General features: G+C 40.5%; 1 protein-coding gene and 1 long non-coding RNA gene across 2 annotated transcripts; one reads left to right on the forward strand and one right to left on the reverse strand.

Moving 5' to 3' along the window:
* Window positions 1–2,577: 2,577 nt before the first annotated feature.
* LOC121061946 lies at window positions 2,578–21,891 on the reverse strand. The gene is made up of 3 exons (XR_005815345.1): window positions 21,722–21,891; window positions 17,428–17,437; window positions 2,578–2,587 (listed from the first exon to the last, which is right to left on the reverse strand). It is a non-coding gene; the product is annotated as an uncharacterized LOC121061946 (long non-coding RNA).
* An 18,657-nt stretch (window positions 21,892–40,548) lies between these two features.
* Window positions 40,549–60,453, forward strand: TNFSF11 (TNF superfamily member 11). The gene is made up of 5 exons (XM_040541433.1): window positions 40,549–40,995; window positions 46,928–47,095; window positions 53,481–53,526; window positions 53,613–53,711; window positions 58,104–60,453. Exons 1-5 carry the CDS (start codon window positions 40,762–40,764, stop codon window positions 58,523–58,525), a joined length of 969 nt encoding a protein of 322 aa, XP_040397367.1. The 5' UTR covers window positions 40,549–40,761; the 3' UTR covers window positions 58,526–60,453.
* The last annotated feature ends 11,636 nt before the right edge of the window (window positions 60,454–72,089 follow it).

Below are 72,089 nucleotides of genomic sequence, written 5' to 3' on the forward strand. Positions count from 1 at the left end.
TGAAGGATTTCCATACATTGAAAACTCTCTTGGGTAAAGGTAAATCTATGGCACACTGCCATCAAAAAGAAGCAGCAATCAAAACTTAGCAGACTGCTAAGGGGATTAAAGCGTCTTCTGTTAGTGGCAGTGCAAAGACTGCCAGGGATTTGTAAGGCTGAGATATGATTAGAAATGTGATGCAGACATCAGTGACAACTCATGAGGGTGGGTTAACTTTAGTGCCATATGACTGTTACTAACAGAAAGACTGATAACATGTTTTTTTTTTCTTTCTTTCTTATAATGTCCTTTTTTTTTCTTTTTTTTTTTTTTTTTTTTCCTGGTGACCTTATTCTCCCCCAGTTTAATATTCTATTCACATAGAAAGCAGTAGGCACAGACTCAAATTTCCTTCCTATAGCTGCTTTAAAGAAAATATTAGGGCTGAAAGGAAAACATGATTTCAACATTCACAACAGATTTTAAAATGGAAACATGAAAAGCTCACACTCGTAATAAGAGACTGTGGCTAATTTCCTAGACAAGATAACTTTGATCTTTCAAAGGCCGTATTTTCCATGTCAGCGGTCTCACTGTGGGGTCCAGGGCTTCAGAGCACTTGTCTCCAGGCTATGAGAGGGCTGAAGCTCAATGCCATAAATATATAATACCTCACTGCAGAGTGTGTCTCTTCAAATAAAAATGCAGTCATTATGTAAGTAAGAGTAAAGCTGAGCAACTAATTAATACCTTGATCCTTGATTTAATGCCATAAAGGCAGATTTCGGTAGTGCCAGGATTATTGTCTTGGTCCATTGACTTTGCACAGGCATAGATTTACTGTTACGAAGAAGAGTAGAAAACAACTAAATATTCAGATGGATGTTATTCTGAAGCGCGATGAAATCTCTTTTGCAATGTGTATGCCGGTTTTAAAGTTAAAGATTGGTTACTAGGAAGCAGAAGCTAATTGTTTTCAAGCATGTAAAAAACACAACATGGGTCAGCTAATTAAGATGATGAAGGTAAAACCTTGTATTTCTCTACAATCAGAGAGGTTAGACAATGAGCAGGTCTAAAAACAACTTGTTCCATGACGCATGCCTGTGCCAGATTCTGTTGCAGTTTGGAGAAGCAATTATGTAAATATAGATTTGCAAACAATTTCACAAAGTGACAAAAACAGTGTTAATTACCAAAAATGTTAGTGATCTGTCTAGCCAACCACAGAGTGATGAAATCATGGTCATTTTAAAAATGAAAGCCTGATGTAATCCCCCTCTTTTTTTTCTTTCTCTCTCTCTTTTTTTTTTTTTTTTCAGGAACATTATCTTTCCTTGTGTCATTGATGTAACTCTAAAGAGCATCTGAATATATATATATATATATTTAAATATATTTTTTAACCTAGGTCCAGGAAAAAGGCACACTCAAAATAACGTGTCTATTCCTGTTAACAGTATTGAGCAGTGCCTTCAGTCTTCTCCATAGATGTAAGAGTCAGTTCTTTTTTTGTCTAAATTCTCATCCTGAACTAAAAAGATCTGGGCTTTGATTTTGATACAACAAAGATGCAGCATATTTTCTTTCAATGAGTGAAAAACAGAGTAGATTGTAACTTTTTCATGGTTTTAACTTGCACAGAGTTTCTTAGTAATTATACATCGTAACTGAAAGCTCTTTAATCTTCATTCAGTTCTTCACTTATCTGGCTGCCTGTAAGCCCAGCCGTTCAGCATTACAGTTTAAAAGGCCCATTTTTCATGAATGCAATCAGTCTCTTCATTGTACTCATTGGTTACTGAGGTCCTATAAACATAATTGATAAATCGTAAGAGACAGAGTACATCCTCCTGGTACTAAATACCGGTATCCAGTTACTCTACTTTCTCCAGATTATGGCTGCGGATGTCATACAAGATTGACTAAAAACATTCCTTGGAAGAATTGTACAAGTTCACATCAAGTTTAGAAAAGGTTCTGGATGCAGTTAACCATAAATAATGGTTATTTTGTAATATTCAGAAACATCTTATTTCCATGGATAAATTGCTACTTTCTCTTTCTCTGGTGAAAATTTAAATAGTAGCTTCAAAAAAAAAATGCTTCTATTCCTACCACAAGGTTATACAACACAGTGTTGATACAATTTGAAGGAGCTGACTTACTGTTTAAAATATGGATGTTGCATATGACTTAAATAATGTGAATTATATGCTGAAGTCATTACTGAGTTGTTACCCAAGCAAAAACATACTGTTGCTTCAATAAATATTTCAGGTTTCAACACTATAATTCTTATGAGACATCTTACAGAAATAAGATGGATAGTAACTTAAAAATTGCTCTTGAATTAATATCTTACTGTTTAAATATTTAGCCAGGAGCTTACTAAAATAGGATTTTTTCTCCATGTATTTGTTAACCAAATATTAAATGTACAAAAGACAAATCATATCTCCTATCTTCTCTCTCCACCATTAAATAAATGTGTAATAAGAATCCATAACTCTTCTAAAACTTACTGGGTGTATCGATGTAGCTGCCCACGTCATAGCATGAGAGCAAAGTTTTGATGAAAATACATCTGTGAACAAAATAGTATCTTCTAATGGTATCTTCTAAGTTTTTCTACAACAGTTGAAGTCTCACACAATGTTTTATGAAACTTTTCTTTCTGTAGAGTTAAGAAGTGGTCCCACTTCTACAGAAGTGGAAATGCAGACCCAGGGAGACGGTGTGTGTTTGATGATAATCCATAACTCTAAGCACCTGAATTTCAGTCTTTTCATTTAGGCGCTCAATTTTGAATTACAAGAAATGCTGAAGATGATCGAGTGCCTCACAGCTAGTCATATGCAAAGCCCAGAAAAACTCTGTGAGTTTTGACACTTCTGTGAGTTGTAATCTTTGTCTAATAAACCAACTAGTAAGGGATATTTGCTTAAAACCTGCAACATTTGTATGTAAGCTAAAGATATAGCTTTCAGCTGAAAATGTCACCATACTTTACAGGATCAGGTTCTTAAATTACGTACATATGCATTGCCTTTAGTGCTCTAGCTAACCTTCAAATGCCTCAGCAATTACAATGCTAACTGTTAGAAAACATTTCTATATCTTGAGTCTTGTAATAGAAGGAGACACCTTTTAAGCTCTTTTTGTTAAACGTACTGCACAGTAGTCAGTCCAATCCAAAACTAAAGAATTCACCAGAAAGACTCCCACTTATTTCAGTGAGTGAACTGGAAGTAGCCTCTAAAATGTTGTGTGCCTCCAGCTCAAACATGAGAAGTACAAAACGAAGGGAGAATTTTCACTCCTCTCCTGCCAAGTGTTTGTGATGACTCAGATACAGCAGACTGCTAGGAAATTGTACTTAAACCACAAGGACAACACTTATTGCAACTCCTTAGTCATCAGAGAGAGAAGCTAAATTCAGTTGTAAAGTTTGATACAGAGTCGCAGGCTGCAGCTTTGAATTATTAATTTATTTGTTTAATCTACTGCTTTTTAAGATTACGTTTATCTAGGAGCTGAAAACTAAGGTGTTTATAAAAAGTATTTAATCCAGAACTATGTGGAATAGTTTGTTAATTCAATATCACTCTTTTCTAAAAGCTGATGACATGAATCACACAAATGAAACTGGCATCGTACTGTTACCAAATATCACCACATCAAATAATTAGCAAGAGTCAGGGACAAGGAACTGTGACATTAATGACACAGCCTCTTAAAAGGGCAGTCTTACGGTTGCCTAACACTGGAATTATCCTCTTATTTAATCTTGACTTTCAATCTGCTTGGGTCCTGTTACTCAAAAAAAGAACGCTACATTTTATTTGTCTTCAGCACTAGTGGTGTTGCTTATCACTTCTATATCCACATCTACATCTTCCAAATGAATGCATTACCAGTCATTGCACAGTTGAAACATTTAATTTAGTGCCGTGAGCTCAGCTTTTGGGCTGTGTGTCACCCTGTGGATTTCTTTAAAGAGTTTCACATTTTAATACCTATCCGATTTTCACAGAGAGTATTTCGGCTGTGTCATGTTGTGCTAATATACCAAAGGATTTCTTGGTTGGTTTGACATTCTGCTGCCCCTAGGTAGCAAAAATCTGTGGTCTCCAAGGATAACCCTCAAAACTAGAAAGAGCTGGGTACCGACTCCCAGCGGGGCTTCCTTTCTGTGAACTCAGCCAACCAACAACTCCATGACTCCAGCAGATGTTTTTGGCCTTCAGACCAATGGATGAATTTGTCCATCTTCCCTCATTCCCTCAGTCATCTCTCCAGCTGAAGCCAGCATGGTTAAACCTGGATCCCTGCCGAGGACAATCAGGAACGAAGTGCTGGCCCAGTGAGGTTTTCCAGCATGTACCAGGCAGATTGCATTCAGGGGCAAAGGGTCCATGCTATATAAATGCTGTAGAGCCTGTACCAGTGTTTTTGTGCTGTCTTTGATTGCAGGTTTTAAATATGTCATGTATTTCCAGATGCATTATTTATGTTTGCTTGTGTTGTTGTGCAATTTGTGGCAGAGTGAGGGGTCTACTGGAAAGCAGCCCTTGGTTTAGTGGCCAGCCCTGTAGCAAAATATTAGTAATACAGAAATCTGCTGCTCTAAGTGAAATTTGATTTAAGCATAAATGACAGAAAGCATTCAAATAATTTATTTCTTGTAGACTTGAAAAGCAATTAACTAAAAATGTAGCTATTTTGTTTTCTCCTTTTCTTTTTTCTTTTCTTTTCTTTTCTTTTCTTTTCTTTTCTTTTCTTTTCTTTTCTTTTCTTTTCTTTTCTTTTCTTTTCTTTTCTTTTCTTTTCTTTTCTTTTCTTTTCTTCTCTTCTCTTCTCTTCTCTTCTCTTTTCTCTTTTCTTTTCTTTTTTCTTTTCTTTTTTCTCCCCTCCCCCTCCCCTCCCCTCCCCTCCCCTCTCCTCTCCTCTCCTCTCCTCTCCTCTCCTCTCCTCTCCTCTCCTCTCCTCTCCTCTCCTCTCCTCTCCTCTCCTCTCCTCTCCTCTCCTCTCCTCTCCTCTCCTCTCCTCTCCTCTCCTCTCCTCTCCTCTCCTCTCCTCTTTCTCCTCTTCTTTTTCTTTTTTTCCTGTCTTTCTTTTCCTTTCTTTTCTCCTTCCCCTTCCCCTTCTCCTTTCCTTTTCCTTCACAATGCTTCATGGTAGTGAGGAGGATCCAAGTTCTAGCTCAGCCTGTCAATGTCCAAGCTCTATCAGAGGGGTTAAAGCTGGTGGCTGGTCACTGCTGGCAGCAGTTCACTTACAAATGAGTTATTTTTCAGCTGGTATGGGTAGGAGGTTGTGTCTACTTCTGAGTCTCGGCTTTGATACCATGAGCCATGCCTGCGTCACCTGGAGTTTAGGTAGCACTCTTGCCATACAAACCATATCTTCAGCACCTGCAGAAAGTGAAGCTAGCACCATTGACATGTGGTGTAATTCAGTGCCAGCTTGTGACATGAGTGTTTCACAGTTGGTTGTCCCAGATCTTATGGTTTTCAAGGCAGCTTATCTCTATTTGCTTTCTGGGTTGATGTACTACGTTAAAAAATGGACTCTTGCTTTGTGACATACTTTGTGCCTTTTAATCAGTGGAAGCATTTAACCAGGACTGTGCTGACTTTAATGAAATGTAGCTTTCAGAATTGCATCCCTCGTTATACCCCTAAAATAGAGCTTTTTCTTTCCCATCCCAAATAGTTTTAGTGTAAATTCTTATTTATAAATATATGTATAAACTCCAGGAGTTTGGAAGTGAATATGTACTTGATAATATGCTGTAGTTTGTGGTAGTTAGCCATGATTTTAATATTTGCTTGGCTCTTTCCAAACATGATTTTATTCTTGGTACAATTTAACTTTTGGTGTTCCCTAAAAATGTCTTTTAAAAAAAATTATTATTATTTTTATTTTTAATTTCCCTTATTTATTGTTACTATAAACAAAAATTGGAAAGGAAAAAAAATCTAGGAAGTTACAGGAGTGGTAAGTGATCATTGCATGATTATGATAATCTCTTTTTTTTCCTTTTTTCTTTTTTTTTTTACTTGGATGACCATTAACTTGTGTAAGCTTCCCACTTTGTGATCCTCCTGCTGTGAACACTACGTATTGTATATTGAAATTTACCCTATTGATCTACGTGACCACAAAAGGAATCCCCAGGGCCATATTTAATTTCACAGTCAAATGCACTACTTGACTAGAAGCCTATATTCTTGAGCTCCTCTGGGAACCACACTTTGCACTTTATATAGCTATTTTGCTTTGTGCATGAATCCCAGCAGGAAGATTGGGGGGATGGGGATTGGGGAAAAACATATATGCCAGTTAAAAAAAAAAGAAAAAGAAAAAAAAAAAGAACAACCCCCCTCTTTTTTTTTTTTTTTTTTTTTTTTGAACCAGAAGTAATCAGTTGCCATAATACTGTATTGTTTGTTTGACTTTTTTTCACTGTGGTTACTGTTACTTCATCCCTAAGACATTTCCAAGAGAAATGAGGAATTGTCCACAAGATAATCACCACTATGTCTGACTTTTCTGTGTGTACTATGGTGTGTCACTACAATGGAGATATTATCTATATGCAGCCTGTTAACAAAAATAAGGGATTCTAACTGGTGAGTATAACTTTCAGCACACACAATTCTGCAAATGTATGATTTCACCAAGAAATATTTCCTTCTGTATTGGCAAAAGTGGTTCTCAGTCTTTTTCAATATGGGTACTTCAGTGTCTGCTCTGTTTGAATGTGATAGCATCTTCAATACCATCAACACTTTCAGCCCAGGAATTTTGGAGAAGGCCAGTTAATGATCCCTGAAATGAGCTGTCTGCACTTCAGGCACTGAGTCCACTCGTGAGCCTGAGCTGATGTCATCTCGGTGCATGGGACAGGGATGATTATGTGCGTCTGTGCTCTTAGAGAAGCTGCCAGCTACAGCTGTGGTTCCTGCTGTGAGCTGGATCATCTGCATGCCCAGTTTGATTTTTGCCCTGCCTGCGATAGCCAGCATGGCCATATTCCCCATCCCACAAAGTCAAATGTAGAGTGACATGGAGAACTGAGTCTGCACATATAACCATCTTTTTGTCACATGTAAACCCATGCTATGAAAGTGGATGTTATGAAAGTGGATGCCAGCTTTGAGATGGAGCTAATCCCCTCTCTCAGGGATGCCATCTGGCAGGGCTTTTCTCCCTGATGCCAGCAGACTATCTGCAGGGACCCAGTGCTCTAGACTCGACAGAGCACTGGGGTTCCTTCTCCCATTTGCTTCAGTGGGAATAAGAAATACCAAGCATCTCACAGAAGCTACAGGGGCCACCAGGACCAGCTTTCAGGTGGGCATGCTTAGTCCTCAGTGCAGCACCCAGAGAGTAAATTTGCATAAGTAAATGGTTTTCCTTATGTCTGCTTTGTATATTTACAGTGGGATCTATCCTGCCCAGCTTAGCAGGCACTTCTGTTAGACGTGCCTGATGAAATAGTCTTTCCTAAGCTTTTTTTTTTTTTTAATTCCTTCTATAGTTACTGGGAAAGCAAAGTCCCCCTGGAGAGATTCAGAAGCCAAAACTATAATCTAATATGGATTTAAGAAGTCAGACTGGGTCCCAGCCTGATTCAGTTCATGAGAATTAGTTCAGGGGATGTTTTTTAATGCAGTTCTTGTTAACTAAATAAAACTGAATCATGCTAGCCTACTCCTTTTAAGCCTACACGCTTAAAAGCCCTTCCCTTCAAATCAACTGAGTTTACTTGACTGTCAAATTAATTCTACTTCTAGAATTAGGTCCATTAGAAGTCCTGTGTTTTTTTTTTATTTTTATTTTTATCACTTTGCCTTGATTTATTTAAGTTTCTGCATCATGGGGGAACTTGTTTTCATAAAAATAATAGAACTCAGTGTAATGAGAGATGAGTTCCAATGGGTCTGCTAGTAAAATATAAAGCTATTCAATTTTATACTGATCATTTTCCAAAATTGTCATGTTGACGTTAGAAAAACACTATGTTTTTGGTATTTATAATACTTGGTGGTCACTGCCTTAAGTCCAGCAAATAACAAGACAACATTTATACTCAGTGCTAGTTCTTATGCCTTTACTAGCTTGAGTAGCTTCTGACTTCACAAATTAACTCATCAAATTAAATTTCTTCTTCTTGTGTGTCAACTGACTGGGTTTGAAGACTGATAGTTGCTGGCCATTTAATGTCAAATCTGACCTGATTTTATCAGTTCATAGGTAGTTACATGGCTATAATCAGGCCATATGAATGATGGAATCCAGTGTTCTGGTGTCAGAGCACCTTGCAAAAAAGTTTTCTGTGCCACTTGATTTTATTGTATTTTCTATGGACCAGTGAGGAAGGTAATATATTTGATGCATTTTATGTATATCAGCAATTTCTGTCTATAGTTGCAGCTGTAAATATCCTGGTAGAGAGAATTTGCTTCCATGGTTTGAAAATATCCTTGCAAACTGTTAACTCTGGGCAAAAATCAGTGATTACAGTTAGCAAAAGTGATTTAAAAAATAGCAAAATAAATTATGCAAATTAGTGGAAACTAAGAATGTTGCATAGGTGCGGTTTGGAAATAAATCCTTGACTTTGTTTTTTCTTTTCTGTCTCATGACTTAAAATACAAGCCATTGCTCCTACGTTGATGGGAAAAATCAAAACATATGCTTTTCAGCTAACAAAAAAAAAAAATAACACGCGAAGGATAATGTTATTGCAAGTGTAAAACGAAATGGAACTTTTCCATAAGCCATATCCAGAGTGGTGTTGATGGCCACAAGTCCAGCTTCAACTTGCTTCTGGGGGTGTTTGAACCCACACGGGCCATAATCCAAACACAGTGGAAATACAATACAACACTGTTTTCCCCTCCCAATGCTTTTCACGAAACCACCAGAAGTCATGCAAGAGGCTCACAATGTATCAGTCTAGCTCAGAAGTTCAGACTTGGAAAAACAGCTTGTAAAACTGCTTCATGCATCATGCTTTACAAAGCTTAACTACTTTACATTTGAAGAGGCATAATTATCTGTGCTAAATATCAGTGGTTAGAAGCCACACTGAAAAAAAAAATAAAGTGACATTTTGAAGGGTTGTTAGTCCAGGGAGGAGATGAACAATTTTTGGTATTTTGACAAATAATGTGTAATTAAATACCATAAATTGCACTCTGTAATGTGACTACGTGAAAATGTGAAAATGGCACTTCTTACCCAACCTATTCTCTATGTGAGTCTAGTCACTGCTGCCTTTAATAATTGAAATAATTATTTAAGATTTTTAATATGTAAAAACTCTGCTAAAACATCCCAAAGTGGGGAAGGTGAGCTGGAGGCTTTTGGAGTCAAAGATCATTAGTAACATTAAATATGCAATGTCTGTCAGCCTCTCTGTACAGCCCTTCATCTGCAGGTAGAGTACTCACATCTTCACGTGAAGCCCTGGAGAAGAGGATGGAAACCAATGGCAAAGAGTGTTTGGCCAGTAGCGTTGCCACTGCTGGTGTTAATCAGCAAGCCAGGCAAAACGCAGCTTGGCTAAGATGTGTTGACAGAGCTGACAGTTAGAAATATTCTCTTTTTTTAACTTGTGAAATGGATGTGTTTTACCTGGAATCACTGAGTCACAACAAATATGGAAAACCACTCCCATGCCATTTCCCAGAGCAGAGTGGTCATTTAATAATAGCACGTTTATACAATATTTGTTTCCACAGTCCATGGTAGGGCCTCAAAGTGCTTTAAAAACATTAATAAAGCCATTCATAATCTTTTCTAGTTAAGCAATTTATTTCTACTTTGTTGTCTGGAGACTGCTAATAATTTCTAGCTCTTACATGTAGTACTTCTAAGCTCTGTCTTTCAATGTTCTTTTAAAAAATTATATCATTAAACCCATCTTACGGATGAAGAAGTAGGGCTGTAAAGAACACCAGGGCTTACTAATGACCATATCATCAGTCTATTGCAAAAGCAAATATCCCTCCCTCCATATGTTTTGATAACTATACATTAGCATGTGCATCGTGTAAATTGTTCTCATGAGTCATAGATTCTGGATTTCTGGAGCAATGGGAAGAAATGGAGACTCAAAGGAGGAGAAGAAGCCATACTGTGGTCATGTCAGTGATCCTTTTCTAGGTTGCTTCCAAGAACCAGCTCAATGATAACATCCCAAGCTGGAGTGTCCTGCACGTGCCCATGTGATGGCCATTTATGCAAATTCACAGTGCAGGGGAAGCCTGCAGGCATTGCGCATTTATACTATAAGCCCTGTGGTGCTGACAAAGGCCCGTAGTGATTTCTTCAGGGCTGATTTCCTTGCAATGTATATAAACTCAATATATATATATTTATATATATAAACCCAACCATGAAACCATATGGATCATCTCTTTCTCCATGGACATTAGGAGGAAGTTTGCTTGGTGAACAGAGGGAGCTCCCTCCATCTTCCTACTTTTCTGGCTAAAGACTGAATTTTTTATTCTTGATCGTGGCCCACAAAGATGGTTTGGGTTTTGCAGCACTCACCAGGAGCTTAAACACAGCCCCAAAAGATGGGGGGAGGGCAGGTGTGAGGACATAGTTCTTGGATTTAGGGATTGTTAGCAGGGGACTTTGGTCAGTGAAGCTTTTCCCTCAGGCATTGAGTCAGAGGAAAAGTCCCTCGTCATCAAGTGACACACACTTTATTCCTGGCAAGAGGCGAGAACTGCTGTTGTCTTGGACAACCCCATTGCTATTCCAGGCTGTGGGCAATGAGCAGGTTTTTGCACCAATGGCCTTGATTCCTTGTGATGATCTAGACATCACCTGAAGCACCAGCCAGAGATGGTTCTGTCTTCCCATTTTGAATTGCTCTTGGCCCATGTCTCACTGCTGTGGAAATGCGGGTTGAACAGCAACTTCTCTCAGCACTCAGCTTCCAGTGATTCAGAGATGAAGCTGTCCCGTGAGCCCCTGGAGAAGAATGGCCAGGGTCTATGTGGTGCTGGGTGGCTCTACTTCTTCCTGGTCCTACCCAGGGTCCATCCAGGCAGCTTCAAGCAGTGGCTTCAGTTTTAAGAGCTGGGGAAACTTAAACTTCCTCATTATATTCCAGTTGGTTTGCTCTCTTGGTGGCCCTTACTGTAGTAGAAAGTCAAAGCGTGTTGTAGATAAGAAAGTAGTTCTTGTTGGTTTTGATTAAGATGGCATTGCTCCTGATGCCAAACAGAAGCCATTTAGGGCAGCTTAAGTTCCATCCCCCCCTTTTTTTTTCTTTTTTTTTTTTTCTTTTTTTTTTTTTTTTTTTTTCCAGTTTATAGGGCATTTCTATGGTATGTTGTTGAATTAGCCAGATTTATTTATTTGTTTATTTATTTATTTATTTATTTGTGATATGCTGAAGAGGTTTCTCACCAATACTCTTTCTTGCTATACTTTTATCTATATTTCTGCAGATATACTGGCACTGTCAATGCCTCTTACAGAAAAGAATCTCTAATGAAAGTGCATGAGTGGTATTCCTGATACTCTTTAATGTGCTTTGACTTCTCTAACAATACTGATGTGTAGGTATGCCTTGATCCTATTGTGTTGGCACTTCTCCTTCATCAGACAACACGAGTCTGCAAAGCAGACTGTTTTTACTGCTTTCTTTCTTTTTAAGGCTATGTTTTACTGAAATGATTTTCATAAAGGAAGGCTGTATCAGCATCTCTTCCTGTACTGAAGAACCGTGATAAGCAGTCCTCGGCTCCAGGCTTCATCTTGGAGTTTTTCAAATTATGCTGTCTCATCTGTTGCTTAACACAGAGCTCAAAGAACAGCCTTTGAATTAATACCTGTAATTAATACCTGTAAGAAAGATGTGTTAGGTTTGGGTCTGGAATATCTTTACAGAATTGTCCTTCCACCATCAAGCCCTGAGTCTACATGCTTCAAAAATAATTACTAGATTTTGAGTTCACGATTTATGAAAAATTCTGCACAAACTCTGGTCTCAGAGTTGTGCAGAGAAACAGAGAGGCCCCAGCTTGTGAAGTTCCCATGATACTGTTAATCTCCATCCTTCCTAGAAAAAAATGCATGAAGAAGGTTTAAATCTAAGTATATATTTTGAAGTTATACAGGCCTGCTTTTTAAATTATATTACACTTTAAATTTAGCCTTTTTTTTTTTTTTTTTTTTTTTCATTTTAAGGTCCATACAACAAAAGATCATGGACTTGAACAGAAGCAGAGTATGGCATGTAATCTACAGACAAGGTCTTCACAGATTCCTTTTATTGCCACCCTCTGAAATATATCAAAGAATAATTGCGCTTGATAAATAAAACACAAGATGGCAGTGCTCAGTTCATTAGCAAACTAAATCAGAGCAACTATTTTACTGTACAGTGAAAATGAAATAGAGAAGAAAATATTATCACACACAGCAGCAGTGGGTTCTTAACCCTTTCTGCCTGTCCCACACTAAGACGGTTTCCGCCTGAAGCGTACAAGAATGTGTCACTAAAACCCACAGAGAACACCCACAGCCCTGAAGAACAGCCAAAATCTGCTTTGTTACCCAGAGATACAGAATTGTTTTGCTTAGCCAGCTAATCTTCCGACAAGCGAGAGAAAGTGAAAATGACACCTGAATTTGCCCCAACTTATAATTCATATATATACATTTCTTGCCTATGCTTGAGGCTTATAGCTTCTGAAATGACACATATCCAAACTGCAACTTTAATATTTTTTTTCTTTTTCCAAACAAGAGGTAAGATAACAAATACATTGGTTTAGCCTTCCGTATGCTTCTCTTTCCGCTTGTGTGGTAATACAGTAAATGTAAGGATTTCCTGCATCATTGCATTGCAGCATTGTATTATAGTATTTTTAAAGAGAGACTGTTTTTTTTCTTAACGAGTTTTCCCTCTGAGTGCACAACATCTCCATTAGAACACCTCCAGCATTTAGTTTAGAAGCAATTTAGAGCATACCAAGTTAAATATCTAAATACAGACGGTGTGAACTCTCCTTGTGTAGGGCATAATTTCATAGATGCAGCTAACTGCAGACAAAACAAAACAGTCAAGGCACCTCACTGCCTGGGACTCAGTAACTGAAGATCAACTCATGGATTTGAACCCCCTCTTCTTAGGTCCTGCTCCGTGGCAGGTCAAGGAGTGTAGAAGCCAGCAACCATTCTGCTTGTCCTAATTTTGAAAGGAAATGGGCTCACTTTTGCCTGGTTGAAACTGCAACATCCTGTAAAACCATGTCGTGCTACCATACCCCAGCCCCCTGCCTCTGGTGCACTTAAGACCCAGTAGGTTGGGCCAGTCCCTTACTTGTAGGGATACCTGTGAGGTTAGTCAAGCAGTTGTTGGCTTATGTGATACCTTCGTCAGGGTCAGTGTGAAGCCACCAAGGGAGCACAGCATTCCTTCCTGAAGGAAATGGGACCACGACTTAAAAAAATAAATAAATAAAAGTGCTGTGTATTATGGTTACAGTTATGCAGGGACTTCTGCCAAATGATCTGTGCTCCCTGGCCTAGCACCAAATCCCAGCTTTCCATAGGTGAAGGAAGAGGCCTGAAGTGTGTTATTCTTTTTTACTCTACGACAGTCGAGAACAGGGATTAGGCAAACACCCATCTGATACCCTGGGAGCTGGATCAAGATCCAAAATCTTGCATATTTTGGTGATCGAAATAATCATTTATTTATTTATTTTTTATGCCAGAGAAGGACAAAATGTACATTGAGAATATCAGAAAAATATTTGTTCGTCCTTTCTATTTTTGCTATGCTAACTAAAATGGTTAAAATAAAAATAGCTCTTGTAACAAAAATATGTTGTCTAAAATCCTCCAAAAACAAGCAGATCTTTAATTTGTTCTTAAGTTTTAAGAACACTCTCCACACATTAAATATAGATATTTCTTGTTCTGTTATTCTGCATTCAGAAATATCATGTTATTTAACATTACCAAAAAAAAAAAAAAAAGAGGAAAGAATTGAGTCACCTGGCATACCTACAGAATATTTGCAAAGTATTAACATATTCTCAGAATGAAAAGACGACAGTTTCAAAGCCAGCACCTGCTGCTTTGAGTTTGGTACTATTGTTTTTGCTAATAGTGCCATTTCTCATGGTTTGCAGAAGCAGAGATTGCCATTTGGGAATGTCTGTAGTTAACAAGAGTACTTGTAATCAATAAGAGCATTTTCCAACAGATTTGTTCTTTGTGCTAAGGTATGTACTTGCACAGAAAAATAACTATGCACAGGACTGAGCTGAATGAGTACAACATAGCTTTCTAACGCTTCAAGCAATAACAGCAAATGACACATTTAATGCAATTCCTCATTAAGGGAATGCAATGACTGATTAATACTTCACTCATTCATATCTGAGACCAGACATCCACACTCCCACAGGACATCAGAATATTTTTCTTTCATTATTGTCAGAACTGTACAGTCAGAAGGTAATATGGCTGTCTCCCACAGGCTATTCAGCTACGTTTGCAATGTTTTTACAGGAGAAGCTGTACTACGATGACTCAGTTTGCAGTACTTATCTGTAGTGTGGGATCGTGCTGCTCGCTTTTGCAAGGACACAGCAAGCTGGAGTACTCGATTACTGTTTACAAACAACCCATCAAATCAATGTTTGTACAAATGGAAGTTGAGTTTGAGGGAGCTCACAATGGCAGTCACTGCTGTGGGATTTTCATGCAGTAGGACTGCTTGAATGGGCTGCATACAAAGGTGCTGAGCTCGTCTGGAAAATCCATGACCACACGGAGGAAATGAAACCCAGAGAATTATTTGAGGTTCTTACCACTGTAGCTGAGCTTGGCATGAAATTAATTGCTAAAAAAAAAAAAAAAAAAAAAAAAGTGCCTTGCTGTAATAATCACTATGCAGGCACAACATTCATCAGATTAGATCCACAGCGAGATAGTGTACTTGGAGATAGTGATGCAGGTGTGTGTGTTGCTCAAAGATTTCTTCTGTAGCCATAGCCCTCACACTGTGGTTCTGTGACAGCTGAAGCTCATGTAAGTTGAAGGTGATGTGGTCCAGCTCTCCTTCCCCCATTCCTCAATGTCCCTTCCCATCCATTTCCTGTGCTGGTAGAAATGAGTGTGAACATGTGGCAAGTCAGTTCAGGAAGGTGATAATATGCCCATGCAAGACTTTCCCCACCTCTGCCCTTTAGTACCAGTCCTCCTTGCCCTTGTGGCAGGACTGTCACGACTTTAACGTGATCCCAGTTTTAACCTTACCATCAGCTCCCAACTCCCCAAACTCAATTGTCTCTGCTCTGTTGAAAGACTTCTGCTGGGGTTGAAGCAAATTTGTGGTCATCCCAAAAATATAAGTTGAAAAGGAAGAAAATAAAGATAATTAATGTGAAGATGTGAAACAGTAGTAAGTTGTTTTTATAGGGATGGGCTAACATTTTATATTAAATGAGTTTCTTCTTACTAAACCCATTCTTTTCAAGTTATTATCCTCTTTATGGTGTAGGAAATCTTTACTTTTCCCATTGATGAAAAAGTCCTAACTAACTTTTTACAATCATTCTGTTCTTTCCATTTTTTTTTTATTTTTTATTTTTCAAGACTACACTGCTTAACCTAAACTTAAGGTTAAAATCAAAAGCTCTAAAACAGTTTGCTACCTTTGGCCACACTTCAGCAGAACTTAATATGGTCTAACTCCAGGCCAAGGAATATCTCCGGTTCTGGCTTTTGTGGACAAAGTTGGAAAGCATAAAGAAACAGACATTTAAATACAGTTTTAAATAACTAAGGGATGGGGAGGTATTATGTTGATGGGGATTGAATATTCTCCATTGCCAGTGATAAATTGAGAACAAGCACTCTGCCAGGCTGTATTGACAGCACAGCTGGACCAGATCAACATTTTTCCTATTGAAAGGATTCATTGTTATCACTCATTTTGTTACCTGATGACTTTGCAATATCAGCCCTGGATAAAAATAAACAAACAAACAAACAAACAAAAATAAACAGACTGTGTCCTTCTGGCTTACACATCCCCATTAAGACTGAAGATTGCATGCCTGGGACTTGGCAATAATAGTATCCAGCAAGAGGAGAAGTATTAAATTTATTATGTGTGTCAATAAAGTCAGCAAGCACAACTTGGAACACACACATGGAGCTAAACTGCTGAGTAAGGGAGAGCGACTTTTCCAATTATAACAACACATTAACACACAGGTCAGAGGTTGAAATATTAAAAGGAAGTTAACAGGTCTCTTGAGAAGCACTGGTAATGCACAGCAGCTCTGCATACTTGTAGACAATATAAAAAGCCACAGCATTATCCCTGAAAACCAAACACTTGTGCGCAGAGCTCCATTAGGGAAAGCTGTTCAGCAACTGCAATGTCAGTTCTGCTGGGAGATGCCCTGCCCAGGAGCACCAGCACTGTGCTACCCTCCAGGACTCGAAGGCGCAGACTCGAAGGTGCACTGCAAGGCAAGGAGATTGCAGAAGGCTGCAGTAAAAGCTGTTGGAAGCTGTCAGCTGGAGAAAAAGTTAATGGTGATGGTGCCTTACCACAAGCAAAAGACCTTTCTCATGACTGGCTTTTTTTTATTATTATTATTTTATTTTTTATTATTACTACAACTGCCTGAAATAGCAACACTTTGGTCTTGATAATATTACACCCAATTTCAAGCATGCTGTGCATGTCCAGTTAGAGCTAGATTTTTTTCTAGGGTGCTCAAGTCCTGTTAAGTTATTAAAACTGAATATCTCTTGTGGCTCTTGTGTCATCTCTCTTCTGACCTAGAGACAGTCGGATGGAATGTCATTGGGAAACACCGTATGTGTCCTTCAAAACCTCTAGCTGAAGGGTTCTTATCAAATATATTTTCCACTGCGTATGGTTTGGGTATTGGGGCATAGGAGCAGTCATAGCACCCCAGGCACTGTGACTGACCTGTTCTCTGTGGGGGCACACCCAGCTGAGATCAGATATCCCACCTATCTCACAGCCCCATGCTGTGGATGAGCCCACAGCTTCTCTGCCCTATATTGTTTTATGATTTTGACATCTGCCTTATGGAATGTATGTTAATGGACTAAGGTTAGTATGAAAGTCTGTGGTTGTTACCAGTTTACTGATCTGCTGTACACACAGGGGAAAACAGAGTTCAAACTCTCTTTGTTGACCTCTGACTTTCTTTGAGCAGGAGATTATACCAAGTCAGACGGAACATTTACTGAACTTGAGATCAGTATTACACTGGATCTGTGCTTCACCTGCAGTTTGGCACACATGTGAAGTGTCAGTCTTTCTAGCTACTCCCTGGTTTAGGGCAGAAACTAAATCTCCGTTAAACCATATTTGCTTACTTGGTATTACACTGTAACTACGTGTAAGCCACTGGAGAAGAGGTTCTAGTCTGTAAACACCATGGCTTTTGTGGTTTTGTTACAACAATTTTGTGCCCCAAATTAAAATAAATTGGGAAATAGAGACTGTTCCGGAGCCCACCCAAAAGATTGGTGGTCTTCCCAGCTCACAGATCAGGCAACATGAAGGGAATTCAAAACCTGCTTCTGACCAAAACAATATGTAACTTAAGTTTCTGCATGCTCTGTGCCAAACAAACAAATGCTGAGTCTAGTGATTTTTACAGTCAATATGCTCCATCATCTATATGGTAACTCGGTACATGTAATTAGATCAAAGGTTTCCTTTCGGTCCCAAAGCAGAGGATGTTTTACATTGAAATTAAGACAGTTGTTTCTGCTAAGCAGAGCGCTGCCTGCCTCTGTCTGAGATAAGGCTCTGTCTGCTGGAAGGAAAATCTCAGTCACTCTGTGGCTATGTCATCCTTGCTCTGGGTGAAAGCTGTTTTGATGGGTAACATCTGTTATTTTCATTGAAATCTGAAAGACCTGTCTACATGTTTTGGTGTGTGTGTTGTTCTTTTTTTTTTTCCTTTTTTTTTTTTTTTTTCTTCAGTATAGGATGTGAGGGAGGGAAAAATAACTAAATTGACCTTTCAGTTGACTGAGATGCAGCGTAAAAAGGCTCAGAGAAATGAATATCCTTACAATTATGCATAGTAAGGCATTCTTACTCAGTTTTTCTCATGTAAAGAAAACCAAGAAAAACAGAGCTATTATGACTTTACCCACCTACAGACAAAGCCTGAGAAGATCCTATTTCTCAGACCTTTGTCGGATTTTCAGTCTATCCAGTGGGAATTTTTTTCTTCCCCTAAAAGAAAAATACATTAAGCAGTCTCAAGGGACAATAGCTTTTCATCTGAGAAAACAAATGTCATCACTCTCTCTCATTCTCCACTCTTCTCTTCCTTTCCCCACTTAAACTTTAGCCCTATCCCTCTGGCCATGAGAATACGTGTTCTCCTTTGGTGTTCATTTCTCTTCTTCTGGGATCATATACCATTTGGGGACAACATATGCTGAGACAAAAATCGCATGTTAGGAAAATTGAAACAACTGAAACCTATCTTTATATTTGTTTTTAAGTAAAATAAAGTAGAAAACATAAAAAGAGAGAGACTTACAGCCATTTAACTAAAGAAGAAAGCCACTGATAACAAAGAAAATATTTAAACTGATCACTGCAAACTCCTGAATTTGCCAGCAAATTCACATTTGACTGTCAACTCCTTTATGATACCAAAGGCAAAGAAAGGAAAAAAATGGGGGATTAGATTTCAAAAATAATGTTGAAAATTACAAAAAATCGTGTTATAAAGGTATATTTTTGCTAACATACCTCATGCAGCAGGTGATCGGTGTCTTCAGCCCCACACAGGTGAGCTAATGCCAGCTTTAAGACACTGCTATTAGTACCAGAAGCCATTCTACAGTCCTTCACACATATGCATACAGTATGGGGACTATACAGATCTGTTTTTTGATGACCCTTGTCAGGGAAGGATCATGAGTCTTGTGCTGATTTTTTTGTTGTTGTTGTTTGTTTGTTTTTTGGCCATGAGATCAGCATGTTCTGTTGTGGTGGCTGCTGGTAATCGAAATCCCCAACTATGGGGGAAAAGTGAGCTGGAAGAGGCCAGTATTGATTGATGGGCATCCTGTTACAAGGGTGAAGCCCCAGCCTGCCTCATCCTCCAGTGGTGTAGCTGTGAAGTCATTTTATCTCCTGCTTGTGAAGGACTCCTAGGGCTCCTGCAGCCATTTACAGTTCATAACTTGTGGCTCCTGTGCATATGGAGATGATGGAGCAGAGCAGATAGTCAGAAATTTGGGCCAGTTTCCTTGGTTCTGTGCACAGTATGATATGCCTCCTTAAGCTCATCTGCAAGCTGACAAGCTTGCCATCTACAAAAACTACACTGGGCCAACAGCACAGAAGCGTGAAAGTTTCTATTGTAACCACCCATGTCACAAAGTGGGAGCAGCAAGTTGTCCTTGACTGCTCTGCTGCTCTAGCCACGCAAACATTACAGTGGGGATTGCTAACATTCCTGACACCATGCAGAGCCACACACTAAAACCTTCATCAGGCTGATGGAATAGAGGACAGGAGAAATGAGAAAGTCTGCTCTGTGGGCTTGTGTGGGTGCATTTACATTAATGTTTCAGGTTGGATTGAGAGAAGTCTGTTAAAAAGTGATTCTCCATGTTGTCCTCACAGACTCTACTTCGGTTCGCATCACAGAGCAGTTGCAGCTGCAGTTCACAAGTTCACTTCCTTACAGATGAATCTAAACTGAACGTTGCATTTTAAGATTACATCAGTTTTTCTCCAGCCACTAGTGGGCATGGGATCTGTGGGACTTGACCTCGTCTGAAGGAAAGTCCTCCAAAATGCAAGTAGTGTGAACAATGGATCATCTGTATGAACTTTTTCACTCTGTAGATACATTTCTATTATGCCACAGGGCTTCCAAATGTGCATAGCCTGTGTGACCTTGAGTCACAAAGCTAGCTCTAGCCTTATCTAGCAAGGAATTAGCTATCCTTATTAACATTTTTGGAGGCAAGAATATTTTGTACTTCTGGAGATCAAATTCTTAAAGACTTCTTAAATTAATTCTTCAAAATAAGTCTTTAAGACTGATGATACCTGCCTTCATGTTCATGTACTTTAAATAATAATAGTAAAATGTTAGAAGCCCATTTAAGACATCTTCTTGTACTTAAGAGAGAGCTTTAAAGCATGTTAAGCAATTCGTGTGTTTTGCAGTGACTTTTCAGCAATAATAAATTTTAATCTTTATGGAAATTAAATAATCTCAGTATGGCAGGCTGGAGAAATGAGCTGACAGGAACATCGTGCAGTTCAGCAAAAGCAAATGCTGAGACCTGTGCCTGGGGAGGAGAAATCTCATGTACTAGTAGATGCTGGAAGCCAGATGGCTGGAAGTGATGTTTGCAGAAAAGGTATTGGGGATCACAGTAGACACCGTCCCTGGGGGTGTTCAAGGAAAGGTTGGACCTGGTGCGCAGGGACATTGTTTAGCGGATCACACTGACGGTAGGGGGATGGTTGGACCAGATGACCTTGGAGGTCTTTTCCAACCTGAATGATTCTATGATTCTATGTTACACTGATGAGAGACTAGAGCCTGAACTGGAAAACATCATGTGGAACATGTGGAACAAGGTAGATAAGGCTGCAATTTGCAAGGTCCTGCAGTTTTGCCACAGCCGGCTTGTGCGGCAGAAGAGCCGAAGCAGTGAGGCGAGCGGCAGGCCTCCTCGGTGTGAGGACAGCAATGCAGTCCAAGGAAGCACTGAGCAGGAGTGCACCTAATGAGAAGTGTCGTGGGCAGAGGGATCGTGCCTGCAGCACAACTGACACCAGTGCTCAGGGGACCTCTGGCGCGCAGCCCACAGACACTTACAGGCAGCACCACTGGCACCGCAACGACGCGGGGAACAGGCTGCCCCCTCAGCCATACGGTGACAGGGGGCCTGGGCCTTCCCAGTGGCACAATGGCGGCGTGGGTCGAAGGCAGGAGCGTCAGGCAGACAGCCGTGTGGAGCACAGGCCTGCCCAGAGTCCGGAACGCAGCATGGGACCCAGCCATGGACGTAAAAGAGATGGCAGTGTCAGACCCGCTCATGGAAATGAACCGGACAGTGGCATGGGACCTAGAGGTGGAACTGGACGAGCCTCTGGTTCTGCACCCTGGCCTGAAAACATTCCAGACGGAAGGCATCCTGTTTGGGCAGTCCTGGGCAAGGACTGGCTTATCCTTGTGCCTAACACCGTGGAGCCCATGCAGCTGGATCCACCAGATGTGGAGGAACTGATGGAAGTGGATCCACCTCGGCCACATCAGACCTGGGACTACCCCAGCATGTCTTCGCTACCTGCCATCCGAATGCACCAACAGCATCGCAGGAGCGCCAGGTGAGCTCCCTACTCGTCGCTCAGGCTCCACCCCAAGCATTAGCTTGGAGCTGCTAGACAACATGGACATCCTGCAGGCTCACCTGCAAGATGTCCCAGCAATAAAGGACTCTGTTGCCAATTCTCAGGGGTTGTGTGAGTGCTTCTTTCCCATCCCCCAGCCCTTGTGCAAGAGGTGGCATCCCTTCTGCACAGAGCCTCAAGGAAGAGCACAAGAGAGGACCCAGCTCCCTTCGGGCTGCTGCAGTGTGATGACAGGAGGAGTCCCCGAGGGCCACCATGTGCCTTTAACATTTGTGAAAAGACTGAGGGGTGAAAATAGTAGTGTGTAAGCGATTATAGGTGGCTAACTTCTTATATTAGGAGTGAGTTTCTGTATCTGAGTAATTGGTAATGACAGACACGGAGAATGCTGAGGTACTCAGCAACTTCTTTGCCTCCGTCTGCATGGGTAGATGGGCTTCCCAAGTCTTTCATTTCCCTGAACCCACAGATGGAGGCTGGGCAACCAAAGTCCCGCCCACTGTAAGTGAAGAGCAGGTTTGAGACCACCTGATGAATCTAAACAGGTACAGGTCTATGGGACCTGATGACATGAATCCCAGGGTCCTGAGGGAACTGGCTGATGTAGTTGCCTAGCCTCTCTCCATCATAGTTGAAGAGTCCTGTCATTTGGGTGATGTCCCTGGTGAGTGGGAAAATGGAAACGTCCTGCCCCTACTCTTCAACAATTAAAACAAAGAATTGAACAAAGAGCACTACCCTTCAACAATTAAAACAATTAGGAGACATTTCTTCTCAGAAAGAGCAGTCAGGCATTAGAATGGGTTGCCCAGAGAGGTGGTGGTGTCACCGTCCCTGGGGGTGTTCAAGGAAAGGTTGGACATGGTGCTTAGGGACATGGTTTAGCGGGTCACATTGGCAGTAGGGTGATGGTTGGACCAGATGATCTTGAAGGTCTTTTCTAACCTTAATTTTTCTATGATTCTATGATTCTATGATAGCCACAAGATGTTCACCACAGACCTTAGAAAGACAGCAAGAACGAGACCTCTAGGACCTGTAGGACGGCCAGGAGATACTCAGAGATCTTCCATCTCACTATGCGTTGGTTTGGGTGCACAGCTGTGTCCCGGAGGATCCCAGTATTTTGGAGATTAAAAGATTTGTGGATGCATATTTCTGCCCACTTCCATGGGGTCACACAACGTACTTTCATTGTGGGAGCCTTTCTCGAATTGCTTGAGGCTTCAGAGATAGTTTGGCCAGTTCTGCAGAATGCTTGATCTTTTGATGCCTTCCCAAAAAACATTTATGTCTCCAAATAAGGCTTGCCAGAAAATAAATAATAAAAAATGCTCTAACAATGTAAATAGTACATGATTCTGGTAATTACAGAAAGTATTACAATATATACACAAATATTGTATGTTTCCTAACTTCTTTTGCCATCTTTTTTATATTCTTAACACGTTTATGTGTCTCCTTCTTAGATTTTTAACAAAGGCAATTGAAAGGATGGAAGTTCCAGTGCTCATCAGCATTGTGCAATGTGAATTTGAGGGACTGGAACATTTTGATCAAGTACATGGGCTTCAGTAATTTGAACTAAGGGAGAAACTGAGTTTGTGGTTAATTTAACATAATTTCAGGGAAAATCCCATTAAAGACAGATACTGAAGCATCTGTAGTGCAAAAAGATTTCTTGGCTGTCAGCTTCCAATATGTCAATGAGCACATCCAAACTAAATGTTTTTGTGTAGATTAATTTTTTAAAAGTCACCCTTAAGGTGATGAGTATCCACTCATCAACAGTTTCAGCCTGGGGAGGTAAAGAGCTATTGAGTGATAAGAAGCTAAATCAGAATGATATAACAAATCCTGTTGAGCAAGACTACAGATGGGCAGAACTACCTTCAGTATACACCTAGGTCAGAAAACCAAACCAAATATATTTCCAAAATTGGGATTAAGTCACAAGAATGTTGCTATGTGCAAAATCTCAACGAACCAGTTTATTTTTTTCTCTCTTCAGCTTTCTCACTTCTTTTTTTTTTTTTTTTTTTTTTTTTTTTTTTTTTTTTTTAATTCTTTAGAGCTGTCTTACTTAGGTGTTGCAGCTACCATTGTTTATGAGTTGAAAAGAATGAGATACGATTGAGAAGGTGTTAATGATGCACAGACCCCTGTTGGAGATACCTAACCTGGCATTGACTCCGTATACAGAGCCAGAAAGTTGCAGCCTGGGTAGTAGTTTCATGTATTAATTTTCAGGTCTTCGGCTGTGCTTGCATGGTCTACTGTAGAAAAAACTGATTTCTCCTTGCTGCCTTATAAGCCAGAAAGGTCATGGTGTGATTAAGAAGAAAAGCTATGTATGAGGATTTTAGTCAATCAGATGTCTTCCTACCACCCCTCTTTGCCCACAGTGTGCTGGTTTGTGCTTGGAAAATAGGAGTTTTCCTCCACACAATTCCTCCCTGACATCAACTAACACAGAAGGGTTAAAGTTGTATTGCAAGACATGCTGTGTTGTAGGCTCATCAATACCTTGCCAGGTTACCCTGTAAGTAGATTAGCTGTTTCTGTGGTTACCTGCTTCTATAACATTGATTTTGCTTCTGCTAGACATGGCTAGCAATGAGAATCAGGTTAATATCGTAAAAGGCTAAGGAATTGACTACAGAACCAGAAATTGAGTTACAAAGAACTAAAACAATAAAACATGATGCCAATATCTTTACTCGGAGTTGTTCCTCTAAGTTTTTCTTTCAGTATTGTCCTCATATACTCTCCTGATCAAATGGCTGGGCAACCAACTAAAACATACCCTGCCATTATCCTGACTGAGACCCTTACGAAGTGAGCAGCTTTATCTGTGGGCCATTTATCTGTCCTACTTGAGAATGGGAAGGCTTTCAACTCAGGAGTACTCAGGAGTCATTCACATTTTCTTCTAGTGAAAATGGTCAGCCAAAGGCCTTTCTTGAACGTTTCCCCAGCTCATCCCTTATGGTGTTATTCTGTAAGAGAATATATGCCTTCTATTGTTTTACCCTTGCTCTTTTCTCTTTCTCCCATTTTCTTCAGAGGGGGACTAAAACTGTAAATCTATTTCTCTGTCAGTGAAAATGTGATTATGACACATTTTCACCTGTTAAGCAATGTGGATTTGGATAGCACCTGGTGTTGGGAAAGTAATCTTTCTTAACATATGTGGGAGGATAGATATTGTACACTAGTGAAAAAACTTGGTTCTTTTCTATGATACATGCCATCCGTTGATCTTTAACATGGTAAAATATTTTTTTTTTTAAAGCAAGCATCTAATCTTATATATTCTTAGCCAGATTGACTTTTTGTTTGTTTGTTTGTTTTTGAACTGAGTTTGGCCTTTAGCTGTACCAGCAATAGCTTCAAGACCAATAAAAAGGTGGACAGCACACATTCATTTGACACTATAAATTATCAATGAATAACAAATAGCAAGATAACAAATATTGGCAGGTAAATCATGCAGCAAAGGTATTTTCTTTTTTAACTTTCAACCATGGTTGTCTTGAAAAGTTCTAAAATGTCTGCTGGGGACTATCAGTTACCTGCACTTTGGTGATTATTAATAAATCAGAGAATATGAACTGCCCACTCTCTTTTTGGTTTTTATTTTTTATACTTTGACTGTACTTTGCAGAGGTACTTTCAGGTTAATATCAGAACTAATCCATTTCTTTCCTCAAAAAGAAAAAATAATCAACTGTTAGTGACAACCATACAGGCCATACGATACAACCTCTAAAAAACATATCCAAAACTTAAATTTTAACACAATTTCAGGGTGAACAACAATCGACCTTTGGGAAACTTTTACCAGAATGGAGAGCTACACTTGCTTTGTGATAACTAACTCCCCAGGTACTGAGGTCTAATACTGAAAATGGTGTATTGCAAGCAAGCGAGAAGAGCAAATGGAAACTGCACAAACCAATTTGCTGTTTTCACTTATGCTTCAGAGCTCTGAATGTCATCTTGGGTGGAAAATGTCTTAGCAGTTTTCTCTAGCCATCTGAAACCATTCTAGTATACTGAAAAATGGCAGTGACATTTCCCCGAGATATTTTTATGTGCAGTAATTGGTCAAACCTATGTCAGAAGAGAAGAAAAGAGCTTTGATTATAAACAACTGAAACTGTGTCCTCAGTATAAATTTTCTTTTTTTCCCCAATATATAGTTTTTCTGGAAGAACCCTCAACTTCATAAAAATGCTGTATATTTAATTCAGCAATATAACCTTGAAGTAATAAAATGTTCTCCTCTCCTCTCCTCTCCTCTCCTCTCCTCTCCTCTCCTCTCCTCTCCTCTCCTCTCCTCTCCTCTCCTCTCCTCTCTCCTCTCCTCTCCGCAAAGGCATTTCGACTGGTAGGTAAAGAGTCTAATAACTTTTCTAAAGGATATTTCCTCTCTCCCCACATGGTGGTGACTGAGTTGCAAATAAGCACGTGCATTTCAGGTGAATGGTAAACTTTAGGCACATACAGAGACTGGGCAATAGCTCCAGCCCTGCCCCAGAGTAGCAGTTTCCACATATGTAAGGTTTTATAATATCTTATGGGTGTTGCCTTGTAGGAAGTGTGGAAGAATTCTTTTCCCAGTGCCAGACTGACTAAGGAAAGCTGGTTTGGGGTTTTGGCTTCTGTTGCAGTAGATCAGGAGCACCGATGTGTGTATCAGGACACACTACGCTTGTTGTCATAGTTAAATAGGCAACTTGTATCAACACAAGGTACTGCAAGTATTTTTCCAGCTATAGAGAACCACACATGCCTACTAGAATTAAGGTAGATTTCCACTAGAATTAAGCTAGATTTAGAATAACACATGTCCTAGAGACACGCTTCTCTTACAGCAAGATGACCCCACAGTCCCACTGGCATCAGATACCAGCCAGCTTATTTCTGACGGCAGAAATGATTTAGGAGGAGACCTTGACCAGCTCTCTAAGAATTACTGTTATTACTTCCCAGGTGATGCAAGCTAATGCATTTCTTGATGAATAAGACTACAACCCTAGTGCCCTTTGCTGTGCATACATTCTAAGAAAATAAAGGAATAATTTCTACTGTTGAAAAGAATCTTAAAGGATTATCTTCCAAGTGATATTTTATTTTGGATCGGGAGCAAGTAGGAGTTACCGTTATTTGTGTATTTCTCATGTAAAACCAGTGACAGGCTTTGGCTTTTACTGAACAAGCCAGAGGATTTATTACTTAGCTAGGAAAGCCTGTGATCTAAAACCAGTGGTGCTTCTCATAGACGTACAATTTTTCATGTGTGTTTATGAGTTCCACTCTGTTACAGGGGGAAAAAAAAAAAAAAAACAGATGAGAGGAGTGGGATGAGGAAAAAGCTGCTGTGTTTCACTTCAGATGATGAATTAGTGTCTTGATGCTCTATTAATATTTGCATACACATTCTTGATGTATTGCATGGAGGTAGCATTGGCTTAGCTCTCAAACCCTTACGTGGGCTAACAGCAGACAGTGCTCCTCAGTGTGTATGGGATTTAGCAGCAAAGACCCTCTTTCATTTCATTCCCCAGCTTCTTGGTATATTTGTGATGGTCTCCTGACTGCCCTCAGACCATGCCTTAATTCTGTGGTCTGTTAAATGAGTACAATGACATTTATGTGCTTTGAAATGTGCTTGGAAGTGCATGGGGGAGAGAGGTACATGAGAAATGATCACCGACATGCTATTATCTCTCTTAACTTATAATGTCCTGGCACCCTGATGTCTGTAGTGTAAAGTGATTATGGATACAAAGTGAGGTCAAACCACACCTGTAAAAATCAGAGATCAAGCCTTTTTCCTTTGGGGATGTGCCTGATGGCTGCTGTTTATTCAGATGATCAGCTTCACAAATAAGATTGGGAGCACGAGCTGGATGTATCCTAGCCAGCATGTCTTCAAGAGAATCACTGAAGTGAGTGTAAGAAAGCACTGGAAACAAGATTCCTGGAAGTAATTCCCAGCTGTCATGTTGAATTATAGAGAGACTTAGAGTTGCTAAGTTTTCCATGTCTCTGCTTAATCCTCTGTAAAGTGAGTAAAGTAAAACATACCTCAGAAGGATGTAGTGAGTTACCAAAATGATATTGAGAAAGACTTTTTGTCTCTTTAGAAGAGGTGAGCTGTCTAGTTCAAGGTATTCGTGTTTTGCTGTGATGAAACAATTTTCTTTCCCGCATAAAACAGGACAAAATCCTGTAATTTGGTGCTTCACTACTGATGACTGATGTAGCTTGCTTCAAATTCATAATTATAGTCAAGACCCACATCCATTTCTTCATAATATAATAATTGTTTGGGGTTGTGTAATTATGATGTAAGAATAAAATGTTTATACCACTTATTTAATTTCTGTAAAGAGGAATAAGGGAATAGCATGAGACAGTGCTCCAGCTTCAAGTAAGAACCAACAAAAAATAAAGTGTATTTTGCTTTCCTATATGTTACACATTTTCCAGGTTATGTTAGAAACACACATTCATTTTGTATGTAACGTATTTGTTATTTTCTGGTTTTCCTCCAAGACATTTTACCATTATCCTGCCAGGACTGTATGTTGTCTGACCACTTCCCCATTGCAATTAAGGATTGAAACCACTTGCTTACGCACAACGGAGACCATCATACCTAACCCCAAAGGAGGCCAGAAACTCCTAGCACACTGCATTTCCCAGACCAACCAGGAGGCCCGGGGCACAGAAGGACAGTGTGCTATTTGCAACAAGGGCTGGCACGCTGACAATCCACATGCGTAGCACACTTCAAAATAAAGAAAAAGGAAAAAAAAAAAGGGGGGATTTAATGCGTCTCACAGAGAGGTCTTGCCTGAACTTTCATGATAAAAAGAGATTGACTACTTCAAAATCAGTTGTTAAAAATGCAGTACTGCGGAGCCAGTCTCAAGATGTAATGTGTAACTGGAAGCTTTCCTTCAAATCACGGAGTATATATTTAGCAGTGAGAGTGCTGAATCGCAGGCTTGATCTGAACAGACATCGGCGCATGAAGCTTGTACGCGAGGCACAGCCTTCCCCAGGGATTTCATTCTGGCCCTCTTCCCCCTTCCCTGATTTTCCTCCATCCTCTCTCTCGAGCCAAATCCGTGGAGGAGGAGCAGAGACGATGCCTTGGGGCGCTGGAGGTGGGGTGTGAAAGAGGAGGAGGCAGCCTCTGTCTCTAAATCAAAATATTTCATTGGCCTCAGTGCGTTTTGAATCAGGCCCATCATACCCAACAACCTTAAAAGCGAACTGCATGCAATAAAAGTGAGATTTAGAGACGTATGATAAGGAAGATGAAAGTGATCATTGACTCTGGTCTAAAATTTTCATGTGTGTGTGTGCATGTGTCTGGGGGCTGGAGATAGTGCAATCAGTCAGAAATATCAACCTTTTGAACTCATCGTTAGTTTCTCATAAGACAAATCTTGTCATATTACAGACCTGCAGTGGGCATGGGTGTGAATCTGGTAACTTGCACTGAAAAAAAATCTTTGCAGCCATTTGTTCCATCTCTTCCTGAAGGATAATGTTTAAGGACTTGAAAATGAAAATCAGATTGGATATCCAGACCATAGAAAAACAAACAAATAAACAAAAAAATTAGTAGGATCAAATGGTATTGGATATCTGAGTCCACGTGGCAACATCTTGGAAATGCTGCACTCCAGTTATAGCGTGAGGAGACAGTGTTTTCTTAGGATGAGGAAACACCGGGAGAGGAAGAAGCCTATTGAATGACATCCTGGCATAGACATGCATACATACATATACAGACCTTATGTGCAGGGACTGCTCTGTCTACGTGCATATTTAGTTTGAAAGTTGTACTGTGAGAAAGATCCAATTCAATAGTTAAAAGGAAAGGAATAACTAGGTTATGTGTTTTGTTTTTTTTCTCCTTTTTTTTTTTTTTTTTTTTTTTTTCCCTGCCTAAGCTTTTGTATTAGTCTGAAGTGAGCCACAGTTTGAAAATAAGAAGCTGTTCGGATTTATTGTGTTCTGGAGCCATTAATTACAGCGTGTCCCATTTCTGTTTATTTGTCTTAGTTCTTGGTGTTGAAAGAGTGACCCTCGTGGACATAAAAAAGATTATCTAGCTTCATCTGTCTCACCATCCTCTGTGGCTCAAGTCCTTGCGGTAGGGCACTTCCCCAGACTACAAGACACAGCCAGATGTAGCAACTGGATGTCAGGCTATGACATAGCACTGATTTCAGATGTCAGCTTTCACACCTCATAAAACAGGGAGCATATTACAGTGTGTGCTAAATTCTAGAGCAAATAGTACCAAACATCTATGCGGATGTGTTGTAGATTTGAATAATCTGGCAGACGGTGTTTGGAAATATTCTCTAAATTTCCTCTGTCCCTGCCCTGAGACTGTGGTAAGTAGCACAGAGACCAGCTGTCCAGCCTTGTTTTTCTAAGCTATTGACTAAACAGTGAGTTCATGTTCAAGATAACTGTGGGGAACCAGTTCATGAACTTCTTGAACTCTGCTGTCCATAAATGCGGTGATGGGATTGAAAAACTGCCATTTAATTAATGGTAAGTCTTGTAACTAGAAGCAAGCCTCGGAGCAAAGTGTTTTTTTTCATCAAAAGATGTCTGGAGAGCAGAAATAAGTAAAAGAGCTAGTAGGATGGCTAAGCTGTTGCCTTTATTTTCAGGGAAAGACATTGTTCTGTAAAAGAGGGCATAAAACCATCACCTGCATGCACAGTCCAAGGACTTGCAGCACATCTCATCTCCAATGCCAGCCTATTTGCATGGAGCAGAATTCTGCCTGTCCTCCTTCCCAGACTCACTTCCTAATTTGCAAAATGATTAACCTGGAGGTCTTGCCACCGGCATTGTCTCTCTTAATGCAGCAGTTTGTAACCTCTCCTTTTCTTTGCGGGATTCAGTTCTGTGCCACTTACAGGCAGAATATGGGTTGGTCTCTGTGGGATGAAAGCTGCATAGTTGCAATCTTGTGTTGCAATTTCTGTCTTTAAACCTCTCCACTCATGTTGACAACAATGCTTTGATGTTGAGCCTTTGTCCAATGCAAACTCTTTCCTACTATACGTGAAAAAATTGCATAAAGCACAGCCTTATTGTGTAGATCCACATACTCTGTTCCCCTGAGCTAGAAATCATGTAAATCCACTGTGCTTCAAGGTACATGCACCTTGCACAAGCAGAGCAATATCTTAATCTGTCCCCCTTAGTATTAGAAAGTCTTTGACATCCATAAGCAGAAGTCAACACAGCAGAAGGACTGGAAAAGACATCCTGAGATAGACCCCTGCTATTCTAAGACTGCAGTTTTGAAACAAAATTCTTAAATAATCCCTTTCACAAACAGAGTAAAGTATATCTAATGAGGTATCTAGAGGGGTTCCCTGCCCCCTTTACTTCAGCTGGTAGGTTATTCCAGAACATCACTCCTTAAAAGCCTTCTTCTGATTTCCTACTTAAATATATTCCTTGCAAGCTTATATTCATCTGTTTATCTGTTGCCCTCTAGTTTAAATGAGCTCTTCTGGCATCCCAAATGTATTTATGGCCAGCAATTATACCTCTCCAGCCTTGGCTCCAAAAGGCCACGTATGCCGTGACTTTACAGGCTACTTTTAGACAGAAAGCCCTCCACTCCTCTGATATTCTCTTAGCCTTTCTCTGTTCTGCTTCTAGTTTGAAACTAGATTTCTTGAATGTGGCTACCAGACTGGGACAGAGTGTGAGATCTCACTGGAGCCTTAGCCGTGCCCCTGTGGAAACAGAACTGGAACAAGAGCCTTGCATTTGGAGTCCTACCCAACTTTACTGGCTTGGTGATAATCACCTTTGAGTAACTAAAGCAAATGCAAACATTTCAAACTATAATTAATAGGAAGTTCCCAGCTAGCAAAGATTATTTTTTTCACATTATTATATTTGAGGCATCAAAGTATTTTACAATATGCAGTTAGGATCCATATCTTCAAAAGTGTGACAGAATTAACACCACAATTCTCTGTTTCAGTTCTTTTGTTGTATGATGAAGTGAATAGGGTGTAATCTTTTGCAGGTGGTTATTGGTGAAGGAACTATCCTATTTTTTCAGGCCCCAAGCTAAATAAATGGTGCTGAAGGTTTGGCTTCTAATTCCTTCGCACCTGAAACCATTGCTGACTGTGGGCTCTCCTGCTGCACTTGTTGAAGAGGTTATACAAGTTTTAGCACCACTGACTTACCAATAACTGATTATTACAAACAAAAGGCAACAAGTACAGACGCCTTTCTTTGCTATTGCCCATGCTACATTGTCTGGTGGTCCCATTCTGCAAACTCTGCTTCTGCTTTGTAATGTTCCTGGGCAGCTTTTAGCACAGTCTTTATTTGAGCTGTTAAGTGGCACTGTCTGCAATATCCAATGAGGTGATAAACAAGGGAAAAACAGTGGATGTGTGTTTCAGCAGGTTACTCTGGCCATGGCTTAGGCTTTGGTCATCCACGGTGTGTTGTTGCCATGTTGAGCAGTGTGACACCAAACCTCGTGTGATCCTTACCAAGCCACCAAAGGACCCTGTCCTGGGTCTGTAGTCCATGTTCTCCAGAGCAGGTACTTGGAATGAAACTGTCAGGGACTGGAGCTGAGCAGCAAGTCCCCTCTGTTGTGGGGGAAAACAGAAAAAGAGGGAGGGTTGCTTTGATAATTAGGGCAGGCATTTGTAAAGAGAGACACCTCATCCCTGCACCAATGAATGTTTCCTGGATATACATTCAGTAGCACATCTCAACTTATATTAAAACCTACTTCAAACTATGTTGTCTCCTTTTTGCACTGAATATCCTACTAAGTTGGAAGACCCCAATTTGATGTCCTAATTATTCCAAACAATGCGGAAGGGCTCAGGTAAATGCCCTTGCTCCCATGTCAGAAGGGCACAATGATCATGCCACTCTCCAGGGTACCGGGACATGCTGCTGTGCCTTTCTTCACAGAGGCAGAATTGCATCCAGATGCTCCTGTCCCATGCTTTAACCACTGAAATATGTGGATAAAGGAGGGAGTGAGAGATGAAGACAGATGCTCCAGAAAGACAGATGTTATCTGTGAGGCAGATTATGTTTTGTATGGGAACACTTAGATCCATACACACACAAACACATGTTCTCTTTATTCCTTTTCCCTTCCTCTTTCAAATCCTTAATACTGCCATGCAAACTGGGACAGCCCATCCCTCAGCCAACACACAGACATGTGGTTAGAATTTCTTCTTGGGGATCCTGGAATACGTGTGGGCTTGAATCCCGCTGGCAAAAGAGGAATGTGAAGACAAATCTCCCACATCCTGTGCAGTGCTCTAGTCCATGACCCAGGAGATAAAACTAAGTGCCTGTGGGAGTGCCCAGCATCTCCTCCCAACCACTGTTCTTTGCCAAGCCCAGTCTAATGCTCTGAGAGCACCTACTGTCGTGGCTGGTGCCAGTGAGATGGGCAGAAAAAAGTAGTTTGTGAAATCTGATGGCATTAAATGAGAGCACTGTCAAAATTTAAGTGGGAAGAGCAGAGGCAGAGCCTTTTCTCTTCCAAAAGGAGATCATCTTTCCTCCTCCCATGTGCCCTAGGAATGCCACCTCCTCTTTGTAAGATAAAGATTTGTCTACATTGAGTGGACAGCTAATTTATTTCAATCAGCTTCCTTCCAAATCCCATTTTGTACTTAATACTGGCAATGGCGCATTACTTTTTAAGAAACAGCCTCCCTATTGTGTTGACCTCCAGTGGTTCAGTCTTGCTCTGGTCCCGTGGGTCTTCAGCCACTCCTTAATGTTTCCAGGTCTTTCCTGTTCAGTATGGTCTGTAAGGGATCTTTGCTACATCATCTGGTACACCGTGTCCCCTCTTGTGAGCCACAAGCACTGCTAGGTCTCTGACAGCTTCTGACTCATATTCCCTGTTGTAATCGCTGCTGTGTTGTGTCTTTTCATTTCTTTTTGTGTCACATCCACTCGCCTGTGCCCCATCCAAGACACAGCTCCCACTGAGGCTCCATCACATGTACACACACTATCATAATCCTCAGGCATCTTCAAGCACAGCCTTAAACACAAAAAATACCACCACTGGCTTAGGACAGCTCTGAGCCACAAGTTGCTCGAGTGTACTGGGAAGTCTAATTACATGCTTGCCCTGTGCTTTTCTTTCTTTTCCTGGGCATAGACTATTGGCCACTGTTACTTCTGAAATCAGAACATTATTCTCTTTTCTTAGTTGGGTTTACTCACTACTGATTTTGCGGCTATTGGTTTCTTGGGCAGCAAGAGAGCCTGGATATTGAATGAGCATGCAAGTATTCTCCTCCCTGTCACCATGGATGGTGAACTGCAGGTGCTAAGGGCATGATTCTGGGTATTGTTTTTTTTTGTTTGTTTGTTTTGTTTTTTTGGCTGGAATGACTTTTCCAGCCAGTTCAAGAGTCTCGGTCCCAGAAATTCCAAAGTGGTGGCTGGAGCTCCAGTCTCCATCCAATTAACAAAGCTGTCCCTGTGAAGCACGGTCCCCAGAGAACTGTAGCCTGGTTTCCAAAGAGCAGGGCTTGGGCTAGCCACACTGCTTTGCTCAGCTGGACATTGCAACTCCTATTCTGCAGCAGCTGCCACCCACACAGACAACTGAGCTAGATGGATCTCCGTCTGACTCAGTCCTGCTGTTCTTATCCTCCTGTGCGAGAAAAGCGTCCTTCTGCATAAACGCTATCAACAAACGATTTGTTTTCAATTGCATGTATCTTAACTAAAGCTAACTGATTACAGTAATACCAGCAACAGGTTTTCTCTTGGCTTCGAAGCAATTCCAACATTTCTGGGCAGTGCTGAAAGCAGTAGATGCGTAGTAGCTGCTCGGAAGATGGCCACAAGAAGTTAAAAGTTATACCGCTCCTAACTGGATTGTTAATTGGAATCATAAAGGTTAGGCAGATGGTCTTAATAAAAACTTAGAGCCACATGTGTTTCATCATAAAGTAATGGAGGAGGAAAGGCTGCTGTGTGGAACGAGATAGGGAATGTTCATCTAATTCTGACAGCATGATTTAATTAAAAATACTATTTCTGCAATGCTTTAATCTACTTTTTTTGTTTTGTTTTGTTTTGTTTTATTTGGAAAAATAAAATCAGAACACTTAGAATTCATCGTTTGAACCAGGGTGACTTTGTCCAACATTGAACTCTTCTGACCACGGTGCTTCATGTGCATCCTGTAACCCCAGGATGGACTTCCACCTGTCTGGTAACTCCATCTCATGAGGCATCACATCTCATATCCATCTCATGAGGCATCACAGGAGTCTCACAGCTCTGCATGTCGCCTATAACTCAGCCACAGACCTTTTCTAACTGAGGATAATTGGAACTTTGGCTCTACAGAGAGATGTGGTATGACAGTCTCAAAAGGACTCTATTCAGAAATGTTTCAGCATATCTGGCTTAGAGAAATAGCCAGAATGTCTCTTTTCTGCAAAAGGGAACTTGAGGTGATATAATCCCATGTGTGAAGCCTGTACTATGCAGAAAAAAATTGTGTAAATCAAATCAAAATAAAGTGACTTTGAGCCTGCGGACCAGAGAAACTTGCTCCAAAACCCATGAAAGAACTGAAAATATATTCACCAATTTCTCTGAGCTTTTTAACAGCCTCTGTGGACTCCAACTACAGACTATCATAGTGTTTTTTTTGTTTCTTTGTTTTGTTTTGTTTTTACCTAATGTAGACAGATGTCAACTATTCTCTTACTTATTGCCCAGTATTTTCCACATCACCCTGTTGCTGATTTCATTTCTAAAACAATGTAAGAACATTCCTCTAAATTTATTTCAAGTGATTTTTCCTGAACAGGGAAAACAAGCTACTTCATTGCTACATTAATTTAAGAATTTTTACACAATCATAGGATACTTTAATATACTAACTATTTCTGTTGAGATTTCAAAATCAGCTTCATTGTTATGACCTTGTCAAATCCACTAGACTAGAAAGAAGCACAACGGCAATTCACTGGGAAATTTAAGTGACATTTTAATGCATTTTTCCACTGTTTTCAAATATAACAATTATTTCCTGTTATATCAATTGTTGTTTCCCAGCCTTTTCTAGAAGAGTATTTTAAATACAAGCACAAGTTTTCAGTGAGGCATTCTGTGTTATTGGCCTTATTTTGCCAGCCTTCTTTTTACACTTACACCTTTACTTATACTCATCACTGTATAGGATGTAGAGAAGTGAAAATAAAATTGGTAACTTTTTTTCATGACAGTTTCTGAGGTTGTAGAATTTCACTTCCTCCTAACATGCAGGGAAAACACCTCTCCAGACACTCAAACCAACTGCATCCTAACGTCCATGTTCACAGTCAGTAGATTATATTTTCAGTACGTTTTCCTTATATCCCCCCCAAAGCCTGTCCTGTTCCTTGGAAACCTTATCATCCAAAGCATGCTCAAAGCTGACACATCTCAATGAAACGTTCATGCCATGTCTGAAACAACTTTTTGCTGATGAAGCATTTTGCCAGCAATATTCCAATGACTGGTAATAGCAGAGAAGGAAGTTATGAACTTCTTTGCACAGAATACAGTCTTGTTGGTGAGAGAATATGGCACCTGTTTAACAATGCCTGCTAAAAAATTATGCTGTTGGAAGGATGCACTTACTGATTTACTGACATGGAATATTTCAGCTGTGGAGTCTCTCTAGAGTTAATAAATGCTGTCTCATTGGAAGTGTAGGTTGGGAGATAATTTTTTAGTGATTCTCCTTATTTTGGAGGAGAACAAACTAAAATAAAACAAGGATTTTTTTTTTCCCAATGTTTTTCTTCAACCTGAGGGCTTGCTGCTCTTTAACATTTTGATTTTTCAAGACTTTTAACTCTGCGATGAGAACCTACTTTCAGCACAGCCTTTTATGTAAACACTTTACTTCCTGTTTTGCTTCAAAGAAAAATGATAAAGAAATCCTAGCAGTTATGCAGTCTTATCATAACAGGTACTATATTTATGATCAAGCCTCCTGCAACACAAGTGTTTTGCAGACAATAGCAGGGGCCAAGAGTTCACATTAGAGAACTAGGGCTTGGTTCCTTATGTCATTAGTCCTTAAAAATCCAAGGAAAGCAAAAAAATTTATGAAGAGTATATCTTTTATTAGGCCAACAGATACAGTTAGGTAAAGCAGATGTTAGGTTAAGCATACACACTTTCAGGTGGATGAACTACTCGTTGGCTTTGAAACAGTGAATGTGAGGGTATTTGTAGTTTGTTGCTCTGAACTGCACTTAACCGTGTTAATCGTTTGGACATTTAGAGGAAAGAGTGAGCAGAGGGTGATGATCCTGGCTCTGCTAAGAGTTGAAGAGGTGACAGAAGCTAAATAATCAGAGGAAGTGGTAGAAAATTACCATTAAAGACCACCAAGACTTGAGATGCGGAAAAATTTACAGGTCTTTCTTGAATCCATGTGACACGGTATCTGCTGTCTGGTAGAGTTAGAAACTTCAGTTCTCTGGCCCACCTTTGATCTTGCAGGGTCAGACCTGCAAGGCTAGAGAGAGAGTAGTTGTATTAGGAAGATCAGTTCCCAGCTGGTAACCGGGTGTCATTAATTAGGCAGTACACGGCGGTTGTTTGGTTTCAGCCACAGAATTCCCGGAGAGCACTGAATGCATCACACAATGACTTTCAGGATGTGTATGTGCAGGACCTATGGATTTTGGTGGTTCGGGCATAGCAGGCATTTATCATGCGGGTTGTGGCAAGATTTGGATCTGATTTTCCAGAGTCATCCAGTTCTAACCAGTGTATGCTGGTCTGCCAGAAATTTGCTTCCAATAATGGTGCTGAGTGCTGCTTGAAGGGAAGGAAGGGTGGTTCTAGGAAAAATCATTTCAAGGTATGATTCTCTTCAAACGTAAGCTGCAGCTTGCTAATATTTTCCAGTATTGCACATTGTGGTACGTGATAACCAGTGAGGGATTTTCTCTCTGTATGGTAGTAAGCTTGTACAAGGTTTAGGTGGCTTCTTCAAATATGCAATCCTAGAGCAGTGTCACTATTGGATGAACATCATCCCTAGCTTTCTGAGGGCGTGCTATGAATGTTGTCCTCAGAGCAAATGAGGTGATGTCTGTGGGCTGGTACTATATCACAGTTTTTTATCACAGTGTTTTGGATAGCTGATGGTTTGTGGAAGGAGGTGTGTTGGTCTGTGGATTTTCTGCATATGGTAGTTTGTACGTTGCTATTTTTTATGTTGACCGTGGTGTCTAGAAAGTTGATGCTGATGTAAGAGTTTCCAGAGATAGTTTGATGGACAATTCTGGCTGCTGAATTTGTGGTAGAAATCAATGAGGGAATCCAAGTTTTCAGTTCAGATGTCATCTATGTATCCTAGTGTATCCTAGGAACCCACGCTGTTTTGGTGGGATGGTTATTTAAAGTCTTTTTTTTGAGGTGACTCATGAACAGCCTAATATGCTTGTGCTTGGATACAAGCACCTGATTGCTTGTATTTGCATCTGTATTTTGCCGAGGGTGAAATCACTGTGGATGAAGAAGAAATACATGAGGTTAATCCCAGAATCATAAAATGGTTGAGGTTGGAAGGGACCTCTGAAGATCATCTAGTCCAACCCCCTGCTGAGCAGGATCACCTAGAGCACATTGCACAGGATGGCATCCACCAGGTTTTGAATATCTCCAGAGAAGGAGACTCCACAACCTCTCCTGGCAATCTGTCCCAGTGCTCTGTCACCCTCACAGTAAAGAAGTGCGTCCTCATATTGAGCCAGAACCTCCTGTGGTTCAGTTTGTGCCTTCTGCTTCTCTTCCTGTTGCTGGGCACAACTGAAAAGAGATTGGCTCCATCCTCTTGACACCCTCTCCTCAGATATTTATACACATTGATGAGGTGTCCCCTCAGTCTTCTCTTTTCCAGGCTAAACAGGCCCAGTTCTCTCAGCCTGAATTCATATGAGAGTTAAAAGGCTAGTATCACTTATACAGGTTAACCATAATACTTTCTTGGTGTAGCATAGTTAGTGATGATAATACAGAAGACAGTGCCAGTAAGAAGATAGTTTATGATGAACTGATCCAGGAGAAGTGTTTGTGGAGAAAGAAGCTTTCATATATAACAACATGTTTAAGGAGGATATCTGCAGATCCTTGTAGCTCTTCAGCAAAAGTCTCCTTGAGTTTCCTTCTGTAAGAATTTAGAAGAGCAAGTAAAAGTCTTAAGGTGGTAAAAGATGCCAATTCACAGTTTTTTCCTTCCTCATTAGGAAGAGTTTTGAGCTCCAAGGTGAAAAGAGCAGAGGCTTTTCTAGAGTTCTTTCTCATATGAAAGAATAAAAAATCATCTGTTAACATCACTGATATTATTCTGATTTCTCCTTTATCAACTGTTTAATAACTAATTGGCAGCTGGATCTTAAAAACTATACAGACTCTTTAAAGAAAAATAAAAGTTGCATCTTTCTAAAACATATTTCACTATTATTCCTCTCCTGAAAGTAAAATGTTACTGTAAACCAAGGTAAATTTCATTTACTATGGGCTGTCTAGCTGAGTATGTCAGATTATTTTCAAAGTTATTATGCAAGGGATAGTGGCTAGCTTACCTTCCTTTCGTTTTCAGAAAAGTTCTTTGAGACACATGTAGAGAAACATTTCCTCCAATTCTCTACAGACCACAATGCTACCAATATTTCTGAGCATAATTGTAAGCATTTGGAAAGGAGAGGGGCAGCCATTCGAGGTTGAGTATTGCTCCATGACTTCCTGATGGGTGATGTTGAGAAACAGGTGCTGTGAAACCATCATTTCTCAGATGTGTCTCACTGTTGGTGAAGTAATTGTTATTGCACTATGTGGGTCCAGTGTTAAATGATGTCAGCTTATTTTGATAGTAATTTGTCGCACAGTGGTTTGGTATATTTCGGACAGTTTTCTTTAATTTCTTGGAGCATGTAATCATGTCTTGTGCAGTCAGCCTCTTTAGGAGGTGAAGTTTCTCAGTTTTTTAGCTTGGGCAGACCTAAACAGGATATTCTGTCATGTTGTAAGAGCTGAAAACTAAACTGTGTTTTTACAGTCCAAATGACTTACATGGATCTGTGTTATTCTCCCATGTTCTTCAAAGGCCAGTCTAGACTTCAACTCAGTTGCTTTTACGTCCATACCATTTCCCCACTGAATTTTACAGGACTGCAGATCTAACACATCTGAACTGTCTTTACAACAAGCCCTTCCACAGGATTCAGGAGAACACCTTCCACAAAGTGGACTAATTAGGTGCTGAAGTTGGTCCTACTGATAAGATAGTTACATCTCCAAATGCATAGATAAAGTGATGAGCAAAAGAGCTCAGGGAAGAAAGACTATATGGAGACAGGAAAGATAAATTTAGACAAGCTCTAAACGAGCAGGTATATGAAGGGGATAATTGATCTGAAGGGGATCATGCTAAAGTAGGTGCCTACAAAAGGCAGCACGACTCAGGCTGAGACATGGGGAGCGCAGGAAGATGCAGTTCCTCACCAAGCCTTCAGAAATGCCTCTGCAACAGACTGGTTGTGTGGAGGAAGATGGGGAGCCCCATCTCTGGTTTGTCATTGGTAGGCAGCTCAGCTTTCTCTAATTTCGTTACCCCAGTCCTCTGACAACACTTAGCACTGTCTCACCGTGCTTTGGACAGCGCAAGCACGTTTATTTTAACCTGGTCTGAACAAAGAGCGAGTTTAGACACCCAGCGGGGCTGACAGCCCTGCATTCCCCATACCCAACGGGACAGGGACAACCATGAGGGCACCTCCACGTACAGCCCCAGGAGCTGGAGCTTCTGTGAGGGGAGAAAGCCCTTTGTGATAGAGGTACACAACATGGCTTTGGGGGACTTTATTCCTCCTCACACCGAGGCCTGAGGGGACGACGATCAACTCGACTCCCTGAGGAGGGCTCTGAGGGCAGGGGAGGGCCCGACCTAAGCCGACCCTCCCGCCGCCGGGGGCCGGTCCCCACTCGGGGAGGGAAGGGAAGAGACGCCATAAGAGGGGAGTGGTGGCCATGTGCGTGCGTGTGGTGGCGGCGGGCGGAGGGAGGACGAGTCACACCGCCCGGGGCTGATTGGCCGCCACACTTTATAAGAGCTGCCCTGCCCGGGGCGCCGGGGGTTGTTTGTAGCGAGGCCGGGGTTGGGGGGTGGGGGGAAAAAAAAAAAAAAAAGCTCCGTGGAGCCGCTTTGCGGAGCCATGCGGCGAGCCAGCCGAGACTACAGCAAATACTTGCGGGGCTCCGAGGAGCTGGGCGGTGGCAACGCCCACGACAGCGCCCCGCCGCCGCCTGCCCCGCCGCAGGCGGCCCCGCCGCTGCCGGCACACCCGCACCCACCGCCCGCCTCCCGCTCGCTCCTGGCCGCCCTCGTCCTGCTGGGGCTGGGGCAGGTGGTGTGCAGCGTGGCCCTCTTCCTCTACTTCCGAGCTCAGGTAAGCGGCTGCCGTGGGGGAGATAGGGCCGCCGAGGTGTTTAGGCTGCGGGAGGAAAGGGGAGCAGGCGTCTTGGGAGCCCCCCGTGGCGCTTCGTGTTTTTAACTCTAGAGCTGCACGGCAGCTCTGTCAAAACATATAGCTCGTGGAAGTGCACAAGTGCACGTTTGTTGCTGTGCTAGAGAGCCATTGCAATCAAAACAACTTATCACAGTATCTATATTTTTTAAAACCCCGTGTTCACACTCTTTACCCTCTCCCCCTCCACTGCTTCAGGACCCTGCCTGATAGGTTCGTGTCAGCGCTGTACACACGCCCAAGAAGGGATAACAAGAGTTTTCTTACCATAAAGACTACTTTTCTTCTGCTTCCTTTATTTAAAAAAAAATAATTACATAGTGTGAGTGTAATTCTGCCTTTGGCAGCTTGGCTCTCTTGCTGGTTTCTAGTTCCTGTAGATTTGGAGCAAAGCTGTTGGATAGACTTTGCAAACTTGAACTTTTGAGAGGGCTAAAAAATGCAATGTACCTAGGTGTAGACTTGACTAAAATACTCCCTGAAAACTTCCTAATGTCAAAAATGTCATCTTTGCTATCACTGAAAAATATGCTTTCAAAGTAAGTACATAATTCACAATAATAAGATATGGTAATCCACCATTGCTCACCAATTTCTTATTGTGCAAATAACACAGATGGAAAAAATACAGTAGGTCTTGTAGAAGTTAAGTATTAATTGCTTTGCAGATAGTTTTACTTTATATGGGGCATGTTTTGAAAGGATTGCTGACAAATTTAATTGTATTAGTCTATCTATAGTTATCCTTTCAGATTTGGTTGTATCAATCTGCTGTCAAATTGAATTGTGTTAATCTATCTAAAGTTATACTTTTTTTTTATAACAGAACTTAGGTTTTGTAGTATATTCTGTTAAAATAATGAGAAGTTATTAGTAGGGGCCGTGTTGGTTGGTGGACTAACCAAATGTGAATTAGCAAGACTTGATTTTATAGGCTCATATTAAGAAATTATATGATTTAACAGGACTGTTTTACAAGCTCTTCAAAACCCAAAGAGGCTGAATAAACTCTGACTCAGTTTTACCATACACTTCTTATTTTCATTTGCATAAAATCATTTGGGCTAGATCATGACACAATGCGAGCTGAGACAATAACCGAGGTTTTGGTTTTTCCTCAGTTTTGTTTGTTTTGTGGCTTGAGCATTTGGAATTTCACAAGACACAAAACTAAGACTGACACCAGATTTTCATGGGTAAACACATGTTTGTGGCCAAGAAATAACGTAGCACAATGCAAATGAGACAAGGAGCTGGTATATTTAAAAAGGAAGAAAAAGCTAAGAATTGAATGTTACCAGTATTCCAGAATGCTGCCATTCTGACCTGTAAAAAGATTAAAGTGTTTTGGCTTTTCTTTTTGGACCATCTTGTGCAAAGTACTGAATCCGTGAAACTAAACACTTATAACATGTATTGCTCCTAAGTATTTATGCTGATTATGCTTTATGAGAAATATTTGCTCATGGTCAATGAAAATTCAGTGCAAATTTGGGTACTGTGAGCAGATGGAGATAATAGAGACACATGCACAGCACCAAGTGAGAGTGCTAAGTGTTCTATTTCTCTTTAATCGGGAGGTGCTAAAGTATAGTTTTCAAAAGCTGTGCTTTTACATTTTTTATTCTGGTCCATTTCCTTCCTGTACTTAGATCAGAAAAGAGTAGGGATTTGGTCTAATGCTGAGCGAACTGGAGGGCAGTAGAACAAGCTGGGAGGGCTCAAAGCCAGATGTAGGGTCTGGATGTCAAACTCCCCCAGTTTAACCTGCAACTCTAAGCTTACTTGTTTTTCCTATTTGAAAAAGTCTGTTCAAATGTTAAGTATTCTACTCTACCAAAGAGTTCACATTTAGATAAATGGGGACCTGGAAGACAGATTTTTATTGCCATTTCATGCATCTGTGGAAGTTTGACTTTTCGCTGCAATGTTTTAAACATCCTTTCAGACCTGATCTGAAATCTTGGGAGCGTGCTGGAGCAGTGGCTAACAGCAAACCGCTTGCTAGGGGTCACTAGCACTTTCTGGAAGCCCGGAAGAACCCTTTCTTGGTGGTTAGGAAAGATCACAGAGTGTAAAGTGATATTTGATTAAATTTGAAGTTGGTTTAAGTTCGAAAACAAGTATAAATGATTAATGTTTATTTTAGGGAGAAAGTGCAGAATGTGATACTGTAATATTGCAAAATTAAGGCAATACTTAATAAGTAAAGTTCACTGGAATATACTGTCTTTTAAAATCAAAGCAAATCTTTTTATCTTTATAAAATTGGCTCTTAATTCTGTAAATTCATCTGGTGTCACCCATCGTATTGGAGTTCATTTTGCCTGCCCTGAATTACTTGAAGGGAGTTCAGGGATGCAACTAAAGTGGTTACAGATGATGAAAAACGGTGATAACAAGGGGCACTGGAAGGTGTGATCAGATTCCAGGGTTGGAGACGGTAGATGTGTATGCACAATAGTAACATGTATAAAGTATAGTAAAATAATAGCTAGATTTTTCTCTCTAAATGGGCTGATAGCTCTAGGGTATTTACTTCTTTAACATGTTGTAAAGCTTTCTCCAATATTGTCCATTGCATCTTGATTTTTTTTTTTCAGGTATTAAATCTTTAGGACTTCATGCTGAAGGTCTTTATTCAAAGGCTAACCTTCCGCTAACCTTCTGTGCCTTGCAAGGTAGCACGCTGCTTTCTGTAGACCATTCTGGTATTTCGTTTTGGCTCTTCAGAAGCTCTTCTCAGAACACATCCTTGAAAGCTTTTTTGTTCGTCGCTTGTTGCCCACAGTTAGGGTGTCGGTGCTCAGTATTGTCTGTTTGCAGCTATGGCAGCTCAGTATGCATTTTTTATAAAATGTCAGTTGCAGGATTTCTGAGAAGGGCTGCTCAGACAGGTGAGCTCATTTCCGTGGTTGAGAAGTGGTGCTGGCTGGGTATTCTTTGAAAACGGTAAGGGCAACCAGGTAGGTTATTAGTCCCGAGATCAGAGCTTCACCTTATCAAACAATAAATCTCTAGAGACTTCTGACTTGTCAGGATGGATTGTACAGCTTCAATTTAAGTTGCTGGAGCAATCAGTGTTTCCATTAAGTCCCCAGTCTTTTAATTGTAGGTGCAGAAATGGTGGTTTTCTGTCTTGAGCCCTCAACAGATGAGCTATAATCTGAATAAGTGCTTCTGTACAAGCTGCTGCTGTAGTTCTGGCACAGTGTTTGTGTGACACATTTGACTCATTGCTGATGGGCAATAGCTGTAAGTCTCTGATGGGTGTGAGTTGTCATGCTGAATGCTCAGGTCCTAGAAACATGAAAATCTTTCATGATTTTTGTGTTTTAAAACCTCGTTTCCTTGTCTGCTTTTCAGAAGTTGTGTTTAAATAAATCCCAAACTGGGGTAACAGTTTCTCACTGAAAGTATTGCTGATAAAAGTGAGTACCTACTGGCAGTCATTTGCTGTGACTCCGTTTTCTCTTCAGTGGTGTGTGTGTGGAGGGGAGAGGACTTAGGGCCTTTGACAGGATCTGGATATCTAATTCTCTCTGGTTTCTGACAATACCAATATAAGAGGCTACATCTGGAGTAACAGGTCTTGTTTTGGGCCCCTCAGTGCCAGAGGCATAACAACAAACTGGAGAGGTTGCAGGCCTCCATCGATGGAGTTTCCATCAAGCTTGGCTAGACAAGGCCTCAAGCGATCAGCCCTAAGTTACACGTTGGCCTTGCTTCCAGCAAGGGGCTGGACAAGGTGCCTTCCAGACCTAGGTCTTTCTCCATGAACTGCCTCTTAACAGCTGTTGGTAACCATTTGTTTCTTCATCTCCACTTACTGTTGATTCTCTGAGCTTCTCTGTACTGTTGGAATCTACTGGGATGAAGTTTTACAGCTGTTAAAGCTAGCGCTGCCTTCCTGCTCCTTCATGCCCTTCTATTAACTCCGATGCTTGCCTGACACCTGTAATGAGCTGGTTTCAGGATGCTAATCCTTTAGGAAACTGCATCAACAAAAAATTACCTCAGGGTAGTGCTCCACGATACTGGTTTAAAGAGGAGGTTGAGTGCCAGGAGTGGGATTTCATGGCGAAGAAGGTGAGGGCGCAGAGGTCAGTTTAGACAGGTAATGGGGCTGCATTTAGAAGTTATTAATGTAGTTGTTAGTGCTTAGTAGAGTTGTAATAGCTATAAACAGATTTTTCCTTTGGATCCCATGTCAGGCCACCCCAGAAGCTCTTACTGCCTCCAAGCCAGCCTGTAACTCATCTCTGCCCCTCTGCTCAAAGCTGTGGCGTCTTCTGATCCTCAGGTGAAACTTTTCTGACCTATTCAGTTCCAAATCTGCAGGGATAACTGAGACAGCTAAACCAGCTCATGGGGGCTGACATTGGTTTGAATAAACGGGGCAAACAGCTCTTATCTGGAGCCTTCAGCAGAAGGATGGTGATGGAGGAGACAACTTGCTGTTGACATGGCCGTCTGTGCAACAAATGTTTTCCTCCAGTGTTTGCTGTTGGATGGCTGGCTGCCTGCTGTAGGCTTGAGCTTACCTCTGTAATCCTAACCTTATGTTTTTCAGTTAGTTTGGTTCTTTTTTGGGGTTAGGGGATTGAATTCATGCTCATGTGAACAATTTACATAAATTTGATTCAGTTTGGCTGTTGCATATTCTGCAAAACCTCCTTTGACATTTTGTTCAATGCTATTTTAAAGGAAAATGACCACTAGTTTGGTATTATCTGTAATGGATTGGTATTTCCTCATCATGATTATTCGTAACGTGTTATATTATGTAATTCTCAGATATAAATTGGTGCTTTGGTGTTTGTTACGGAAAACAGTAGAAGTAAATGTTCATATTAGACCAGCTAATGCAGTTAGAGACTTAAAGAAAGTTTTGAGTGCACAAACCCTTCTGATGTAAAAGCAGCGTAAATACATGTTGAGATCAATTGCTGAGAGTCTCAGGCTATATATAAAAGAAAGCGGTTAATATCTGTTGAGTGTGAGGTGTATGGAGGGGGGTTAAAGAGTGAAATGGTTTGAATAATGTTTGTGCAATTGAATTCTGCTGAGGCACGATCTTGATTCTTGGAATATCCTTCTAAGTCATCTTAGAATTAAGATTGGTAGAATTTAGGAGCATTCTGTGCTTACAATTAAAAATTATATTTGATTCAATTGCAGAGATTAATTGCTAAAAATATCTTGCAGATATTTTGGATTTACTAGACTTTGTCCAATAAAGAGGAGGTGTTTTGTAGTACAGTTTTATTGTCTCTTGGTCTTTCTGAATTTGTACGATCTTACCTGGTGACTGTTTCATGAAGCAATGCATCTTGCCTGCAACATACTTTGTGATAGCTGTTTTCTGTTGCTTCTGTTTCTCCCCTTGAAAAGGATGTGCTGGATGTCGTATATACATTCCCCAAATTGCTGCTCTTGACACTTGTGTGTCATCTTGCAATCCGTATTTTTAATAAGTAGGATGGCTGCGTATGTTGCCTGCTAAAATAATTGTGATATTGCATCTAAAAATGGAATTCAGGTTTATTGATTTTTACTGTAAAGGTGGGATTAATCTTTAACTAATCTTTAACTTTTGAAAGTCAATATCCAGTCTAAGCTAACAAATTAGGCAACTCCAGAAGATACATTTATTCTCCTGTCTTATGTGCTTGTTGGCTGAAGTAAACGTTCCTGAGGAGAACATTTTTTTCATTGTTTAGAATAAAAATTTAGATGATAAACTTAGCTAGTTGCCAAACTTCTAGACAGTTGAAAATTTGCCCCGATTTAAATGTTCTTGTGTGTTGGACAGACTCTTAAAACTGTGGCTGTGCTTATATTTTTGTTTCAGATGGACCCTAGTAGAATTTCAAAAGAAGATGCACACTGTGTCAGAATGCTTTTCAGATCTCCAGAAAGTATAGGTTTGCAAGATACACCGTTTGAAAATCAAGATGTGAAGTTAATGCCGGAATCATGTAGAAGGATGAAACAGGCTCTCCAAAGAGCTGTGCAAAAGGTAAGTGGCAGTGGTTTCTCTTATTTTTGTTTAACTTAGTAATTTTTCCAATATCTTTGTTCAGAGGTAAGTTCTAGAAAGTATTCTTTTGGTGTTTGAAGAATATGGTGTTGGATCTGAGATCCCACTGCATATGATTATGAACCTTGGTAGTGGTTAATCAATTCTGCATTCAAATACATTTTTTAGTTTTGTTAAAGGGAGGCTTGAAGTCACACAGAAAACTAACTGCAGTTAGTTGATAGGCAGTTCTGACATTTGGGTGGGTCGGATGGCAGTCATCTATCCTAATACTTGTACAGGTTTGCCAACACTTTGGATGTGGAAGGACAGCTCCACTTTTTTTTTCCGAACTGATCTTCCTGACTTTCTGACAGGATTCTCCAAGCCAAGGTCACTGACAAGCAAAATGCTGTCTGAAAGATAGAAGGCATAGTATTTGTTCTCATCTGTTCTTGTTTCTTACTCTTTCTGCAGTACAGTAGTTTTGATTACTCAGAATGAAGGATAGTATCCTTTTTTTGCTCATTTTGCCACAGTGGTGGAAGATCTGCTTTGCCATCATGATAAGTATGATGTTGAGAATGCAGCAGTTGAGAATGACAGCTTTTTTCCAAACTCAAATAACAAAAGCAGACACGTAAATTAGCCCTAATGAAGAAACCTAGGCAAGCTGAATATGTGTCACAATTGTCCCTTACCAGTTACTGTGTTTGATCTCTTTGCATGTTCTTGTTAGTGTTTAGTGCTAATTATGGACTATTGAAGTTGAATGTGTGCTATGGTATTTGGTTTTCCTGGCTTATAAAGTCCATTATCTCTTCACATCTGCATATGACTGTCAGGTTTTTCGTAAAGGATACTCCATTAGATTTGAGCTGAACCCAAATACGCTTTACGGAGTGACTTGTACTTGACTTAACTATACAGTGCATTAATTGTGCTGATGTTTATTTTTAATAGAGTACTCTCTGTGACGGATCTTTTTCAGAACAAAGCTTAAAGCTGGGAGCCTAGTTTCCTTTATTTGCCACCTCCTTCAAAAACTTAGGAAAATGGGTTAACTCAGTAGGACTAGTTCTTTCTTCCAGCATTTTCTTTAGACTGACACTACTTCTACTTGTGTGTTCTGCATGCTGGTACTAGAGTGCTCTTTCATGCAGCACCCTTGACAGAGGAAGGAGCTTGTTACAGTAAGTGAATGGGAAGTTCTGCATTTTGGTCGTTTGCTGCTGGTTACTCAACAAAAGCATTAACTTTAGCGGAGACTGCATATTCTGCCATTCAGCATAGAGGTTAAATGCTGCAAAGGCAGTGGCCAAGATAAGTAGTGAGTAGGATAATTTTTTTTTTGGTTGATGACTGTTAGTTTGAGAACAATGACGCTTTCCCTGCCAAAGTAATCACTCCAAAATTTTTGAATGCAACATAACATACTAAGCAGCAGGGTCAGTGTTCTGGGTGCTTTGTCATCATACGTTGATGACACAGAAAAATAGGTAAATGTTTGCTTAGGGCTACATTTGCATCTTTTCTATTCATATCATGGAAATGAAAGAAACGGTGTTAAGGCAAATTAAGCTGGCCTTAAGCTGTGTGAGCTGAGCCCTTCATTGGTTCTGCCATACCAAAAGGCAGAGATGCATCTGAATCTTATCTACAATTGGACTAGGCCCTTGTGTGGGAATGCAGTTCATGTGACTGGAAAGATGTTTCCTATTTTCTCTGCTTTATTCAGTTTCCTGAAGTGTGTGTGTGTTTCAAGAGCTGGTATCCATATTTGCACTGACAGTGCATTAGGTGACTGAAATGGAACACTTTAAAATACAGTTTAAGTTTGCTGTTTTTTCAGTTGTTTGTCTTTAGCAATTCAAGCTATTCAGGAAATGAAAACAGACAACCTTTTTTTGTTAAGTTTTATAGTCTGGTTACAGCTTTTAGCTTACTGTGTTAGTTCTCACCTGTTTTCTTTGCACATCTGTAGACCAGTGTTTAAATCTAAAGCAGGGACTGCCATTGCAAGTGCTCTTCTGAAAACCAGTGTAGTAGTGCTGTAAGGTCAGGTCTGGAAATGTTTGTCTCCTGACAAACATTTAATTTATATAAAAATAAAATTAAAAAAATGTAATGGTGACCTCCTCAACATATTCTGGAATAAAAATACTGCTTAGGGAGCAGCTTACTCAGTAGAAAACACATTTTCAATACTATTGCAAATAAACTTTAAAGCAGACAAATAATATACTTTCCTAGTCTGTCTGTTTGCTTAATTTTTTTGCATGTAACCCTAAAAACCCTCTGGCAGCCCAGATGCTCTAACCACAGTTCTTATGAAGTCTGTTATGAGTCTGAAGTAGAAAGGAATACAAACATATCTTGGTCAATTCATAAGTATCTTTTCTTGGCAATACTCCCAGCTTCTAGCAGCTTGGGGAGTTCAGGCGTAAACTAGTCTCCTACACGGCAACAACACACTTTGTAGCTAGACCTCCAGGGCAGCACTTATAAAGAGATCTATATACTTAGCAGACATTTTAAGTGCATGTGGTTATGGACAAAGCGAAGGTTTCATGGGTGACTGTTGTAAGCTGTTAAAATTTCAGTTTCCACACTACAACTTTACATGCCCTTTTTTTCCGGCAGGCAATAGACTACTCATTTGAATAAGAGGTCGCAGTGCTCATCTCAATCTTCTGAAGAATATTGGTTTATGCACTTTCTATTTCGCTTCCTTCCTGATTAGCATTCTTCAAACTGCTGAATTTCCGGCAAGATAATCAGATACTACTTCTTGATATCAACCGGCCTTAACGCACTGTGGTGGTAGTAGTAGAAACATTTGTGTAAGGGAGCCTTAGGGTAATGACTGAAGCAGTACATTAATGTCCTGAGGGTGGGTCTCTTGCCTGGTTTTAAAAGGCTACTTGTAGCTACTCAAAGGAGACAATGAGATACTGTAAAAACAAAGAGGAGGAAAAAACATTCACAGATGTTACATGTTCCTCTGTAACCTTGTTTGTGTGTACTCAACATCAGACGTAACCTGAAGGGCAGGACTTGCGTTTTAAGGATGCTGATGACACGCTAATGTAGTAATAGGTGTGATAGTTGTCTAAGGGTTAAAACCCGAAGCCTGCCGTGGATGAGGAAAGAGCATTTCCCCACATTCTAGCCACTTAAAGCATGGTTTTAGCTTTTAAAATTTGGAAGTTTTGCAGCTTCCCCGTGGCCTTTTATTTTATTTTTTGGAGGAAGGAAGACATATTCATTTTTCTGACTGGCTGCTTGTTTTTTTGAACAGTGACTGTATGGAAAAGTTTAGAATATGGGAAGCAGGCCAGTAGAGTTGACATAGTGTGCAGTGAGCAAATGACACGAAGATGTACAGAAGCAGCTTATTTTAAAACTAACAGTGTGGTGTAACTTTTTGTGTACAGTTTTTTTCTAAAAATAACTCAACAGCTTGGTAGCTCACTTGGTTTTGTGGCTGAAAATCTTAAGAGAAGTCACTGGCAATGTTTGTCAGCAGTTCTCATGCTTCTGTGGCTGTGTCTTAGTGACAGGTTCTGTTGAGTTGTTTCTGCATTCTTAGCAGTAGTGTTCTTCTAAGGTAGGTTGTGTATCAGTGTCTTGGAACTGTAGAAACAGATGAAGTGGAAAATAAAAAGAAATGTTTTGGAGTACATATTCTTCAAGAGGAAATCCACAGCTCCATGCTTGTTCTCTAAGGACTAGTTCATGTATTTCTCCCAGTTTTTTCCTGGAAGTATGGGCAATGGAGCAGCAAGACTTAAATTTTGGGGGGGCTGGTCAGAGTCAAGTAAAAACTTGACACTAGTCCATTGTTTGGGAACTCAGCTGGTGGAGGATTTCTGTGTTCTGGCCACAGGATAGCCTTTGTGATGAGCACACAGAAGATTCAGCATGAGCCAGACTGCAGTTCTTCTAAGTGTATTAGTGTTGAGGTCACTCTTATCTCCCTTTTTGTTGTAATGGTGCTTGCAATCTTCATTGCATAGTAGCCTAGCTTCAAGAGGAGCACCAGAGTGCTCCTGTCAAGTCCAGGCTACAGCTTGGTGACCAAGGTGCTCGTAGGAAGCAGGGGAGTGGTAGGTTCAAGATCATTGAGACAAGTGGACCCAGGTCTTCCTGGGTAGCTGTTTTGCTCACCCAGTAGTGATGTTGTAGATGAATAGCACCACCATCAGTTAGAAAGAAAGTGGCTCAGAATGCATCTCACGAGGACCACAGCCTTTCTTCATGGAAGATATGCTGAGTCAGACTGCTAGAGCTCAAAAAGCGAGGTACCCAGCTGCTCAAGTCAGAGCATCTTTGGAAACCTAGAGAAGCAGAACTCTAGGCTACTAAGGAAAAAAACTAGACTATAAGGAGGATAGCAATCGGCCAGTTCAGGGACTTATCAAGCTTGTTTTTTTTTTTGTACTGTTTTAGATAATAGAAGATTAAAATGTAAATATCTTTTTGGATTTGTCCAGTTAGCTTCTCTAGGCAAGCATTCGCCAGAAAGAAAGGATCCTAAAAAAGACTCCAAACCCAAAAGATTTCAATTAAGAAAGGAAAAAAGAAAAAGGAGTCTTCCCTTTCTAATGAAAGGTTTGGGAGCAGTTGTAATGCAGTGACATCTGAGAATCTAGTCCATCTTCCAGTCTCCTTTACTTCTATGTCCTGTTCTCTTCAGATGCTTTTACCACCTTTGGCAGTACCAAATACTTGCAATTTTTCTTCTTAGTACTTCTGATGAAGTTATAGATCAGGTGTGGCTAGAGGCTGATGTGCAGCTCCTAGAATTGAGCTTCTTACTTCAACATCAGTTCTAGCAGCATGAAAATGAAGATCAGAGAGGGGAAGTGAATGTAAATGGGGGGGAGGTGGACATGGGTTTTGCTTCTTTTGAAGTTGCGATTCTTCTGCTTTTCTTCTTGTCTCTACAGCAGAAAGCATCGTAATGATTCATATCTACACAATTAGCATATCTCTGCTGAGCTATCATGCTTTGATAGTCATACAACAACTTCCATGCTGCTGTGGCTTTTCATTTTGGTTTAACATTTAGACACCTACTGAAAGGAGAAAGAGAGAGAAGGTGTTACAGATTTCACTGTGGCTGCAGAATTACATAAAAGAGGAGCTAAGTGTTTTCAAAGCAAGATTTCAAGTTCTAAAACACTGCAGTGATAGAGAACATGGTGGAACTTTGCTGATCTGGCCAAATCTGAGGTCGGTTTTATATACATGGCGTTTAATTAGACAAGCAGCAGTATGTGAGATATAAAGAGAAAACACAGGATCCCACTTACATTTCAAAGATAAGAATATGATTTACTATCTGCAGCAAAATGTTTCCTTCTACTAAACATCATGATAGTTCCATAGTGTGAGGTAATCTCAGGAGGAAGGAGTTGTTATCCTTGTTTTTTTTAGGAAACAGATGAGGAGAGTCATGGTGCGGAACAGGGAGCAGAACTGAGGAATGAACCTAATTCTATAAAGACTATCCAGGCTTGTAACAACAACATGTTGCTTAGACTTTTGAAAACTGCTGTTTATACATCTTCATAAGAAGAAAACAAGAGAGGATTGTTTAAAAACAAAGCTTTGTGGTACCTGTTGTTTATTTGCACTGTTCTTGGTTTGGGGTAACATGAGCTTTGCTCATATTAAAATTAATCTGCAGTCTGCAGTTTTGGAGAATATGTACTTCCAAACTCTAGCACCTGCTTAATTTGGACTAGTACAGATGTGGAAAATGCTTAATCCTTCAGTGTCTGCATACCTCGATATGAGGGAGGCTTGGTTGCAAAGCCTTATAGTCTTGCAACCTCTCCTGTTAGTGGTAAAGCATTAGGGGTGGAGGTTTTAATTTATCTCATCATAAAGGAAATGCGGGGCTTAATTTTCCGCAGTTAGTGTGATTACATACTGGTGTCTCTGTAGAACTGCCTCCTTCGTTACCTTTTGACCCCAAGTCAATTCATAAACTTCATGGTTTTATGTGATGCATTTTTAGCAGTCGTTGTTCCATTATACTTAGAAACGTTCCAAGTGCAATAAGTAGAAATGATTGTGTCTGTAATCACTCCTTCGATAAACGGTGCAGTGATCGCACACGCTAGCATTCCTGTCCACCTTTATCAGAAGTATTGGACAGAGGAAGTAATTTGATTATGGCATTTAAACTGTGTGTTCACATTATACATCCTGTAAATACCAGGATATGTATTCCAGGCATCTGGCTATACTGTAGGTAGAACCACCCCAACGTATACATGTATTCAGAGAAGATACTGTGTTGTAATTGTGCAAATGATCTGTGATACAGAAGCAAGCAAGGCAACATCAAAGCAGTGTCTTTTTCTCATTTTAGGAAGTCCAGCGTATCCTGGGGAGAGAAACACCAAGACCAGAAAAAGGTAGATGCTGATTTATGAATAAGAAATATTTTAGTTCTATTAAATTTTGTTTTTTTTCTGAGATAATGGAGTTCTTTTATCTTCAGCTGCAATGGAGGCATTAGGAATGGATCTGTACAAAAGAAATAAGCCTGAGAAGCAGCCTTTTGCCCATCTCATTATTGATGATAAGAATATTCCATCAGGTAAGTTCAGTTTTAAGTGGATTCTTCTAATGCTACTATGAATGTGCTTTACTCATTACTTAAGCTGTATGCATTACTTTTCTGCTTTATATAACTAAACCAAAGGGGAATTCTCTGAGGCCTGAAATCTGAGATTTTGCCAGCCTGTTCTGTTTAGAGATAAGTCATCTGCACATGAGGGGTTAGATTCTTGCCAGAGGGTAGTATTCTTTCCCCCTCCAACTGCATTGGCATTGTCCAAATGTTGAGCTTTATAAACAGAGAGCTTTAAGCAACTTGTAAAATGGCAATCAGAACTTCTACAGGCTTTCTTACTAGTTCAGATGCCTTCTGACAACCTTCTCTTTGAGTCAGATTTCGTCTTTTGACATAGGTCAACAGTAGAGGATGCAGTATCAGTAAGCTTGTCTTAGCACTTTGGAAGATTGAATTAATTTTCTAGTTATATACATGATCATTTACATCTACGGAACTGGAGTCTGTCACACTTTGAGAAATTCACCCATGGGACTTTTTTTTTGCTGTCTATCTAGATGTTACTCGGTAAAATGTATTTTTACCATGACTAATACTTGATACTTTTTTTTACTGATGTGCATTGCTGTATTAACTTTCTAGGGAGTGAATTAGCACCTTTGTGGGTAATGGCAACAGAAACATTGCTTTTTTTTATCATCACAGTCTGTAGGAGCTCTCAGAAATACAGTCCTTGTAGTAACAAACTTTTGTTCCTCCTTCTGAGGAGACCAACCTCTTACCAATGCAATGAGTTGGGCTTATTCCCTCCAGATCTGGCAAATGGCTTATGCCCTCTTTGGAAGAGAATTACTGGGACATTAATCATGAGGACAGCTTCTGCTGTTATTTTGAGCACTGTGGCATTAAGGGACTGCATCCTTTTGGGTAGCTAGAACCCTGAACCTACTGATTGTGAGGTGCTCTACTATCTTATCACTGGCGTGTGGCTCTACCCACTTGACTGGGTGGCATAGAGATCAATGACAGGCATAAAGGATGAAAAATTTTCCTGCAGATCACCAGGAGTTCTTCCTGTTTTCTCTGACTGCAAACTTATATTTTCTTGCAGTGTTTCTTTATTCTACACGTCTGAAATCCTTCTAAATAGCTCTTTGCTATCCATGAGTCTGGGCAGATTGGTTCTTAGTATTTTAAATTCCCTACTGTCATCACTCTGACCCAAAATAAGCAATGTCAGGAAAAAAAATCAGTATCATTATCAAACAGGATTTTATTTTGTTCAAGTAATTTGCAAGGTAACGCCTGTCATGAATAGGCATTGAACACTTTCCTTTCACCTGATTCACAATAATACCATGCCTCGAATGGACTTCTGCAGTTATGGACTGACAGGGAGGGGGAAAAATAACCCCTCCTACATCTTGGCGTCCCACCCATCATTTAGCTGCAGAAGCCGTAGTGGTTTAGATTTGTTGCATTAGGTTAAAGCTGGATGCTTGCTGTTTGCTTTTTACCAGAGCTCACTTCAAACACTACCTAGGTTTTAAATGAAAACAGTGAATTTTGGTTTATAAATTGATTATAGAAATTAGTCACAGTTTAAAGGAGAAGAGCACAAACAGAAATAAATGCAAATGTTAAATATATCATTTGGAATGTGAATTGGTACCTTTAGCTAGTACCTAAAGAAACACTAGTATTTTTGAGCTATTTACAGCTACAGGTTCAGCTTAGCTGCCCTTTGCCTCCAGAAGTGGTTTTTCAGAGCAGGCAGAGCTTTGGCCCTTTCCTCAGGCTTTATTTATACCTGAAAGCTACTATAGTGCAAATGAGTAATAAATACTGGTTTACTTTATCCTTCCATCATCTTCCTTCCCACTAATTCTGTTGGAACTCAGTTGTGTTAGTCTTAGTTCATGCCTGCAAACATTTAAAACATTGTTTTGATTTGTATTGAGTTACCAGAAAGACTGAGAATTACATTTTTTTTTTTCACTGCTTGTTACCATGTTTGGAAGATTACCTTAGTCATTATCTCTGCGTTTTCTTCCTTCTGTCAACATGGCTTACTTTGTGTTATTTCTTCCAGGGCTCCATTATAAATTTTTGCCTCAAAAGATACTGTATTACAGCACTTGTGACTGTCCTATAATTTGGATTATGTTTTGGAGTTTCATATATGGACAACTGAGTTGGCACTTAGATGCTCCATTTTTTTTCCTCTGCCTGTGTTTCTGCATATTGATCGATTGGGTGTATTACCATCTGCAGTACTGAGATCCTGTTTACTCCTTCCATTAAGCGTTGCATGACAAAATTTCCATCAATGTGCATCTGTGCTGTGCTCCTGGCTCTGACATGCCTTGTCTAAACCTCTGAATTGTGGCAAAACGTCCGGCTACCTTGGTTAATGAAGTCATAGCACTATAATCTAGGTTGAAAGGCACTTCCAGAAGTCATCCAGGCTAATCCCCTGCTCAAAACAGGTCTAATTAGACCTATAGATAGGATCATTCTCCATCAGCTCTTGGCTTGTCCCTCCACCTGACCATGGATGAATGGTACATATTGCTCTCAACAGCAAACAGTGTGAACAAGCTTCACCTGTAGCTGCTCTCAGTATCGCAATTACAAGTCACTGTGGCACCTTTTTTTCCATCTTCCCCCTTCAGCAAAGAATCATATATTTTCACTTAGGATTTCTTCAAAATTGCCTCTTGATTTTTGAGGCTAGCAACTAAAAAATTTACTTTACAGGTAAATAAATTCTGCCTAGCATCTCCCTGGTGGGCCACCAGTCAGTCACAGTATGTCAGCAAGCCTTTCTGCTTGGTCATATGTATACATTTCTGCCTAATATTTCTGTGCCTCTGTCCTTTGTCAGTCCAAGCAGTGATATTGGCTCTAATTTCTCACCTATCCTCCTCATTTTGAAGGTAGCATAGCTTCCCAGGGTGGTGTTTCTGGTGGACTTAACACTGTGTACAAGAAGTCCTACAACTTCTGCTATTCTTCAACTTCAGAGATGTTCTCTGGTATTTCAGCATTCTCTTGCAGATGAGTTATTCCAGGATAGGAGACTTAAGATCTTAGTGTGACTTCCAATTCGTTGATGGCTTTCAGAGTTTTTTAGAGGTACTGCACAGAAGAAGGCTTCGCTGTACAAGGTGGCTTGTGTAACTTCTACTTAGCTACACTGGAGCCATAAGACAGCAGCTATTTAAGGTCTGCTTTTGATAACATATGCTTTGCTCAAGTCTCTGTGGAAGAATGCCAGAAGATTTTTTTGTTCTGGACTAACATTAGACTATTCCTCTCACATGCAAAAGTTGCCTTTTGCAGCTGGGGAAGACTCATAGCTCTCAATTTCCCCTGTTCCTGTCCTACTTACCTTCCCTCACTTCAACACAAACAAATCCAGGAGGCAGCTTCAATCAAAGGTACTTGAGGCTGTTCCCCAGTATGTTTGTGAGCACTGGGGGTGGTGGGAGTAGATTGTTTTTAGTTTGGTGTGGGGAGAGGATAAGGTACTGAATATTCCACGCAGGCCTGTAGATGCACTGAGAGTCCAAGGTCCTCTGGCACCTGTGCAGGCCTGCTACTGTGGGTGCCTCTGAGGGAGCAAACAGAGCTGGGTTTGTGTGGGAGTTGCTAGTGGTTAGGAGGACAAGTTAGCCAACTTTCATCTCTTGTGCTCTGCCCTGTGTATCGTGCTGAATAAATGGTAGGTTGTAGTGGCTCTTCTGTGCCATGGTGCATCTTAGAAGGGTAGGGACCTGTGTGGCTTCCTCTGCCCATGGGTCTTGTCTGGTTCTTCTGTGACTTATATCTAAAGTATAGATACTTTGTGTAGTTCTAAAGATAAAGGATTGTATCGACTTTCTTCCTTTTTTTTGTGTTCTCAAATGAGAATGTTTATCTTTGTACTACTGCAGTCACAAGAGCATAAACTACATGAAGGTTTCATAAACTTTCTATCTGAGGAAATATCAGTTCTTTTCAGATGCTGTTATTCCTTGCAAACACAGGTTAACTCATAGCAAGATTTGCTCTTTTTTTTTGTTAGCAATTTTTCATTTCAAATTCTCTCAATTGTTTGTTACCCAAATAAAGTTTTAGATGGAATGCAATTACTGCATAGAGCTTGCTATGTGACTGAGTGCCATCAAACTATTGGCCAAGCAAGTGTTTTGTACCATGTTCCAGCAGACGTTCTGTGGGAGGGCAGCACATGATGAAAAAGGAAATTTCTTATGTCTTTTGTTATAAGTGTCTAATATTCTGAAGCTTTAAACTTCACTTTAGCCTACATGAAGGTACTTGCTATTGATTTTAAAAATCTGGGTATTGCTTTTTAAATGTTGTGTTTTGCGAAATGCTTATAAATTATTTTTTTTCCTCTCCTCTCTTCAGGAACTCGTAAAGTGAACCTTACATCCTGGCATCATGACAAAGGCCAGGCAAACTTATCAAATATGACATTTAATGATGGGAAACTAATTGTTAATCAAGATGGATTTTACTACCTGTATGCCAACATCTGTTTTAGACATCATGAAACTTCAGGAAACCTGACTAAAAGAGGGCTTCAGCTGATGGTGTATATGACTAAGACAAACCTTAAAATAAGGCGCTCTGATGTGTTGATGAAGGGAGGAAGCACCAAATACTGGTCAGGGAATTCAGAATTCCATTTTTATTCTGTAAATGTAGGAGGGTTTTTTAAATTAAAATCTGGTGAAATGATAAGTATCCAGGTATCAAACCCATTGCTACTGGATTCATCACAAGAAGCAACTTACTTTGGGGCATTTAAAGTAAGGGATTTAGACTGAATATTTAGCGTGCTGAAATTGGGCAGGGGGGGAAGGAAGGGGTTAGTGGTCCAGAAACAACTTGAAGACAGAACTGAAAATTTTTTGCATCCCAGTTGCATCTGTATAAGGCATATAGCTCTAAAGACATGTTTTGCCCTGTGCTGACTCTGGCAAGAGTTCCATAAATGCATCAAGGATAAAATTGTGTGGTTCTGATTCAGTCTTACACCAGTTTTACTTTGTATGTCTCCACTGGCTTCAGTAGAATCATTATGACTTCTACATTGGTATAGCTGAAATCAGAGCAATTGGTATTACTGAATTATTTCCACATTCTGACCTGACTGTTTGGCACAAACGTAAGGCAGGACAGAATTTGGCTCTCAGATTGCATTTGGGGCTTAATCATGCTTGGGGCTGAGCATTCTGACCCTGAGACAGCAAAGATTGTGAATGTATAACTAATTCCATTGCATTTGATGTGGCTTTTCACGTGCTTAGTTAAGCATGTTCATGCTTTGCTGGATTAGGGTTGGAAAGCTCAAGCCGTGGCAGAAATGAGTTGTGGAACACCTAAACAGTTGAAATCACATTTTTACCTGATTAAAAAGGGCTATTTCTAGGAAGAAGGGAGATCTGGCCTTACAGTCCTAAAAGGTTAATCACAGGTCATTATTATTGTTGCACAACTAATTGCAAATATAGATTGCCAAAATATGGAGTGCCTTTAAAGTATTACATTGTGCCAGCACCTGCAAAGACATTTTTTAGACAAAAAGTATGTATTTTTATATTCTGTAATATCTAAAGTTATATTTTAGGTGTAATGTTTTGTGTAAAAAAATGTAAATTATATTGTCCTATAGTATTTGATACAAAATATTTAAATTCTCTTGCTGTTTGTATATTTAATGATTTAAACTGTTTTTAATGTACAGACATGTTAAACTAGTGCACTTTTTAATCCCAATGGGAAAAATTGCAGCTAAAAGAGGTTGTTTGCAATTAGCAAATGTAATATATACCTTTGTACTTTTTAACTTAATAGATTTCTGTTAAACTTGTCAGTATTACTTGGGGGAGGAGGGAAATTCACACCAAAGTCATGAATAATTACACCAGAATGTTGGTCACTGGGTGCCTTTCAAACCTGGAGGGTAATTAATGTTACAAAGCTGGTGTTACCTGAAGGGGAGAAAGAAAAAACAACATAATAAGCCACAGAAATGTATTGGGGGTATTTATAGTTATTGAACAGGCATATTTTCCTACAATGAATTCCATGAGTTGTAAATTCTGCAATAGAGCAATGACTTTTTTAGCCTAGTTTCCTGAGAAAACGAAGCTTTTGTCATTGCATTGCCTGTCCTTTTCTCCCCTTCTAGCTTCTAAAACTCTGCACCTTCCTGCCAGATCTGGCAGGTGAATAGCAGTATTGAGATTCTTACAGGTTTTATGAGAACTGACAGCTGAGAACGACTCAGCAATTTTCCATTATTAGTCAGTGGCTGGCCACTGTTCATATTAGCCAACAAATTAATATGGGGAAACTCCTAGTTAGCCGCTACACGTGTTGTCTCTTCTATAGTTGCTTGGCCAAAAAGGTAGGTGGAAGGAATCTGAGGGTGGGTATGGGGAACATGGGAGGGAGCTGCAAATATTGTAGGTTATGTTTAGAGCACATCTGGGCAAGGAACAACTTTAGGGTGGGGATCACGGAGGTTTTAGGAATGTTTGGGTGCTCTAAGGGTGAGGTGGGGAAAAAACCTCTTTAATGCAGTAGGAATCAGAAGGCAGAACGCTCAAATGTGTAAGAAATGAAGCTTCATACAAATCCTCAGACTTTTTTTTATAATAAACTGAGTTGAATTCAAGCAATTATTTTATACTGTATAATAAACATTTCTTTTTAATGTTAATATTGTTTTCTTACAAAATATATTTCTAAGAAAAAATACCTTTTGTGGTTTCTTTATTTTCCTGTGTCCCGGTATTTCTTGTGCTGCTTCAAACACTGTTCGTATTTCAAAATATGCAGGGTGGGTATATTATAGCTCAAGTGGGTGCATATGTTATAGCTCAAGAAAACTGAGGCACGAATCAACTGTCATGAGAATGGAACTGAATTTTAAGGAGTCTTGATTTGGCTCCAGACTTCGGCACATGCATCCACCACTTTCAAGCAGCGTAGTTAATATTAGGTGTTGTAAATTTAGCTGGAAGTGAGGATCTCCATTTTGTGTCACACAGACTAGTTTTCAGTTCAAAACCAGAAATTACTGAGCAATCTGGGTCTTTTCTTTCAACATTTCATCAACATATCAGATTCTGTGTCTCTTCCTTCAATATTTCAGAATCTGGGTCTCTTCTTTCAACATCTCAAGAACTGGATGTTGTACTACAAGAATACATACTTAAAGGGGTCTAATAAAAGGATGGAGAAGGACTCAGGTAGATAACAATACGACAAGGGGGAATGGTCTTAAACTAAAAGAGAAAAGAGGGTAGACGTAGGCTAGACCTTAGGAGAAAATTCTTCACTCAGAGGGTGGTGAGGTGCTGGAACAGGGTGCCCAGAGAAGCTGTGGATGCCCCATACGTGGAGGTGTTTGAGGCCAGGCTGGATGGGGCCTTGGCCAACCTGATCTAGTGGGTGGCATCCCTGCCTATGGCAGGGGGGTTGGAGTTTGACAATCTTTAAGGGCCCTTCAAACCCAAGCCATTCTATGAATCTTGTATTATTTTTTCTAGACTGGATAGGAGTCCAGTGATAGGCTGGGAGAAAAACATCCCCTGTGTGTGTCTTGTTATCTGGGGGTTAAGTGCCCATCTCTAGCTCCTCAGGGTTTTCAAATGAATTGAAAGTTGAGTTAATGCTTATCAAATGTTCTGACAACTTACAGTATTACACAAAAGAGCGGAACCATCAAGACTAAATGTCATCTGAATGATGCTGTCTCTGAGCTGTCTGCTCTAGATGAGTTCATGGTAGCTGTGGTATGTCTTGAGCCCCTGTGGGTTCACTTGTGGGTTACCCTGTGCATCCTACATCACCAGAGGTTAGAAGAAAGCTTCTGAGGCTCAGCTCTGTAACACATCTGTCCTCGTTACCAATGCAGCAGTCACCTGAATTTTACAGTGCAATAATTGGCTTTAAATTTCCGTTGTATGATGACTTTGGGACCTAAATCATTTTTATATATTTAATTATTTTTGGACTAAGCATCATCTGGGTGCAAATTGACAAGCTATGTCATGAACCAGGGGGGAAGGATGTGATGAAGTAGTCCTAATGGGGCTACATAGACTACTCTGGGTGTTATAATTAGGGGTCTTGATCTGGCTGTACTGTCTACAAAACACTAAGAAAATACGGAGGTCCTGCTCTGCCTTGTCTTGCTTGGTCCTTCTCCCTTCTCGCTCCTACATGCATTTAAAAGGAAGCAGGAAATTCTATGTACTGCTATTAGGACAGCTTGATTTAGCTTTTTGTACCAGAGCAGCGCTGGTTTGGAAAGCTTCGGTAGCGTCACTTAGGGCAGCCTGGGCATATATGCCGAGATGATAACGTAAAGCCACCTCTCTAGCACTGACCTTCTTAAAACCAAGTCTTCTCCAGAAGTGTCAGTTCTTTTGTCTGCTTCCTTTATAATAATTGCTTCATTGGGATGCAGTTAATGACCAGAGTAGACTAATAAATCAATGAAGAGAGCTAACTTGAGAAAAGGGTAATGTTTTCTTGGCTAAGAAAGGTAAATGTGACAGTTTATAATCTCCAAAAGGCAATTTTGGTTTGTGGATAAAGGTTGATTATTTGCTGAAATCTGAAGTTAGAAAAATCTGACTTGGAAATAGTTTATTTGGAATTTTGTGTATTTGCATGTATGTAAGCATTTGTATATTTTTTCTGTGTTCTTGCTAAAAAAGTAGATTTTCATACATGGGGTTACAATTGCATATTTTGGCACCTGAGTACTCCTCCCCCCCGCCTTCCCAAGCTCTCTTCAGCCAGTGAGTGTTTCTTTTTCTGTCTATCCCACTTCCTTTTCTCCGGCTCCTTCCAGCTGCCAGTGTCTCCTGCTCACCCCACTCTCACAGACTTACAGCTCTTTTTCCTGGTGGCAGCAACAGCCGTGGGTTAGAGCTAGACATTCTCCTTTCTCACCCACTTTCAGGTGGCTTTGCCTTCAGATAGCAGACAAGAATGATGTTTGTCAACAGGGTTTATGAGGCATTAATGCAAAGGCTGAGCCGCATATGAGCAAAGGAAAGTACTTGGGGAATAAGGAGCCAACAGATTGGACACAGAGCAGTCCATACTGCGCTCTGATGTATCTGCCTTGGAGGGCTCCAAACAATTACCACGTGCTTATAATTTTGCCATTACAAAATTAGTCTCCAGCAAAACTTCATGAACGTGACCACATGCAGCATTTTGCTCAGGTCTTGACCAGGAAGTGTTCTCACACATATCCGCAGGTGCATGCAGATGATTTCTTGTTCTTTCTTCTTCTCCCTATCAGTTTCTTGTCCAATATTTCCTGGTTGCTGGTATCTAGGATCTCAGCCTGTGGACTTTGCCGACTGTCTTTTTTTTAAAACTTACTGGGATCTGATCCTGTAAAGCCCCTACCTTTGCTTAATGTAATCATTCATGACTAGCTCTGAAGCACAGCGTGGTCATGAAAAGCTCAGAAATCTGTGTCAGCTTGAGGTTGTTTGAATCAGATTTCACAAGTTTCTGGGCAACATGGGATGTTACTTTTATTTTTTTTCTATTTTTCTTCCTTTTTTCTTTGTATGCTTTTTTTTTTTCTTTTTTTTTTTTTCCTCCAGCTTTAGCTTTAAGTGTGGACCTGCTGGTGTTTCTAGCTGTGTTTCCAAGGAAGTATTCAGGCTGGGGTGGAGGTGAGGGGCTGGGTATCCTTGATTTACTGCTCTCTGTTCGCAATCCATTTTACTAAGCGCAGGCAGGGCATATTTGCACACCATTTGTTCAGCATTTGAGCCATGTGCTTTCTACTGTCTGCGCTCTTGTGAGACACATTGCTTTTCCCCAGACTGCGCATCACCAAACTCCAATCCATTTATGTTTGGCTACGACAGAAGACAAGCACGAACTCCAATTACTTTCCGCTCCTTACATGCTGCAAGTCACAAAATGATGGATTCCTTTCATTTTTCTAACCTTCTGGTTCTCGATTCATTTGCCATGTGAGAGGTCCCTGGTTGCTCATTGAGCAGAGGATGCCAGAATCCTCTTTTGGCAGCTGGGCTCACATTTTAGGTGCTCTTACATATTTATAGCTGCTGTCTCATCCTGTAGGTACCAAGTTCCCTTAGCCCCTAAGGCTGTACTACCAGGCGTGAGTAAGGCTGCCTGGGGTGCAGCCTGGGGGACACCTGCTCCATAAGGGGAGGATTCACACACAACATCTCCTTCCCCCATCACCTTTCCACCAAGTGATGGATCTTAGAGCCCTAGAGAACCAAACAGAGCCTGCATAGAAGGTGATTATTTGGAAAGTTCAGATACTCTTGTCTTCACAATGTGTTAACCTCATATCCTATCAGTTTGAAAGATTTTAATTTAATCTTTAATATTAATCGGTCTGGTTGAGTACAATGCTTGGAATGATTATTTTATTTTATTTTATTTTATTTTATTTTATTTTATTTTATTTTATCTTTTTAACCATGTCACAAAAAAAAAAAAAAGGACCCTAGAATCTCAGCTTTCCATGGACACAGATAAAATCAGTCCACTCCAGATGTTGACTATGAATGCATGCAGTAGAGCAGGTCTTTTTTCCTGGGCCCTGGCTTATTGCTGGCCTGGTACAGATTCATGTTCCTGCTCTGACTCCAGCGTAGGCTCTCCACCTTGCTGATGTCCAAAAGAACCAATGTGCAGCAAATGGTATAACCTTTCTGTACTTATTTTGCCTTTGGAGAACTTATAACTAATAAGACCAGTTATCAGCCATTTGTAGATTGTCTTTTTTTTTTTCTTTTCTTTTTTTTTTTTTTTTTTTTTTTTTTGTATAAAATCCCAAATAATCTGCTTTCTGGGTTATACAGAAGTTTGATCAGCTCCTTGGTTGCCTGTAGCATTTTGCTACATCACTGTCACTAAATTTCTCTGCTGTGCAATATCACATGCAGGAATACAACTTAAAACAAGGTCCTTCTGGTTTAATGCTTTATCATCCATCACTGCTCCAAATCTTTGCTGTGGAAAAACAACTGAAATTGGATAGTTAGGTTATTTCTGTCCTGCTAACTGGAAGAGGGCTGGAGTTAGGAGGCACTGAGTGGCAAACAGCCTTGTGGCTTAAGCCTGCCTCTCTCTCAAGCAGAAGATACTACCATGTCTCTTTCTAGACCCTATAAGGTGCCCCATAAGGCTCCTTTTTTCTGTTTCTGAGTTGAAACTACTTGAAATAATGCGAGGGCAGTACTGCAGCCCACTAAGTTATGTTTTTATCACATGAAATTGAGAGTACGTGCTGCGTGCCCTGGGGCTCGATGGCGAGAGCTCCTCCGAGCAGGTGAAAACAAAGCTGGAGATAGAGCTAAAACAAACCTGGGTGGGCAACGGAGGTCCAGGCCTGAGCTTCTGCCTTCTTCTTTCATTCATCACTCTCGATAGAGAAGCTAAATTTGGGAGTAATCTGGCAGCAGAAAACCTTTTTAATTTGTTTACTAATCCCTGAAACAGCTGTCTGATTTACCATCTATTGTCATCTATTAATGCATTTTTGAATTACTACTTATCTAAATTTTCTATCTCAACTCTAACAGTTCTATCACAACACTACGAATAAGAAAAGGCCACGTTATTTAAACCTAATTAGCCTTATTATAAACATAAAAAGTAACACACTAAGTTACTATTGAATGCCTTGGATTGCAATCCAGTGTTTTGCTGCCTGTGGATTAGTAGCACTTTATTCTGTTTCTGCTTTGCTATCTTGCTATTTTTATTTTTCCAGTTTGGTTGAAATTTACATTATTATTTTTTTTTTTTTATTATTTTTTTCTCAAATATACAAGCCAAGTAGAAATGCTCCCATGATTTATTTGAAAACAACCAAACAAATTTCCTCAAGTTTGCTCTTGTTCTCTGGAACATGCCATCTGTACATTTGCAGAATTTTGCTGATGTGTGAGGTTGTGAAACAAAGCAGCTCAATAAAAAAAGATAATTGAGAACTCTATTGGCCCAGCTGTGCTGTGAGACTTGCTGAATGCGAAAATTTTCCCCCAAATACATAAATTGCTTGTTACAATTCATTCAGTTTTATTAATCTCGGTTAATATTGTACTGGTAAGAAAGGGCTTAGCTTCTCACTTTGAAATCAGAGGACGTTTTCCTGCTGACAGCAATAAGATTAGTATTATAAATAGTTTTTTATAAGACAATTTCTTTTTAAGCCTTTTTTAGGAGGTGACTCTTTCAGTGTATACTGGTGTTTGTCACTGTGCGGTGTAAAATTCTTTTACACAAAGCAACGATGCAAGTGATGTTTCTTCTACTAAAGGTTTGCTAGCTGTATCTATTTCAAGTACAGTATATATAGTCTACGTGTAATTTGGAATAATATTGCCCTACAGTGTTTGCTCAGTGGTGACATATTTTGTCTTTGTTCCTCTTGGGAGATCTGCCACGAAGGAAGTTTATAACTCTTTTTGGTATTTCTGTGCCTATGTTAAAAGGATGGTTCCAAGTGACTTTGGCAATATCAACAACAAATGGATAGGTGATGCTGTATTTGCTTTCCGAATGTCGCAAATGATGCGTCTCTTGTCAGCATCCCTGACTGGCAGCCAGGACCAGGCCGGGACCAGGAGCACATGGTTGCTCCATCCTAACTTAGAGGGACCAGAGATGCGACACAGCTGACTTTCCAGTGGATTTCACATTGCATTATCATATGTGCTTGCACAATCTTTGTAAAATATGACCCAAGCAGAAATTCTGTTTTAAGGGTAGGGGGGCTTTTTTTTTTGTTAATTTTGTCAGTTTTGCCCAGGTATCAATGACACTTGTGAAAATGAAAGGTGGAGAGCAGAGGAAGCTCCAGTCGGCATCTGCTGCCCTCCACTTGCAAGCCAAATGTCCAAGAACACAGATGGCCTTTATGACTGTTATGGGCTGGAGACACATTCAATGAGAAGTAATTTAAGTTCTTACAGAGAAGGAAAAAAAAAGAAAAAGTATATGAATGTGGGTTTGCTCCCAACACGAGACAGTCTGAATCAACAATGGGAACGGGCCAGTTACCAAAGAGTCTGCTGGAGCAAGTTCCCGCTGCCAGGGCAGGATCTCCTCTCCCTCTTGGCCATTAGAGGGAGGAAAAAATAACAGACTATAAGAGCCACTAAAATAAGGACCCACACCAAGAATGTACCATGGGTTTAATACCAGCTCCTCCCCTCGAAGTAATTATAGCTGATGTTGCCCAATGGTTACCAATGAACTATCTTTCATCGTGGTCTTTTGTTTGGAGTCAGTAGTTTGGATTGAACATCAAGCCTAGCACACGCCGGCCGGAGTCTCACAGAGAGTAAAATAGGACTGAAGGTGACAGTGAGCATTGTGCTGCTTCAAGCCATGGAAACAGGCAGCTGGGTTCGGGCTCCACCAAAGCCCTTCCTACATGTTTGTTTCACATAACATAACCTTTAGCCAAAAGTTTACCACAGCACTAATTTTAAAGTGAGAAAAGGCCAGGCTGAACGAAATTCTGGTACTTCACATATTATCTTGACTCCCGCATACTCGGAAATGTGGTACTTGCTAAAAATGTATCGGTAAACTCAGAAGTTTTCTTTGCATTTCTTCATGTGACCTAGATTTAGGTGATGCAAGTAACCCTTGCAACACCCTGTTCACCTAACCTGTTCCTACTTGTGTGCAAAAGAGATGATGTATAACCATCACCACGAATCCCCCCAGCAGTCACATTTGTAGGTCAATTATTTTTTGTTAAGAGGAAAATTAACTCAGCACTTGCCTCTGAAGGCTCAAGTTCTGCATCACTCCTTTATTTCAGTGATGCACACTTGGTGTGTCTTCTGCCATAGAAGTGAGCCATTCATTAGATGCCTGGCTGCAAAGCCATGGATGTGATCATGTATACCTTTCCACATAGAGAACCCTCCATTTGATTTGTTTCCTTGGGTAAGTAATAAAAACCTTTCTGATCCAATACTAGTTCTTGTTCATCAGTTTGGGTGTGACGACACACAGTGCTCTCTGTTATTTGCACTGTTTAAGGCAGAACCTTATTTAATGCAGTGAAATGTTTGGAAAGTTATTAAGTGATCCCATGGAGATCTCTGCAGATGGTCATTGCTACAGGACATATTCATTAAGGTTTTGATGCCTTTGCTAGCACTGGCACATACTTTACTAGAATCAAAGCATTTGAGAAGAAAACTGTATCCAGAAAACCCAGCAGAACATTTCTATGCAGAAGGACCATCAAAGTCTGTCTTTGCTTTTAGGGATGCAAATTTTTCTGATTTTGACCATAGTCAGAACCAGACCGACTGGAGAAAATCCTGCTGAATCTAGGTAGAGACATGGAAAGAAAGCATGCTGTTGCTCTGTGCTCCAGAGGATATAAGCCTGTTGTAATTACTGTAATACCAAATCCACGCACAAGTCCAGGCTCTTTCTAACACATTGCATTTACTCAATGCTTAGGAGTGTCATGAAGTAGGAGAACAGACAAGCAAGGACCATTTTCCTCTGTAACTGTCCACTGTTTGCGTGAGAAGGAAAAAAAGGCAGCTGTGCTCTCCCCATCGTTCCTTTCGACCACCGTTTGCAGGGCTTTACAGAAGAGCCCTCAGGCTTTTTTTTTTTTTTTTTTTCTATTTATTCACTGGGGCCAGGCTGCAAAGTATTGATGAGGACTTGAATCTAGGAGATTGAGTGCTCCTGAAGATATATATATATATATATATATATATTTTTTTTTGTCCTGAGCTTTCTAAATTAGGTGACACTGTTAACTTTTCAGGGTCCAGACAAAAAGAAGTAATGATTCAAAGTGACAGTCCAGCTCACTTTTCATGAAGAGATTTCCAAATTTTACAATGCTGCGCTGAGCACAATGGGTGCAGGCTACCTGTAAAACTAGGTCACGTCTTCAAGCTCTAGCTTAAACTAGGTCATACTTTCTGACTGGTGAAGAGGGGGAGTATGAGTTTCAAAAGCTGGTAAATTATCATTTCCTGGAAAAGCCCCAACATGATTAAGTGCTATCCAAAAAATCAACTGAACCAGCTTGACACATAAGAGGAAGTTCATAAAACATTACTTTATCTTCCTCCGCCTCATGAAAATGGAAATGTATTTCCCTTTCAAAATAATTGATGGTGCAAACATTGATGCTGCTTGTGGCTTAAGCTGCTACTGAGTCATTTAAAGTTTTGTGAGCAGGAACATTTGAAATGGACTTTTCTGGGTCCATTCCTATAAATTGCGTAAATACGGGGGAGGTTTGCTCTGCAAACTTGGAAGTCACTTGGGTTTTCAGGGGTCCAAGAAGAAACTTAGAACATTATTTTCTAAAATCATCAACAAATCATCTCAGTGCAAATAACCCTCTCAATACCAACGGAAGTAGGTAGCTCTTGAAAACTATACTTCAAAAACTAGAATACTCAGTAGGTTCTTTGGACTTACAAATGAGAAAAGTAGCCTGAGATGCCCAACACATCCATGGAATCAATTGACCAAAACTACTACTTCTGGCACTATGACACCTCTGTGCTAACTCCCGTGAGCACAGATTTCTGTGCAAGCAAGGATTGTTGTCTGCGGGGTGTCCTTAACATTCCCATTGTGTCCTGCCTCGGTGTCATAGTAAACAATAATTGGGACATTAATTCCTTGGGATCATAAATAAGACACCTGGCCAAATGTATCCAAATACAGAATATCAATGGCAATGAATAATCTAGCTGAGATTTTTGAAGCTGAACTCAAGGGTTTAGCTGCTAATTTTGCTGAGAGCTGAACACTCAGAATTCCTTCACTGGCTCAGAAAAACCTAGACTAAACTTTTCTCCACCAAATCTGCCTGCCTGCTCTGTGAAAAGGGAGGCATGCAGAGTGCTGTCTGTAAGGGAGGACAAACAACACCGGGATGGCTGATGGGGAGGGAGGAAACAGGGACAAGTTTTCCTGAAGTGGTACCTTCCCTCTTGACCTGGGCTGGTGCGGGCTTCCCTCTCCTGACTTGAAATCCCCTCTGACTGGCATGGCAACAGACCTCCTGCCTCCGTTCAGGGTCCTGGGCAACCCTGTGAAGGGCAGGCTTGAGAAAGCACACCAGGGACTTCATTTTCTTTCTCTGCTCTGACAGCCTGTTTGCTTACATCCTGCTCCTTGCTGCATCTCTGCTGCCCCATTGTTTCACCTCTGCTCGGCTCAGTTCATCCTCCCCTCCATTCTCTGGCCCTTTCCCACAAGGTTCTTAGCTCGCCTGTCCCACAGCAACCCCTTTCCCATCCTGCAGAAGCTGTGTGTCCATTTGGCACTGACACGGTCTTTGCCTCAATGACTTGTTTTGCATCTGCCATGTGTCCTACTTGCCCCCACTAACATTCATTTTGGGTACAGGTTCTGAACACCTCCAAGATCCCCACAGACTCATGTTTCCTACTGATCTCTTCCCCACCTTAAAGCACACAATATTCCACAAACTTGCTGTGCTATAAAGGGCCCAGATTTAGGGACCTTTCCTTGCTTAGTGCATTTGTAGCTGCTTCTCATCAAGCAAGGGGTTGATTATGAGATATTTGCAGTATCTGAGTTGGCCACAGTTGCTGAACCAAAGGAAGTACCTGCATTAACCAGGACCTATGCTGCTTATCTTGCTCTGAGCCAACATAAACAGGGCTAAACTGCACTAGAAATCAGCCATTGGCAGGTTGGAGCTGTATAACACGGCAAGGCAGCTGCACTACCCCGAATTTCCTCTTCTTTTGAAATACATAATAAAAATCTGAAGCAGGAAACGGGTTATCTGGTAAAATTTCAAATGGTGCTGTTACCTGGTATAACCTCAGAGCATGCTACAATTCATCATCTGCCTTCCAGTCCTTAAATCAGCCGAATTGTGATGAACTACTATACATTTTAATTCTCCGAGTAGATATCCACGTCATTATCTGTACGTTATTTCTCAAAAATGTCACTTTCGGCTTTCAGATAAGAGATGAAAAAACCACAGGTATTAATGTAAATTAAGGAGTAGGTTTACGATGAAATATACATGCATATATATGTCTTCCTTTACACATTTTCCAGATATATACTCACAAATGAAAAATTTCACTTCTGAACTAAATGTTCCTTCTGGTTCACTGGAACCACAACAGTACAAAGGGTCAAAGACGGTTCTTGAACTGTCTGATAAAAGACATCTCTTAATAAATGCTTAAACACTATAGATGTCAGAAGAATGCTACCATTAACTGGTTAGAAAAAATGGACTTCCATCAGCAGGGGAAAACAGTCCTTGGCCTTTCAAGTGCCAGCCTCATGAGGCTTAGATTTCTGAAACTTAGTTTGAATCCTGTGTGAGGGCATAAACAAGACCAGAAGATGTAAGAGGAGGTGTGGATGAGACTGAAGAGGCCCCGGGCTGTCCCTATAAAATGAGGTGCAATTTAACACATATCAGAGTGAAGAGTGTTGCAAGATGCCAGCTTAGTATTGAAACCACCTCAGCTTCAGTCATCTAAATGAGGCTTGAAAATCTAAGTATCCATCCAGTCTCTTCAAATGGTCAATAGAGACAGCAGATGCCTTAGGTGGGACCAAACCCACTGTAAAAGAGGAGGTGGGAAACGTGGAAAGAAACTCGCTGGATTGTGCTGCTGCAGCTGCTTCCTACTCTGCACCAGGCATAGCTCTCAGCAGGATGGCCAGGAATCCATCTGTGGGCTTGGCCTCGTACTTACCCATAGACCCCTTTTAGGTAGCAATGTAGATATGCTTGATGGACTCGGTAGAAGCAACACGTGGTCATTTTGGCCTGGGGAGTGGTGGTTCCTTAGAAGAAATGCTTGTACATTAAATCAAAACAAACCAAAACAAAACAACAACAACAAAACAAAATAATATAAAACAAACAACAACAAAACACAGAACACACACACAGAACATGCTAAGTAGTGGTGAAAACTGTAAAAGCGATGTCAAGAACAAAAGCAACCTCAGTAGGAAGGTTTATGGCTGGTCACCTGAAGGCTCTTGGTGGGGGTACCAGGTGAAATCGGTTGGTGGTTCCCACTGGGCTTGGCTGTAGGAGGGTGCGAGGGTTTGGTCCCCACAGCTCCAGCAGCAGTAGTCAGGGTTGCCCACCTTCTCCTCCCATCCTGCTCTTTGGAGATGTGCTGAGCAGGATCCAGCAAGGCAGAGGGCTGAGGAGCTCCCCCTTTCCTGCTGGACACTCATAACCAAGGGAGATAAGCAGGCTGAAAGCCAAAGAGGCTGCACGTGGCCTTTAGCTTCCCTGTTGGCATGCTTTTGGTGAATTTGACTTTTTGCCACCAT

Source organism: Cygnus olor, chromosome 1, assembly GCF_009769625.2.
Source record: "Cygnus olor isolate bCygOlo1 chromosome 1, bCygOlo1.pri.v2, whole genome shotgun sequence".
NCBI lineage: Eukaryota > Metazoa > Chordata > Aves > Anseriformes > Anatidae > Cygnus > Cygnus olor.

What these genes read in the sequence shown, in the direction of transcription:
- TNFSF11 (XM_040541433.1), top strand. Translation starts at nt 40,762, where the DNA reads ATGCGGCGAGCCAGCCGAGACTACAGCAAATACTTGCGGGGCTCCGAG. An exon ending in TCCAAAGAGCTGTGCAAAAG is followed by an intron (nt 47,096 to 53,480) that starts GTAAGTGGCAGT and finishes TTCTCATTTTAG; the next exon opens with GAAGTCCAGCGTATCCTGGG. An exon ending in AACACCAAGACCAGAAAAAG is followed by an intron (nt 53,527 to 53,612) that starts GTAGATGCTGAT and finishes TTTTATCTTCAG; the next exon opens with CTGCAATGGAGGCATTAGGA.